Source organism: Amborella trichopoda, chromosome 1, assembly GCF_054954075.1.
Source record: "Amborella trichopoda isolate Santa Cruz 75 chromosome 1, AtrichopodaSantaCruz75HAP2 v2.0, whole genome shotgun sequence".
NCBI lineage: Eukaryota > Viridiplantae > Streptophyta > Magnoliopsida > Amborellales > Amborellaceae > Amborella > Amborella trichopoda.
The window spans coordinates 2061407-2133495 of NC_142336.1; the positions used below are offsets into that span (position 1 = coordinate 2061407).

At 34.4% G+C, this 72089-nt stretch overlaps 2 protein-coding genes across 7 annotated transcripts; one reads left to right on the top strand and one right to left on the bottom strand.

The window, feature by feature from the left end:
* Window positions 1-598: 598 nt before the first annotated feature.
* On the top strand, window positions 599-22837 carry LOC18425245 (uncharacterized). 3 transcript variants are annotated; one of them, XR_016040410.1, is made up of 11 exons: window positions 599-705; window positions 11823-11910; window positions 13165-13470; window positions 18224-18382; window positions 19102-19242; window positions 19539-19595; window positions 19719-20877; window positions 21218-21322; window positions 21674-21894; window positions 22099-22140; window positions 22227-22837. XR_016040410.1 is itself a non-coding variant. In XM_006829811.4 (11 exons), the coding sequence occupies exons 1-11, from the start codon at window positions 611-613 to the stop codon at window positions 22395-22397; spliced, it is 1524 nt and encodes a 507-aa protein (XP_006829874.1). In that variant the 5' UTR covers window positions 599-610; the 3' UTR covers window positions 22398-22837. The 3 variants fall into 3 exon arrangements, 2 of the variants coding, with proteins under 2 accessions (XP_006829874.1, XP_088702422.1); XM_006829811.4 differs by having other exon boundaries at window positions 19719-19857; XM_088846296.1 differs by lacking the exons at window positions 21218-21322; window positions 21674-21894 and having other exon boundaries at window positions 19719-19857.
* Window positions 22838-26532: 3695 nt separating this feature from the next.
* On the bottom strand, window positions 26533-38724 carry TAF13 (TBP-associated factor 13). 4 transcript variants are annotated; one of them, XM_011630993.3, is made up of 6 exons: window positions 38614-38724; window positions 37293-37496; window positions 37091-37128; window positions 35355-35414; window positions 34325-34399; window positions 26533-26966 (listed from the first exon to the last, which is right to left on the bottom strand). In XM_011630993.3, exons 2-6 carry the CDS (start codon window positions 37396-37398, stop codon window positions 26856-26858), a joined length of 390 nt encoding a protein of 129 aa, XP_011629295.1. In that variant the 5' UTR covers window positions 37399-37496; window positions 38614-38724; the 3' UTR covers window positions 26533-26855. The 4 variants fall into 4 exon arrangements, with proteins under 4 accessions (XP_011629295.1, XP_011629293.1, XP_088702641.1 ...); XM_011630991.3 differs by having other exon boundaries at window positions 26533-26969; XM_088846515.1 differs by having other exon boundaries at window positions 38528-38724.
* Window positions 38725-72089: the final 33365 nt, after the last annotated feature.

The window sequence follows — 72089 nt, forward strand, 5'->3', positions numbered from 1 at the left end:
ATCATATTAGAGCCCACCTCAAAAATTTTACTAGAAGAGGTTGCTTTTATGTCTAAATATCCTCAAATTGATCATTTTGACATCGAGATGTATGGATTTTTACGAGAAAAAAATGGATTCCAAGTTTTAAAAATAGTATATTTTGTAACACATTTTTGGATGGTCAATTTTCAAGATTTTCAAGTTTTCATAAATCTACACTATTTTTTGAAGTTTTAAGTTTTATAATTAAAGATAACAGTGTATTTTAAAGCTATCACAAAGATTTTCAACATTGAAACCACATTTATTGACACCGTATGAAAGTGCCTTTTAATTTGATTGTTTAGAGCTTCGGCTCTATACAAACTTCACCCAAAAAATTCCACCGGACTTTAGTAAATGGCAAATAAAAGGTCGACACCTTACATGATTTCTCTGGAATCAGACCAAAACGAAATCCTGATTGGAATTTCGCGACGAAGAAATCGGATTCTGGAGCTCCTCTTTGTGCCTTTCGAATCGAAAAAAGAGGGAAAGAATGCGATCGGTCTTCTGCTTTAACAAAACGCACACACTCTGTCTCTAACATTCTTATGCATCAACAAGGAGAGAGAGAGAGGCCTCGAGCATGACACTTCTCTTCATTCTTGCGATTGCTGCTCTCCTTCACTCTTCCATCGCTCAGGACTTCGACGTTCGCCAGCATCTCTCAACTGTTTCCAGGTATTCCTTACTTCTCTCTTCTTTGTGCTAACTGTTCATCTTTTTTATTTCTGTCATTTCTCTCCTTTTAAAGCATCGGCATTCATCTGAAGAAATTCGTGGTTTCTCCCTCCTCTTTTAAGTCATGGATGCCATTTCTCTCCTTTGAAGGATCGGGATTCTCTTCAGAAATCCGTGGATTCTCTCTCGTCTTTTAAGTGATGGATGTTATTTCTCTCCTTTTAATTCATGAATGTCATTTCTTCTCCTTTTAAAGGATCGGGATTCATAAGAAGAAATTCATGGTTTCTCTCTTCTCTTTATCATGGAGTTCATCTTGTTTTGGGTTAAGTGATGATGATCTATGTTCTGGTGCTCTGATTTAGTATGGCGTAATGGTTATGAAAAGACTGTGAAATATCCAAATCTGGTTAAATGTTGAGAACTTGAAAACTAGTGAAACTTTCATAGTTAATCAACATGAAATCCACAGCTGTAAATTAGAAATACTAGAAATTAATCCTTTGTCACAAAATAGACAAAAATTTCGTCAAGAATGAGGTTTGTATAAGGTGCTCACATTGTACTATCACCTTTAGAAACCTTACGATGGCTTGAAAGTGAATGTTTAACCCTAATATGAAATTTGAGATTTAAAAAACAGTGCTGATCGAATATATCTCTAAATACTTAAAAAATCTTGAAAATAGAAGGTTTATTAACTTGTTACAAGATGCATTATTTTTAAGATAATTCCTTTTTTCTTTTAATATCTATGCATCTCGAGGCAGAGATGATCAATTGGAAGTTTTCCAACTTCGAACCACTATCTGCTACTGGATTTTGCAGCACCTTATTTCTATAATATCAGGTTGCAACCTTATATAAAGGTATTCCTTTCAGCCGGTGATTCAAAAGTCGGCGGAGTCGAACCGGATTTGTCCGATTTGATTCGGGAACCGGCAGATCCGATCCGGTTCCAGTAAAATGCCGAAAATCGCCCGGTTCTTCTGCAGCACCTTATTTCTATAATATCAGGTTGCAACCTTATATAAAGGTATTCCTTTCAACCAATTATTCAAAAGTCGACGGAGTCGAACCAGACTTGTCCGATTCGACTCGAGAACTAGCAGACCCGATCCGGTTCCAGTGAAATACCGAAAATCGTTTTAGAGAAGAACCGGCGATTCCATACCGTAAATCGCCATGTGATGTCATGATTTTCCCGATTTTTCGATTCATGATGTCATGCCTCGCCGATTCTTCAATAGGCAGTTTTGTAAATTTTCTTCAATAGGCATTTTTGTAAATTTTTTTGTAAATTTTAAAAAGTACGTGTACCTTAAGGTCCACACACCTCGTCACGTGACTCTCCTCACTTCGCACGCATTTTCCTCGATAACTACAAAGAGGTATTTATTCACTACAACTTCCTTCTACCTCTTCGATGTAGGATAATGTGAAGGTATTAACTTGAAACATTAATATATTATATATTTTGTTTGCGCTTTTAATATTACTAAGTAGCATGTGGTTTACTGGCTATAACTTTCTTTTTGCATGTGGCGGAGGGCGTGGGTTCCATTCTCCTTGGGACGAAAGGGGGTTCTTTTATCAACTATTTTTCGTGTCAATTTTATTTTTTTGGGGCCAAATTTTTTTCGTATAAATATTTTTCTTGTCAATTTTATTTTTTTGAGGTCAACTTTTTTTCTTATAAAAAAAGTGAAAGGTTTTTTTAATCAATTTCGCTTTTTGTCAAATTTTTTTATTATAAAAAAATTGAAAGGTTTTTTTATCAATTTCGTATTTTGTCAAATTTTTTTCTTATCAATAAAATAAAAATTTTCTTAGAAAAAAAAATGAAAGGTTCTTATCAATTATTTTTCTTGTCACATTCTTTTTTTTGTCAAAAAAAAAAAAAGTAATAAAAAGTTATTGTAAAAAAAAAAAAAGTTCTTATAAAAAAATAATAATACAACAAGTATTTTTGTCACAAGAAAAAATGAAAGGTTTTTTTATCAAATTCGCTTTTTGTCAAATTTTTTTCTTATAAAAAAATTGAAAGGTTTTTTTATCAATTTTGTTTTTTGTCAAATTTTTTTCTTATCAATAAAATAAAAAGTTTCTTATAAAAAAAAATGAAAGGTTCTTATCAATTATTTTTCTTGTCAAATTTCTTTTTTTTGTCAAAAAAATAAAAGGTTTTTGTCAAAAAAATAAAAAGTAATAAAAAGTTATTGTCCAAAAAAAAAGTTCTTATAAAAAAAAAATAATACAACAAGTATTTTTTGTCAAAAAAAAATTTTTTGCTAAAACTAAAAAAAAATGTAATACGACAAACATTTCTTGTAAAAAAATAAAAGGTTTTTGTCAAAAAAACTAAAATGTTCTTATAAAAAAATCATTCTCTGTTGTAGTTCATGTATGATTATTTACTTCATCCATGATAGTTCTATGATTTTTATTTTGATTGATGTAATTTAATGGTTAAAATAAGTTCATACAGAGAAAAAATATCTCAATATTCACGTATTGATGAAAAAATGAAAATTAATAATATAGTACCCCAATTTCTTATTGGATTCCTAGAAAACAACATTTATAATAAATTTTAATAATTTTTTAATATTTTTTGTACAGTTTAATCCGACCGATTCGGCCGATTCCCGATTCGGATCATTGATCCACCGATCCGGATGGGTTTTTGGGGTGCTCGATCTTGGCTATCGATCCGTTTTTTAAACCACTGCTTTGGCAGATTGAAAACTAGAGTTTCATGTTGTACAATATTTAGAATATTCGGTAAAAATTTCATTAGAAGACCAGGGAAGTTACTAGAATGTCCAACTGGAATTCATGAAGAACTGGAACACTCTTTCTTCAAATGAAAAGCCCTAAATTGTATTGAAACATGTTTTTAAATTTAATCATAAGTTGTTAAAAATCATTACATACAGTTTTCTGCTTTATGAATTCAAAGATCTGGTTTGGTCTTTAAACCTGAAGATATCATATACTCATCTAAAAGCTCGCCATATCTTGTGGCTATAAGACTATGGGTCATTGTATTCAGCATTGGACTTTCCCTTTAAGTCGCATCAACCTTAGTTTTTGGCTCTGATTTGGCCAGCCAATTTTGTGATGTGCTTTTGACTTGATTATTTGAAAATTTGAACTGTAAATATGTTTCATATGGATGAAGATGGAGGGATGGATGTATGATGAGATTACGGGAATGATAAGTTTTACCAAAGTTAAGAATAAACTGGAACAGATTCTCACATGGGCTTGGAAAGGCAATTCACCCTTGGAGATTATTAATTAGTTTTAACCTTTTCCTTACCAATTGGTTTGGATAATACAATGGAGATGATGAGATATTTTGATTAGAGGAAGGGGGTCCATGTCATGTTCCTATTACCTGAAGTTGCTAATACTAAATTGCTTGAGTGGAAGTTGGAAAGGATTCCCTCTGCATGGGGGAGTCCTTTGGTTAATTGTATCATGGAGCCTTCATAAAAAATAAAAAATGCTGAAACTACATTTCCATTCTTAATTGACCAAAGTTAGATCATTTCAATAATGGCCTTTGCTTGGCAATTTATGTAGATCCTAGAAATCAAGGGACATGATTAACTATTGCGATTGCTGCGGAGGTTGAAAAGGACAAATATTTGTTGCATGTAACAAAAACCCGAACAAGTCCAAAATTACGAAGAGCACCTTTGACATCCTCCACGGAACTAAACACACCTTCTATAATGACCTTTGAAATGTGAAATTTTAAACTTAACAATGGCACCTTCATATGTGAGTGGATACTATGAGAATCCGATCATACACCAAACTGATGTAGTGAATAGGACTTTACCCTTTTTCTAGTTCAAGTGGTTTTTTTTTCAGACTAAGAAAAATGGGTGAAACGAATCATGATATTTATGAAAATAAATGAAGATGCTATACGTAGTTATGTGAATCACAATTTCAAGGTAGCAACTGTGGAGGTATGCATAGTTTCAAAAAGCGTTAGGCGGCCCCTAGGCAACCATGGGGGTCCAAGCCTCCCAGTGCCAAGGTGGCTGCCTAGGTGGGCGCCCAGAACCTGGGCGGCCAGTTGAAAAAAATAAAATAAAATTGATGAGTGACTGATGACGGATAATGATTAATTTATAAGAATTTTGATAATACAAAGACCATAATCCATAAGAATTTTGATACTTCATAAGACCATAATCCCAGTTAAAAAAAAAAGATAGAAGTTGAGAAGAGAATTTTGATAATCAATAAGACCATAATCCAAATTTTCATACAATGCTAAAATAATAAAACCATACAAGCATACACTGATAGTCTGATACACTGTAGATTGTACACACAAAAGTTAGATAGTAGAACTAGAAACTAGAAAGTAGAAACTAAAAATAAGAAAAAGAAAATATACAAAAATTCAGAAAATATACAGTCTAAGACACAATAGTCAACACTAACAGTCTTTAGTCATCATCATCATCATCAAAAGGAATATGGTCAGCTTCATCATATGCATTAGAATCGAGGCCATCATCATCAGAGTCATCTCCCTCTTCAATATAACGCTCATCCTCCTCTGTTTCTTCTGATCTGCCTCTTCTTTCTCTTCTTCTACCTCCCTCTTACTAGTATGTATAGATGAGGCCCTAGGAGTCTTGGCTGCTCTATTATTTTCTATCTTTTTTTGCTTCCCTGAACTTAAGTATTGTATAATTTCTTCCCCGGTAGCCTCAGGAACATTTTAATATGGGACAACATCCCCCTTAATATTGGCAAGGTGTTTTTTAAACTGGTAAATGCCCTCATTAGTATCCTTTCCACAATAATTACTTTTATATGATTTTTGTCATTCAGATTCGGGTTATAACCATACTTCCAACCCGGATCACCACTTCTAGAAGAATCTAGAGAAGATATTTCCGTAGAACAAGGCTCATTTTCATCATTTTCTGGTTCTTTAAATTCAAAAGTTGTCTAATTTCATCCTAAATAGCTTCAGGAACCTTTTTGCAAGAAGCAACATTCCCTTTAATACCAGCAAGCTGTTTCTTGAATCGGTTAATACCCCCATTGGTATCTTTTTCACAAAAATTACACCTTATACAATTTTTATCGTTTAGTTTTGGGTTATGACCATACTTCCAACCCGGATCACTTCTTCTAAAAGCAGTAGATATAGATATATTCAAATGAAAAGGATTTTGTTTCTGTTTTTGTTTTACAAAACTCATATATTGCTTAATCTCCTCTCTGATAGCTTTAGAAACATTTGTACAAGGGGCAACATCCCCCTTAATACCGTCAAGATGCTTCTTCAACCGGTTTATTCCCCCTTTCATATCTTTTTCACAACAATTTTTGTCATTTGGATTCGGGCTATATCTATATTTCCAACCCGGATCTCCACTTCGACTAGATCTTGAAGAAGACATCTCAAAATAAAACAAGCAATCTAAAAAGAGTAATGATCCTATGAGACCCTCCCACACTCATGTATGTAGGACCCTAAATGATCGCCATTAAATTTGGCACAGATCTCTAGAAAAGTCAAGTCCCACACCCATGTGATAACTTTTCTAGAGATTTGTGCTAAATTTAATGGTGATCCTTTGGGGTCTTACACACATGGGTGTGGGAGGGTCTCATAGGACCATTACTCTTAAAATAATTTTTTGCGCTTGTTTTGATTGCTCGAACTCCAAACTCCCACCTCACCCCTCCTTCAAATCCTTTATATTTAAAAAAAAAACAATACAACTACAAAAAATAAAAAATTTCCGCCCCTAGGCGGGATGCAAGCCCTGGGTGCCCGCCTAGGCGGGTTTTGTATCGCTCAGTGCTACCACCCAGTTTGGCCGCTTTGGCTTGAGCGATGTGACCAGGCCTTTTGGACCGCTTAGGCGGCCGCTTAGGCGCTGAGAGGTCCTCTTTTTGAACACTGAAGGTATGTGAGTGGGGCAATGAAGCTTCTGTTGAGATGGAGTTGCCCAAGGGTGAGGGTGTATGGTTTTTGGATTATGGAACATCCAGAGTTCAATCATCATCATCATCATTAGAGCCTTATCCCAACTATTTGGGGTCGGCTACACGAACCATATTATGCCGTTATGTTCAATCAAGGGCTATGCTCTTAGCAAGACCATAAGTCCTCTTATATTTTCTCATTACTTCCATTCATGTCCTTTTGGTCATTCTCTTTGTCTTTAAAAAGCCTTCCACTTGAACTAAATTGCACCTCCTAGCTGGTGCTGTATTGGGCTTGGTTGCACATGACCAACCCACCCAAGTCTATTTGTTTCATCTTGTTGCCTATTGGAGCTACCCCTAAGCTCCCTTGAGTGTATTTATCTCAAATTCTATCCCTTTTTGTTTTGCCGCTTATCCATCTCAACATTCTCATCTCTGCTACACTCATCCTATGTGTATGTTGTTTCTTAACTGCCAACATTCTGTCCCATAAAGTAAAGTTGGTCTTATAACTATCTTATAAAACTTTTCCTTTAGCTTCATTAGTATGCAGCGATCACATAAAACTCTAGTTGCACATCTCCATTTTGTTCATCCAGCTCAAATTTTATGTGTGACATCTTTCTCAATCCATTTTCATGGATTATTGATCCAAGATATCGAAAATACTCTCTTTTAGGTATTTCTTGGCCATCAATCTTAACTACTACTCATTTCTACTCCTATTATTACTAAATGTGCATTCTATATATTTTGTCTTAGTCTGACTATTTTTAAATCCTTTAGACTCTAATAGCATCCCTCCAAAGTTCTAACTTTCCATTGACACTGCTTCTAGTCTCATTGACTAAAACTATATCATCCGCAAACATGCACCACAGTACCATCCTATAGATATCTATATAACTCGTTCGTGACCAAAACAAAGAGTTGTAGGCTCAATGCTGACCCCTGATGTAGGCTTATTGTCACTGAAATCTCCCTTGTCTCTCCATTGGTTGTTTGCACAATAGTTAGCGCTCCCTTATACATATCTTTCACCATATCAACATAAGAATCCTTTCTTTTTCAGCCCTCACCAAATTAACTCTCTAGGTACCCTATCGTAGGCTTTCTCTAAATCAATATAGATCATGTGAAGGTTTTTTCCTTCTCCTTGAGCTTCTCAATCAGTTGCCTAAGTAAAAAAAATAGCCTCAATTATTGACCTCCCAGACATAAAATCAAATTGATTTTCTAAGACATTTGTTTGATGCCTTAGTCGTTGCTCAATTCTCTTCCATAGGTTCATAGTATGGCTCATAAGTTTGATCTCTCAGTTGTTTGCACGTTTCTATATATGTCCTTTGTTATTGTAAATAGGTACCAAAATACTTTTTCTCTATTCATATGACATTTTCTTTGTTCTCAACACCTTGTCGAAAAACTTGGTCAGCTAGCATATGCCGATCTCTCCCATGCACTTCCAAACCTCTATTGGGATACCTCATGATCTTAAAGCCTTTCTTATCTTCATCCTCCTCCAGTTTCTTTCACTTTGAAAATGCTAATCCTGCGAATGTATCTATCACCCCCATTGCATTTATGTCAAAAGTTCGTCCTAGCACTGTGTTCCTATTGTGTTTGTCATTTAACAATTTTTTAAAATAAACTCTCCACCTTTTGTTAACCTCGTCATCCTTCTGCAAGACCCTCTAATCCTCACACTTAATACATTTAATATGGTCTAGGCCCCTACACTTCTCTCTCATTTTTGTTTGTTTGAAGACATCTTTTTCACCTTCTCTAGTTCCCAATTCATTATATAAATTATTATATGCCGTAAGTTTAGCTTTATTGTTTTCTTAGTTTTTTTTTAATATTTTTATGTTCTTCTAATTTTTGATTATTTCTATTACATTGGCAAGTTTTCTATCATGAATGGTTTTTGCTAGTGGCATTTTGAGCATCATCACTCTACCACCAAGTTTCCATATCAGAATTTCTTTTCCCTTTAGTTTCTCCTAAATCTTCTTTTGCCACTTTCTTAATGTAGTCAGCTATCTCACTCCAAATAACATTAACTTTGTGTTCAAAGTTCCACTTTCCTTTCTTATATTAATTTATCCCAAAATAAGTCTATTTTTTCCTTTTAAAATTCCACCACCTTTTGTTTTGGACACCTACTAATTTCATTCCTCTTTCATCTCGTTATGCAAACATCCATAACTACAAGCCGATGCTGCGTGGTCAAACTTTCTTCTGTGATAACCTTACAATCTTTACATGATGGTCGATCTTAACGAGGAAAAAGTTTATTTGGCTTACATGTGATCCACTTTTATAAGTTTTGAATGTTCATCTTGCTTTTTTAAAGTAAGTGTTTGCTATCGCTAGGTCGTTGGCCGTAGCAAAATCGAGAATAGCCTCACCCATCTCATTTCATTTTCCAAAATCATATCCCCCATGTACCCCTGCATATCCTCTATTATCATTCCCTACATGACTATTTAAATCCCCATCTAAAAACATTCTCTCTCCATTTAGTATGTTTTGGACTAGTCCATCCATGTCTTCACAGAATTGTCGCTTAATTATGTCCTCTAGTCCTTACTTGTGCAGCATAAGCATTATCAATTTTTCAAAAAACGCTAGGCGGCCGAGGGGGTCTAGGCCACTCGGTGATTAGGCGGACGCTTAGAACTTGGATGGCTCAGTAGAAAGAAAAGCCTCTATAGTCTAACAATATACACTCTATACAAGCAATCAAAAAATAAAAAATTACTAACTTTGATTGCTCAATCTCCAAACTTCCACCTCCAAGGTATTTTTAAGGACTCAAAATCTCCTAAAAAGCCCTCTAATAGATTTATAAAACATCCAAAACTACATCTAATATCAATGGGTGATGTTTAGATCAATTTTTTGTAACTTTGAGAAACCCTTCAATCCTACAGAGATCACGGAAAACTAGTTTTTTTGGGTTTTTTTCTCTCTAAAATAGGCTCTAATGGGGTTTAGGTTTCAAATGAACCTAAAACCCATGATTTTCCCCCTTCTATATTAAAAACAATTAAAAAATGACGTTATTTCCGCCCTTGGGCAGGTGCAAGTCGTGGCGGCTGCTCAGGGCTGGGCCCGCCTAGGCGAGCGCCCAGGGACATCCTGCCTAATTTGGCTGCTTAGGTGTGCCCGGGCCTTCTGGATCGCCTAGGCGCTGTGCGGTCCTTTTTTTTAAAACAATGAGCATTATTTACATTAATTATCTCATCCCCTAATACAAGTTTAATTAATAGGATCCTATCCTACTTTCTTGACATTACCTACTTGATCCTCTTAATCTTTGTCTACTATTATGCCTATGCCATTTCTATTATTATTATTTTTGTATATATCAAAGTTTATACCTATCAATTCTTTTAGGTTTTCCTCTTTTTACTTAGGTTCTTGTAGGCAAGCTATGTTTACTCTCATTTGTCTCATTGTATCCACTAACTCCATATTCTTACTTGTTAGCGTTCCTACATTCTATGTAGCTAGATGGATCCTATTCTCTTGGACTAGCTTATTTATCCGCCCTCGTTCAAAATATCGTGGGAACTCTTTTCCTATTCTTCACAACAACCGGGTGGCGCTGCGATGTGTTGCTTTCAAAGATCGCCCTATCTAACCCTTGCTCATTTCTTACTATAACTGGATTCCGATACAATGCGTCGCTTATGGGGAATGGCGTTGCGTGAGTAGATAATGTAGATTCAGGATTCATAGAAAGTTGCAGCTAAGTTTTACACTGGCTACCTACCTAACACGACCCTCCTCCTTTACTTGGGATTGGCATTGACTGGCAGGGGGCCGGCCAAGGTAGAATTAACATCCAGAGTTCAATAAAATGCTTAATTTCACTGGAAATGATCGTGTCTTTGAACATATTCTTCTTAAAACTGCATTTTTTGTAATGATCATCAATATAGGAATAGCCATTCAGGAGCCTTCAGTGGAAAGGCCAACCATAAAATTTATCAATTCATGAACAAAAGCATGTCATTGGTATTGAGAAACACTTGCTCTTAGGAACAAAACTACTATCCTTTGCAAAATATTATTTCAAAGCAACCGCACATGGTAATAAGGATGATTGTGCATCCAATCTTTAATGTTCTAGAACAAAAACAAAACAACATCGTTGTATCTGATTTTTATGCTTCAAGTGCATGAGTTCAGTATTAAATATGCATGCCAGAACATGGTCACAATGGACATAATTACACTTGAGTAAGGAGCTGGAAATTTGTTACGAGGCAAATTAAGTCATAGTCACTCTTGAGCTAGGAGAAGAAACTTGTTAGGGTGCAAGAGGAGAAATTGGAAAATTTGTACACTAACCATGCGTAATCTAGGAGATAGAAAATGGTTGGGGGGCAAGGTGCGGAAAGTCTGTAACAAGGCACATTGGCATTATTAGATGATTGTTTATAATTACAGGATTGTCTATAAAGAGACCATTTATCTTTTGTACATGGAGATTATTATCATTCCCACTCATTAGATGTCAAATTGGATAGTTTGGGGTGAGTCACGAAGTCTAAGAGTTTTTTTTTTGGAACTTTGTTTCTACTCAATGACAGTCCTACAATCACCTATTTTGAAATTTAAAAGGAGAAGGATGATGGTGACCTCCATCTACAAAAGATAAATGGTCTCTCTGTAGACAATCCCTATAATTACGTAGACCTGAATTTATGCTATGGAACTAACTCATTAGCAATCTGCCTCTGGCCATGTTAGTTAATGAGGTAATGTTGACATTGCATCTCCTTACTAATACTCATCACTCATGGCATAAATTTCTATAGTGCACTGAACACGTGGACAAAATCCACTAGAAAAAGAATGTCTAGTAACGTGCTGGTTTCTGTTATGGTATTCTTCTGGTCTTTATTTATTTGATCTCTTTTTATTTTTTTGTGTTTCGAGGGAGGCCAAATATTGGAAGTTGATGTTTTTATTTCACATGTACACATTTGCTTTCACAATTGTATTGCAGTGATTTGTAGCAGAATCATTGTGCTGCATCCACCAAAATAGCTTTTTTACGAAGGATTAGCACAATTTAACTCCAAAATTCTTAGCAATTTTAGTTTCTTCATCTTTTTTTGCAGATATGGAGCTGTTAAAGATGTTAGTAATGATGGCTACACGGATCCTATTGTTCCAAATGGATGTACTGCTGTTCACTTAAACCTTGTGGTAAGGATGGGCCAAACCAGTTGTTAAATAATCAACGATTGTGCTTAGACCCTATTTTCTGGGATCTCCTAATCCTAGTGCTGATCCTCCTCTAGAATCTTGCTCTTGCATGTCGGAAAAAGGATCTTCAAAGGATTTTGATTTTGAAATTTTGGGATCTTGATCCCCGCTGTAAGGGATCTCAAACCCCACTACTAGGGATCCTGATCACCACCTTAAAGACCAAGATGATGACCAAAATGATATTTTTCAAGCTAGCTAGCTATGCAACTATACTTTAATATAATTGCATTTCTTATTCGCAATAAACAAATAGATTCCGACTTAAAGAGTATGTGTAATCCTAGACTAGAGTATATATACTCTTTTTGGTAAGAATCAAGATCCCAAAAGGTTAGGATTGAGATCCCAAAAGGTGGGGATCGAGATCCCTGAATGGTTGGGATCGATATCCATCTATCCCTAACATATATATTGTATAGAGGATGCTCCTAAACATAGAAATCTTCTAGCCTTTCACGATCCACCCTCTCCCGATTCGCTTATGATCCCAACAACTATGGCTTGGACTCGCCCGAGTCGCTTGGACCATGAAGGGCGCCGCGGATGAATAACTGTAAAATTGGGGAAGTCTAACCTGCGTCCTGAAAGTTCATGTATTTCTTCATCAATACTTGGAAGAATTAGGGGATCCAACTCAGCCGAGTTTGCCTTTGACTTGGGCTCGGGACCTAGGCATGTCTGAGCCCAAGTCCGCATTTTTAAACACTGGTCTGTACTAAATTTGATCACTTGTTCCCTTTTAGTAAAATCCCATATATAGCATGTGTGCTTTTGCATTAGATCAAGTTATGCGAGTAATGGATGCTCACATTCCTTCCTCATTTTATGTTATGTATCATAGTTGGTTTTTTCTTTCTTTTTATTTTCCGCTTGAAATATCTTCAATTTGGACATTCCATGTCAGATTTATGCGTGAATGTGCCTCCCACATATTAATTGCTCTGTAAAAATTTTTATCTGAAAGTTTGTATGTATCATATGCTTTTCTAATTCTTTACTCTTTTCTCATTGTTTAGTTTGTGGCGATTGACTTGCAACTTGATTTGGTTTTGTACTTTGGATTGCACGCATTAGCAATGCCTTGTAGTCATTTACAAAATGCTGATTTTTGTAGCAAAATTAGAAAAATGACATGCCATGTAATGATCTATAGAACATAGTATGCTGCTATAATTTTCCTTTACTTTGCAGGCAAGGCATGGTACACGTGCTCCTACCAAGAAACGTATAAAGGAGTTGGACCGACTGTCTGATCGTTTTAAAGAACTTTTGAATCATGCAAAAAGTGAAGTATCTGATGGTGACAAGTCCCTTGAGAGCATCCCTGCTTGGTTATGGACATGGCAGTCCCCCTGGAAAGGGAGAAAAAAAGGTGGGGAACTAATACCCCTGGGAGAGAATGAACTCTATGATCTTGGTCTAAGAGTCAGAGAAAGATTTCCAGAACTGTTCAATGAGGAGTATCACCCTGATGTTTTTCCAATCAAAACAACACAGGTGAGTGTGCCTTTCTTGTTAATGATATCAGTGGAGATTGTCTTTAAATTTCCTTAATTTTTCTTCAAGTTACTCTTGATTTTATTGGATATTTGTTGTAACTAAGCTGGATTCTGGCATCCAGTTTTGACGTGTCCTAAATTGGCCTCTAGTTCAGTATCATTGTTGATGCAAGTTTGATTGGAAGTTTCTCGTCACTATACTTTTGAGTTAGACAGAAGCAAATTTTATTTCAAGATAGATAGGAGTTTTGCCAGGCTGTATGTCTGGGACTTAACTTATACAAATTTGGAGCAGTCTAGAGAATGAAATAAGACACCAGAGAATCATACTTATCAAACTAATTTTGTGGTTCATTGACTATTTTTCCTCCACATGAATTAGTGGTTACTTTAGAGCAATATATGCTTTTCTTTTTATAACCAAATTTTTCCTCCACAGAAGCAAATTTTATTTCAAGATACATTGGAGTTTTGCCAGGCTGTATGTATGAGACTTAACTTATACAAATTTGGAGCAGTCTAGAGAATGAAATAAGACCCCAGAGAATCATACTTGTCAAACTAATTTTGTGGTTCATTGACTATTTTTCCTTCACATAATTAGTGGTTACTTTAGAGCAATATCTGCTTTTCTTTTTGGCAAATTTCAAAAACATAAATTGCTATGAAGCATAAAGTTTATTCCGTTTTTTCTAGTGTACACGTTTTTGAGGAATGTCATTGGAAGATGAGAGCCATTTGTAGTAAAATCTGTTGTTTTTTGAAGAATCTGCACTTCTCTTTTGTTGGAAAGCATTGTTAAACAAATATCTTTCTAAATATTTTAGTGTTCTAAAAGGCGCCCTGACCAGCGCCTAGGCTGACCAAGGAATCCAGGCCTGGGTGGGCCTTCTAGGCGGGGGTGTCCCAGGCCTGGACGGGCCTTTTAGTTTTGAAATTCAAAATTTTACTTGAAAAGTGAGACACATTAAAATTTTTAATTTGGTATTGATGGAAATTCTAGGTTGGCCTTGTGTATAAAAAAATTTCCCAATTTTATAGAGTTATTAAATTCTAAATCAAAATTACACTTTTTTTAAACCATTTTCGTTATGCAAACTTCTTATATTTGAATAACATTAATCATTCTTTATGAGTGAAAAAGATTTCAATTTTTTTTTATAAAAGGCTTTGATATTTGTCAATCTATTTCACAAATGTTAAGCCATAATCAAGGGTAGGTCAAATGACATTAGTTTGGACGAGAAACTCAAAGAAGGAGCCGAGATCAGGGTAGTTACCTTTCCATTTATAAAGGGGTGAGAACTATAAATTTCTAATTTAAAAATCCAAAATCCTAAGCATTGAGCTTGTCAAAAAATTGGATGGTCTCTTATCAATCTTATGATGTTACTTTTTCCAAGAATATATAGTGTTATTGATTTTTTTATTTCTCAGAGTTGATTGGTCCTAAATTTGCTCTTAAATTGGGTTTTATCCGATGTTATCGTCATTGTCATGGAGTTATGATGATTATATAGGCTGTGAAAAATGACTAGTAGGACAGCAGTGTTAATAATCTTTGGAAACATTCAAAAGATGGGAAAACATACCATATAATGATATAACTTAAAAGTCGTAGCATAATCAATATTAACAAAGTTTTTAGATGAAAAATATTGTAGGAGTCATGTGATCATAGCCACAACCATTATCTCGTAGTTCATCACGGTGCAATCAATCGGTTGGACAATGATGGAGGGGGTTGATTTTCACCATATATTCAACTAATTAATTTTTACATCCCTATTCTACCTACATCACTGTTTAGGATAGTTTATGACCTCATCATCACAAGGTTATGATGACCATATGGATCATATTAGATAGCTCATAGAAATTGATTAGTATTAATGTGTGTGTGTGTGAGAGAGAGAGAGATGTAAAATCGGCTCCAAATCGGAAAGACTCCCTCGAGTTGCAAATCCTTTGATAAATCCAATTGGCGCAATCTTTTAATTCAACTATATTTGAATCTTTCTTATTCTTACCTTCAATGAGATTGAAGTTGGTTATGCTTTCAAATTGTAATCTTTCCGTAGATAATTATTTTTTTTTCACATTGTAATAGTGCTCATCTCTTTTTTTAAATTTTCCATTATTAATTGCTTGCTTTTTAAAATTTGTGGGGGAGAGAGTGGTTGAGCAATAACTAAGGCGTGAAACGAATGTATCAAGAAATCCGTTCGGGTTTATGTCAGGGAGTTCAACTATCGAAGCCACTTTCCTATTTAGGTAACTGACTGAGAAGTTTGGGGCTAAGGGAAAAGATCTCCACATGGTCTTCTTTATTGATTTAGAGAAAGCATACGATAGGGTACCTATAGATTTATTTTGACGGATGTTAAGAAAGAAAGGAGTTACCAGAGGCTATATCGAGATAGTGAGAGACATGTGAGAGGGAGTGCTAACAAGTGTGCAAACAACTAGTGGAGAGACGAGTATGCATGGATGATAGGCCTTCATCAGGGGTCAGCGCTGAGCCTATATCCTTTTATTTTGGTTTTGGACGAGTTAATTAGGCACCTACAAGATAAGTTACTGTGGTGTTTGTTCTTCGCGGATGACATAGTTTTGATCGATAAGACTAGTGGCGATGTCAACACAAAGTTAGAACGTTGGAGGGATGCTCTGGAATTTAAAGGTTTTAAAATTAGCCGGACCAAGACAAAATATATGGAATGTATATTTAGTAATAATAGGAGTAGAAATGAGGAAGTAGTTAAGATTGATGGTCAAGAAATACTTAAAAGAGATTGTTTCCGATATCCAGGGTCGTTAATCCAAGAGAACAAAGAGATTGAAGAAGATGTCGCACATAGAATTAGTGCTAGGTGGACGGAGTGAAGATGTGCATTCGGAGTTTTATGTGATCGCTATATAACATTGAGACTGAAGGAGAAGTTTTATAGGACGACTCTAAGACCAGCTATATATAGGACATAATGTTGGGTATTAGGAAATAACATATCCATAAGATGAGCGTAGCTGAGATGAGGATATTGAGATGGAGTAGCAAGACAGCAAAAGAAAGGATTTGGAATGTATACATACGAGGGAACTTAGTTGTGGCTTCAATAGGCGATAAGATGATGGAAAGTAGACTTAGTTGGGCCAGCCATGTACAGCGTAGACCTAATACAACATTGGTTAGGGGGTGCGATTTGGTTCAAGTGGAAGACTTTAAAAGGGCAAGGGAAATACCCAAAACATGGATAGTAGTGGTGAAAAAATTTATAGTGATTTGATCTTATTGAGGGTATGGCCTTGAATGGAGAAGAATAGAGGAACACGATTCATGTAGTTGACCCCAAATAATTGATATAAAGATTGGATGATGATAATAATTTCTTGTTTTCTATATATCACAAAGAGTATGCCAAACCTTGCAAGATAGTTTGAGTGCTAATACAATCTATTGTTAATTGAATAGACTGCTATAATCACCTTAAAATGAAAATAAAAAGAAAATAAGATGTGCATTTTTCATTGTGTACAATGTAAGTTAACATTGTATTATCACAATTTACAATGCCATAGACCATGGGCAATGCATATGCGCACTCTAGTCATCTACAGTATATATTTAATGAATAATACATTTTCCATTGAAAGGACTATCTCAACCTTCAAAATAATTAAACTTCTTTTTGAATTGATATACTGAATATATATCACAAATTGTGGGCAAATTTGAAATAAGAGGGCATTGAGCATGTCAAGAGGGAGTATGTAGTAACAAATAATGTAAGAGAGATGGAGAGCACTTGGTTGAAGAGAGACAGAGCACTTTGTTGAAAGTATTTTTTTCTTGCTGATGAGTTTATGTAAAGAATGAATGGACACCTTTAAGAAGTGCATCCATGGCATGTGGTGGACCCCGTTGGAAGCCACAGGTCCTATAGGCTCAAAGGGACATAAAAAACCTTCCTTTAAATTTCAATGGTTTAAAGTGTGAACCCATCAGCCACAACCATTCTAAATGGTAAAATATTTTTTACATAACTTTGAAAAACAAGTTCGGATTCATATGTGACCATTTGCACTGATGTGCATGTAAGAGAGCTATGATGTGTCTCTCTTTGAAAACTGTTCCATATTTGTCTCTAAACTTTTTAAGTGCTAAAAAATCCTTTCCTTTAAAATATATGAATGATCCAAATGGCCATGATCTTTTAATAGAATTTTGAACAAGTCCAAATTTTTTAACAAATACCAAATTCTCTGAAATAAAAAAGAAAAGTGCATTAGTAAAATTAATTGACATGAATTAATATCCAACTTTTTTTTGAATTAAGTCCAACATTATTTCATCAGTAGGGTCTTAAACTCCTCGAATTTTTGAGTGGCCATTATTTTAATGAAGGTTGTGTATATCGATCGTCATTTATATTCTCTTGTGCTGACAATTTTTTACCGTGTAAATAAGTGTTTAATATGGTATACCTCTTTTTACACTTGATTACTGAAGAAAATGTTCACTTCTCCTTCGTCTTCATCATATTCTCTTTGGGTCGATGTATTAGTTTTTTATTTTTGTCATTCAGTGAAGAGCACTATTGGCATATTCTTGCCAGAGGAACTGACTTTTATTAGTATTCACATAGAAACTTTTCTTAGTGCGATGAAGTTCCTGATTGTCTGCCTTGCCTTTGTTACTTTACATGTTTTTCAACTGATTTTGAGGCTCATGCTTAAGTATAAATTTACAGGTCCCTCGAGCATCTGCTAGTGCTGTGGCATTTGGCATGGGTCTCTTTTCCGAAAGGGGGAGTCTTGGGCTAGGACGCCATCGTGCTTTTGCGGTTACCAGTGAGAGTCGGGCAAGTGACATTCATCTGAGGTTCTATGATACTTGTGCAACATACAAGGTGAGGATATCAAATCGTTCCAGTCGGATGATGAAAATTTTGGATCCAAAACAGATTATTTGTAATTCATGCGGTCTCAAAGTTTAGAATGCAGCTTGAATTGATTTCGGCATTTTGTTTCTAAAGTTTTAAATATAGTCTCATTAATTGAGGACCGACTCCTTGACTTTAGAAGTTTTTGATCGTGAGCAGGCCATTGCTGCATGACATGGTTATGAGTGCAATCTACATTCATGTAGGATTTAAATTAGGGAAATTTATCAAACTACCCATAAGAGATAAAACTATTTAATATTACCTTTTGCAACTATTTCATGCCATGGTCTTTGGTTTTTTGATGGGTATTTTGAAATTAAATCAAAAGTACAATGTTAAATAAATAATTCACATCTCGTGGTTATTTCAATATATTTCCCTTCAAATTATTTAGGTGGTAGCAGCCTTGTCTTTTTTATGGTTCAGGATGTCTTGGCTTGCTTGTCCATCTATTAAATGGAAGGATGAATAAATGCCCTATCTTTTTTGAGGTTTTCCTTTTTATCTCAGTAAAAAGAAATAGTCTGATAAGCTGAGTAACCTCTGCAAATTATGACCTTGGGACTAATTCCCTTGAGCTTGAGTCCAGTTTGCTTTATTTGTCTTATGGTGGGGGTTTTCTTAGATGTTCTCACAATTTTCTTTTCTTTTTTCCCCAATTTTTTTCCTTGGCATTGCAATAGCAATACAGACAAAGTCAGGAGCCTTCAGTGGAGAAGCGTAAAGAACCTGTTTTTGCAGAAGTTTCTTCTGCCTTAATTAAGCGCTACCAGCTCAACTTCACCATACAGGATATTTCTTCCCTTTGGTTTCTCTGTAAGCAGGTAAATTGCATATGTAGCACCCTTTTAAAGTTCCTTTGCCATTAAGATCTAGATGTCTTAAATCTTGCTGGGGGAAGGCACAATACTTTTATATTTTTCTTTTTCTTCTGAGAGCGAATCAAAGAAATTGGGAAAGTCCCAACAGGATAACATTCTCCGCTTCTAATTACATTTGAAAAGCAGCTTTTGCATTCTTACCTTTGGAATGAATTAATCCTCCCACACAAAAATGGTTGAAATTCTTGGCTTATGTAGCAAGCTTCTCTAACCATTAAAAAATAAAATAAAAATTGCAGGAAGCTTCTCTGCTTGACAAAACTGATCAAGCTTGTGCACTTTTCAGCCCTGCTGAGGTAAAATGAATTTTATGCCTTTATGGTAGATAGTTGGTATTTATTGTGTTTAATGAATCATTATTGTTGGGTTAGTAATCCTGAACATTACATAACTTGGTTGTGAATGGCTTGACATCTTAGGTTGCATTACTTGAGTGGACAGATGATCTGGAGATATTTATATTGAAGGGTTATGGTGAATCACTAAACTATCGCATTGGAGTACCATTGCTCAAGGATATTTTTGACTCCATGGAACAGGCTATTGTGGCTAGGGAAGGTAATGAGAATTTGGAAAGAAGGCCCCCCCTCTTTAGTGGCTATTGGGAAACTATTATAGTGCTTGCAAGTTAGTATGTCATAGTTTATTAAATTTTCTGTTACTGGGGATTTTCTATTACCACTTAGGTCCAATTAAGTTTCAACTTATTCTTGGACACTGAATGCTTATTGAATACCAAGGTTTCGGTGGGAGTTGGTCACTTCAGGGGTTCAGTAGTTTAATGTAGCACATGTGCAAATAGAATGATTATAGCAGAATGGCCATTGCAAGAGCATGCTTAAGCATCTAAAGCATTTTGAGGAATCTGCTTGTATTTAAGTAGTTAACTCGTAATGGCTAGAACCAATCCCTCTTGGATGATCTTGATATTCAAAAACTTGGGAAAGTAGAACTCATTGTAAACCAGAGTTTATCTGTGTTCCTTTTACTTTACAAGGCTTCAGCATCTAGCGTGAACGTATTCCAAGCGGCATAAGTATCTGTAGAGACTAAAACAAGAAAAGTGCACAAATGCTAGTCATAACAATGATAATTATGACAAATAAAACATGATATTTGATTGGGTTGGATAGCTCAACATCCTCCCTGTAACTCTCTTCCCTTTCAATTCTTTTATATATGTTCCTTGCCCCCAACTTTTTGTAAATTCTCATTTATGATGGTTTAGTTGTTGAACTAAGTTTCCCATTTCGCCGTCTTTCTTGGAAATGCTGGGATATTCAATTGGGAATTGTGCTTTGTGCGCCAACCACAATTGTTTCTCCATTTTCCTTTTACTTATTTCAGAATCAAATTATACAAGCAGATTGTGTATTTTGAGTCATCTTCTTGCTTAAATAATTTCTGATGATATTCAAAATTTCTTGAGTGAGGATTTTCTTTTGAACTTGTGGTGATGATGGTTGCTTGGGACACACCGTTGTTGGCAAATATTCACTAGAATGGAGATTTTGGACTACACTTGATGGTGCTGATTGAAATGCCCATCCCATGATGAAGTCGCTCATATTTTGTCAGGTGGGGTGTGATGTAGAATTATTTGTATTCTCATTATTATGAAGTTAAAGACTCTTAGATGAGTTACTGTAACTTGGAGATTAGGGTGCTTCTAAACATATGAGAAGCAAACTATTGCTATCGGGGGATCACGGAGTGGATGTAGGAATATCTGTCTACATATCTCCTTAGTGCTTTACCAGTGGATACAATAGCCATTCCATAATAGCACATGTTTTACTGTTGATTCTGCATTGTCTGTTTAATGAGCACATGTTTTGAAAAACCATTGTTGAGCTATTTGTTATGAGCTATCCTTTTTGAGGCATCTCCTTAATAATATATTATTTAATTTTTCCAGAGAACCATCCTTTGGGCACATATGAAAAAGCAAGACTAAGATTTGCTCACGCGGAGACTGTGATACCATTCACATGTCTGCTTGGGCTATTTCTAGAAGGCTCAGGTGAGTTAAGTTAGGGGCATATTTTATAATCTGGCAGACTATGGGGGAACCTTTTATTATTGGTTCTTTCCCATGATGGATATGAAGAGAGGATGCTACCCACAAGAACATGACATCATTTCTGATGTTCAGTCCCCCTCTCTAAATAACTGTCCTATCATTTCAATGGACAGTGATGACCTAGTGGACGCTGATTTAGCCTAGTCTACTGGATTATGATATGATCTTCCTAAATAATTTTGTTATCTGGAATGTCCCTACCTTTTTCAGTGCCTTTCAAAGTAAGAGTTTGTGGCATTGATATATTACTCTAGTTCTTCTCATGACATTGCAAACTGGGTTTCTTCCTAGAGTTTGAGACAATACTGAAAGAGAAGCCATTGGAGCTACCTTCAAAACCTCCCAAAGAAAGGAAATGGAGGGGGAGCATAGTTGCACCATTTGCAGGAAACAACATGCTTGTGCTTTATGAGTGTAAAGGCAACAGTTCTAAAAGCACGAGACAACCTGATGAGAACACGAGGAAGTACTTTGTGCAAGTTTTGCACAATGAAAAACCAACTTTGATGCCGGTACTTATCCATAATAAGAAATATCACTATGTTTTCTTTTTTGTTGTAAATTATATGATCATTTGTGTTTCTGAACTATAAGGATGTGGCATAGTGTAGTGCAGTTTTTTTTAACAAGAAGATTGGTTTTAATGATTTAATATGTTGATCTAGTCGTATAGTGATTATGTGCTAATGAGAACTAATGTGGTGATTTATGGCCAGGGCTGTGGGAATAAATACTTGTGTCCTTTCGACATTTTCAAGGTATTATGTATTTTTTATTTTTAGAATGAGTATTTGTACAAACTGGCCATTCCTTTTTTCACTAATACATTTTCATGTTGTTTCAGGAGAATGTTGTTAATCCCCATCATAATCATAGCTTCAATTTGATCTGCAATGCAAGAGTGGAGACAACAGAAACCTGTTCAATTGCATGTAAATTCATGAGGTTTTTCAGTAGGCTCTTCTTTTTCGAGGGGGCTGAGAAATCGAATTCCAGTGAGCAAGGCGAGTTGTAAAATGTAAATTCTCAACAAACGTGAGCCCCATTGCAGTTTTGCAGTTTTGACTTCTTTATCATCATCATCCAAGCTTTATTCCAATTATAAAAGGTTGGCTACATCAATCCTGTTCCGTAATTCTGCTCTATCAAAGGCCAGACCTGCAGGTTTGATTTTATATGTTCCTTTATTCTCTCATATGAGTCTCTCTGTAACTGACCTTGGTTTCTTATCCCTCCTAGGAAACAAAAGGGTTAATTTTCTTAAAGCCATCTTTCTCTCTCTCCCAGGCACACATTCATTGTACTTATAGGACTCCATGTATGTCGTATGTCATTTACGAGAATGAATGGCATTTCCAAATACCCAGAAAAAGGTCAGGTATATTATTGTAATCTGGTGGATGAATAATGTTTACTCCCTCATGCGAAAGACGAGATGATTTTTTTGAACTCAAATTTTGAGAACCACCCAAGAATCACTAGATGATTGTTTCCAAAAGAAAATTTTGGTTATTTTCAAGTTCTAACACTTGAATCTCATGCCAAAAAGTGGACTGTTTATATTCAATCCCAGTGTATTTTTTTTTGAGCATATAGTGTGATTTGGAAAATTTTCTTATTATTATTATTATTTATGTTAATTTATGGGTTGAAGGGATTATATGTCCAAAATTTGGGGCCTAAAAAGTACTCTTAGTTGATGATTTACCCTAGGGAGTCCATGAACAATAAACTATTGTGGAAGCACCGAAGCACAAAGTCTTTTGTAAAGAAAATTGAATGACTGGTTGTTCAAGGAGAGCATATACTATATTTAAACCTACTGATATGTAGAAATGTGACCAATAAATATGCATGCTGGTGTTAGCTCACACAACATTTAAATGAGTTATGACATTTTTTTTGTGCGCGCTTGTGCATTTCTGCGTGGTTTCTATTAGGTTGCAACCTTGCACAATCCAATTAAGGTGCACTTCCAAATTTTATCATAACATGTAATTTTGGTATAAATTTTTTTTAGGATTATTTGAATATCTTTTGTCATATCTAATTATGAAATTTTGAACTCCAAAAGTAGTTAAAATCAACTAGATCTATAAACATATGAAAATCTTGAAAATGAATAGTCTAGATAATGTGTTACAAGATGCACTATTTTTGGGATTCAAAATCTTTTTCTTTTTTCATATTCATACATCTTGATGTCAAGATGATCAATTAGAGAGTTTTTTTAACATTAAAACAATCTTTTTTGATGGATTTTTGAGGTGCATTTTTAATTCTACATTTTAAGGTTGCAACCTTACATAAATTATGTTGAGGGTAAAACACATTTTGCTCCGTAATTTGATCAAATTATTCGTCCATCCAATTCGAGCTTGATTATTTCTTTATGATGATATATAATTGTTTGTTATATCATTGTTGGAATTATTCATCCAGCTAATGCAAACTTCCAATAGGTGTGTGATTAATGGATATTTGTTAATGCGTTTGCCATGGTGTAAATTGAAGTCGGAAGAATTTTACTACCATTGATACCGCTCAGAAAAAGAAAAAAGAAGTGATATTAAGGTAATAGTGATCTTTACCAATTAATTCACATAACTTTTGAGACATTGGAGGAGACCATTGCATTTTCGTTGATAGAATTAGAAGAAAAAAAGGCGGTTGGCATGCATGCTAGCCTGCACATATAGAAATGCGGGCCTTGTAATAAATCTATTTTTGAAATGGATTTTTAGATTTAGTTTTTTTGATATGTAATCTCTGATATGGAGATCATGACTATGAAAAAATACATAAATTTTAAAAACTAGAAATAATAATTCTATTGAGAAAATATTTGGACAGTTAGTTTCAATTGTTTTTAAATGGATTATATATTAGCATCCATCTTTAAGATGGATGCTTTATACTTCTGGACCACATAAGTAGAAATGTGATCCAGCCCGTGTGAGACAATTTTCCAAAAAGAAATGAGATAGTTCCTTTATCTAATGAAAGCTACTGTTAAAATTTAAAAAGAAAAAAGAGAGTATTTATATACACCATACCCACGTTTGTTGGTGTTATGTAATCTTCATTAACAATTTCAATAATTTGCTTCTTGCTTTTTAAGGAAGTGTTGGTACGTCTTTCAAATCTATACCATTAAATAAAATAAAGGGAAAACTATAAAAAACCCTCATAATAGACATCCTATATGGAACTTATCCCCAATCAAACTTTTTTTCCTATTTTTTACCCCAAAATAAACTTTCTTAACAAATAACCCCCAAGTAAAAAAAGTATATATTTTTTTGACAAAAATACCTTTTTTCCTACATAAAAAATTAAATTTGGCCGGACATTCATGTGGGCTTACGTATAGTACCAAAAGCTACATAGGCTGCCAGATCGCCATGTACCAATTGTTGGAGCCCATAAAACTAAAAAAGAGTTGGACCGCCTTCATTATTTGCCGGACCGCATATAGATATGCCATACCACAGGTAGATCTGTCGGACCGCATATATAAAAGTGCCGGACAGCCACATAGATCTGTCGGATCGTATGTTTCTTTGGGAATAAAAGTGCCAGACCGCCATAGGGATATGCCAGACCACATTTTGTCCAGGTAAAAAGTGCCGAATCGCAATGTACATTTTTCAAACTACATGTTTATCTAGAAAGAATGGTGTGGGACTGACCACATTTTTTCCAGGTAAAAAGTGCCGGACCGCATGTTTATCCATAAAGAATGGCGCAAGACCGCCATGTATATCTACCAGACCACTCTTTTGTCTAAAGGAGAGAGAGGATGTGGGTAAAAGTCAAAGAAGGGTGTTTTAGCCTTTTTTTTTTTTTGGTTAGAGAAGTATATTTTCGAGTAAAAAATGGGAAAAAAAAGTTTGATTGAAGATGAGTTGCATAAAAAGTCTATTGTTAAGGGTTATTTATAATTTTCGCTAAAACAAACAAGGTAGATTATTGCAACCATAATTCTGCAACCTAATATAAATTTTTTCCTTGACTGAATTGTGTACTTTTTATGTAGTTTGCTCTCTATTATATGCTCTTTACGTCAATAGTTCGCTTTCTAATATGCTTTTTATGTGAACTGTATTCAAGTAAAACATTGTATTTACAACGGGTAAAACTATTATCCATAACCATACAACAATCTATCGAATGGGTAATTGTTACCCGATAACCTTTTTTTGATAGGTAAATTGGGATATGAATATTTTATTTAGATAACTTTTTTTGCTAGGTAAATTGGGATATGGATTTTTATTTATTATTATTATTATTTTTAATTTTTTGAAGATCATTTGGGATATGATTCTCTGAAAATCAATCAGACCATAACCACTGTGATAAATGGCTGAAAATGATACTAGGTAAATTGAGATATGAATCTTGGAACTAGTTGCTGTAGTAAATGGCTGATCCACAAACTAAATCGTAGGCCGTTGACCAATTTTATTATCTTTCACTAGTTTATGGTAGATAACTGCATTCATCATCATCATCATTGTCAAAGCCTTTTTTCAACTAATTATGGTTGGCTATACAAATCTTGAACCGCCATTCCGCTCTATTAAAGGCCATAACTTCAGTGAGAGGCAAATAACCTCATTGTTTTCTTGAATATACATCCATAGTAGAGAACCACATGGCATCTTTTCAATTCTATGAAACTAGCAAAAGACAATATTATCATGTTAGAAAAAAGATACAAGCAAAAAACGGTTAAAATGGATAGACAATTACAAACATAAACAATCACAAGAGTCTAAATGAGTTACGCCTTTGTTCAAATTGTGATAACCCAATTCATCTGAGGTACTTCACTACAGTTCAAACCCCAATGCAGAAAACAAAATAAGCTCTTGACAGGCAGGACTGTAAAACTCAGTTTCTGCAAGGGGTCTAATCTCCAATTACTCTTTGTTTTTTTAACTTGTCTTTTTTTTTCTCCTTTTTTTTTTAATTAGGCTCGTCCATGCCTAGTTCAGACAGGGCCATAGCTTGGGCCAGGGCCCCTTCGGCCTGGTCGGGCTGGCCTAGGACCGGCCCTATAGGAACGTGAGCCGGGCCTAGCCCATTGCCAGCCCTACATAAAACATGCTAAATATGAATACCAAAGCTGCACTCAACCAGAGTGTTCCAACCAATTATGCTACAAGTAAATTTGCGAGAAAACAGTGTTTCACAGTTAAACGAGACAAAAACTACTGTTTCTTGCTGTTTTGGGCTATTAACTGTACAAGTGGATTGACTAGATCTTCATCTAATGTTACAGAACTTCAAGAAATGGATAACAGTAAAGCTAAGTAATTCCCCGTGTTTGGTTAGGCTCTTCTTTTCCCACGATGAACTTAAAAGGTTTACCTCCCTTAATATGAAGGGAACTATGTTGGGCAAAATGTTACCAGAAACCTAATTTAGAAGCAAGAATCAAAAGGGGTATTTGCCTCAATAGTACTCATTCTGTGGAGGCCAGCTTATCTTCATCAACTTCGAAAGCTTTCCGTGCTTGTTTGAGTTCTTCATTCATGGAAAGTAGCTCAGTACATCGATTGAGTTTGGGCATATCCTGCTTCATTCGACAACACATTACGGCAGAATAAATGTGCAAAAACACAAAGCATGCACATGTATATAGGAAAAAGAGTGTATCAGCCCAAGGGCTGATGCAATAGAATAAGAGTAACGGTCTAGATTGAATCTAGGTAGATGGGATGGCTACAACCATGTTTCATCTTTGAATTATATTTTATTTATTTTTTTGAATTATATATATATATTTTTTTATAAATCTAAATCACTTGAAATTTAGAAGATCTAATATAAAAAATAGGTGCACCTATTAAAAATATTAAAAAATAATTTACAAAATATTAATTAACCTAAATTCCTCTAAAAGTTTTAGGGGTATTATCATCATCGGAAAAGCTCTGATAATGATGATGATGTTATCAAATTCAAATTCCTCCTCAAATTCGACTTCAAAACCAACTTCTAATTTATGTATGGAGAACTGTAGTAAGGGGGGATGCGGTAGCTAATTTGGACAATTTGAGGAATGGCAAGGGTCACAAGGAGGATCATGGTATTTCTAAATTTCGAGAAGATGGTAAAATTAGTAGTGCGTCTCAACATCCAAAGCTATTGAGCAGGGCTTTGGAAAATGGTGAGATTGATACATGTACTTCACCCTCATCTTTTGATGGGTATGCTTTGTTTTTTTTTTTTCTTGTTGAACATTAACTGTTAGTAGTGGATTAGCAAATTGAAACTTTTAGTAGTTTTCGAAAGGGGATAGCATTGGTAGGAATAGAAACTGAGACCAGTAGCTGAGTCACAGGTGATACCACCTTGACCTCAACCAGGTCAACCCCAATAGATAAAGGAAAATGTGGGGATTGAAGGGTATTTTGATAGAAGGAAAGATATTCTTTCGAAGGTTACTTTGAAGATGGTGAAAGCCATGAAAGTGAAGATAAAGAATCAGAAGGAAGAGGCTTCAAGGAATTTGAATTTGATAACATCCAAAATAGTAGTATCTTTTAAATTTCTCATGTTTGCTGACCATAAGCTAAACATTGTTACGTACTGAAACATTTGTTTTTTAAGGATCTTTATTCTAAAAAAGCCAAATCAGGGTCCAATATTGAACTCCAATCAACTCAACAAACTCTCAATAGCATCTGGCAATATCCCAAAGAAACTCAAATTCTATGCATTAAAAGGCACACCTTAGACCCTGATTTTCACAAGGAATATAGGAGACATGGTCAGTAGGCTTCCACAGAGTGTCACAAGCCTGCCTCGTACTTGCCAACAGTTTTGGTTAACGGCCCTCTGAGCATCATTTTCAGAGCCCAGAACCTTTCCACCAGGAAGTATTTTAAATCTCAGGATCATTAAGCAAAACCCAAGCTCTGCTAACCCAACCCTTCAAACCAAAAGATCCTCCAAGGGAGGGGAAAAAGATCCTACCACACAAGATCTTGTGGCTTACTCCTCTCCTTAAGAACATCGTCACGAAAAGACTTATCGTCACTTACACTTCAATCCGTGGAAGTGTGCATTGGTAGGCTGCTCACAACCACAAGATCTTGTGTGCTTATTTGTCTCCTTAAGAACATTGTCACAAAAAGACCTATCGTCACTTACACTTCAATCCGTGGAAGTGTGCATTGGTAGGCTGCTCACAACCACAAGATCCTGTGCGCATACTCGTCTCCTTAAGAACATCGCCACAAAAAGACCTACCATCACTTACACTTCAATCTGTGGAAGTGTGCATTGGTAGGCTGCTCACAACTTTTGATAGAATAGCATTTTTAGCCTTGCTTCCTTTTGGACTTCGAAAATGCCAGAGAGATTATTGCCCGTTCGTAAGGTTGTTTCGAAGGAAAGGAAGGATGTCTCAGTGGCTGGGATCCCACCAGAGGAGCAGGCTGTTCCGCTGGTTGTTCTTGACCGTATGAAAAAGGCGGTTCCTGGCAGAGAGAAAGGTGAATAGTCCCAACCATGGTTTAAAATGCGACTGCATCGCCGCCTAAAGCATTATGCACTGGGCAGCGCATTGCAACATGCCGTATGCACTTTTGAGAGATGCGCCCACATATGCGCCGCATCTCTCTGCATATGCGGTCTTATCCTGCATAATGCGCATATGCGGTTAGTCATTTAATGAAAAAACACAAACCCTTGAGCAGGGATTTTTTGGACATTTTGAGCCCCGAGAAAAGGAGGGAAAGGGTTTGGCAGGGTATTACAACTGAAGACAGCCACATCTGTGCCTTTTTTATGAATCAAATCAATTTAAAAAAAAGTGGCAGAAATTTTTTTTTTGTAAAGTTCTTAGATTTGAAATTTAAAATCCCAAGACTTGAGAGTTAAGAAATGATGATGATTTGTCTTGAGCTTGACTTTTGAACTCTTTAATCTTCATAGAATTTTAGTTTGTGTTTAGTAACTTTAAAGTTTGTAGTTGCAAAATTGTGATTATGGTTGTTGAATGTTTTATGAAGCTAGTTTCAAGTTTCTAATTTCTATCAAGGGATAGTTGATACAGAATCTCCGACATGCGACAATTGATACTTTTGGAGTTAATGAATTAACTAAATACCTATTATCACATAAATCACCTCCATGTTGTTTTCTAAGCATTAACCTATATTTTGATTTTTTAGAATTTTTTCATATCATTGACCGCATCGTGGCAATGCACTTGCATCTAAACCACATCGCTACATCGCCTCTCCCCCCCCCTTCCCCCCAATTCATTGGGCGGCATCGCGCCTTTTAAAACACTTGGGGATCGAGGATGCAGATCAAATGGAGACGCAGTATGAGGATTTGGAGGGTGATTATCAGGGTATGCTTGAAGACATGGGAGTGGGCTATAATGAACCAATTTCAAAGGTGGTGCAAACTTTCAAAGTGAAGATAAAGAAACAGAAAGGAGAGGCTCCTAGGAATGGTGATACATCATACAGTTACGAAGGACTAGGTGTGTGATCCTCTGGGTGAGGATTGGTTAAAGAGAAAAATGGCGTAACGTTTGAAAAGGGTAAGGTCCAGTTGAAAGAGATTGTTAAACTGACTCAGTTCTTCGTTTAGAGTAGTAGCTCAAAGGGCAAGAGTGATGAGAGTGAAAGAGAGAAAGATTCTAGCTTGCTGTCTACATGTCCACAAGTGAGGAGTTTGCCACCAGATATGGTTCGTCTTCTGTTTTCATGAAGATTGTTAGTTGGAACATTTGGGGCTAGGGAGATGGCCAGAGGAAGGCAGAAGTGTTAATACTAATTAAAAAATAAGGCCAAACATCCTTTTGTTGCAGGAGACTAAGCTACCAAGTCCTGATGTTCTTAGTGCTAGAACAATTTGAGGTAGTGGATCGTTAGGCTTTGCTGGGATAGATGTCTTGGGTGCCTCGGGTGGTCTATAGGTTTTGTGGGATCTCTCTCTTTGTCATGTATCGAGGGATAGGTCTTAGTTATTGTCTTTGAAGGTCATTTTCCTAACTTTAACGGGCTCTTGGTCAATGTTCATGGCCCTACTGTGGCAGATCAACAAAAGGAAAATTTTGAATGAACCTCAGATTTTGTTTTGGGTTTTCAATTTTTAATATTTAGAACTACAATTTGAAAAACATGACTGAGTTTCTCCAAGTTGAATGTTTAACTTGCTGAGTCGGATTTGGCATCAACCATAAAAATTAAGTTTCTGAAGTGTTATACAGCTTTGGCATCAACCAAAACTTCGAGTTTCTGAAGTGTTATAACAACTGTTACAAAATATTCAGATTTGCATACTACATTATAACTGCTATGAATAGTGGCCACACTATACTGGTTTCCAAAGGTAAACAAGAAAAAGGTGCATAATTTGTTGAAATGTCTGTTATGCTTATTGTAGTACAAGATAACAACAATATTCTAATACCATTAATTTGGAAGTAATTAATGGACACTAAGTCATCATAACAATATTTTTCAAATTGTGATAATTATTTAGCTGTTGCTTCTAATATATCACATGTTCTATAATGACCATTTCCATTTATTGACAGTATCTCTAACTTCATATTTCTCGAAAAGCTACTCACTGTATCCTGCATGGAAACCAGGTTTCTTTTGTGATACCGTGTTCTATCCTGTAGCTGTGGTCAATACAGGAGACTATGATGTTTCCACGGCTAGGAATGCTTTCAACACCTTCACTGATGGTAATGCCCTCATTAGGCTAAAAACCCGAGGCCACACTACTTCATTTGCTCAGTTCCTATAGTACTATCCATTGCCAAAGCTCGAGGTCAATGTTAAGTCTCCAACAATTGCACCATCTACTGCACCCTTTGGTGCATCCGAAGAGTATTTGGCACCAACCAGGGCGCAATTGTGGATCGACATGGTTTGAAAAACTAGCACCAATTTCTATCAAAGTCAATATACATTCCATCTGTGATCATGATCCCTTAAAGAGTTCAAGATCCCCTAAATAATTTATTCGAGATCCACATTACAAATTACAATAAGTCGAGATCCCTATGCGAAAAGGATCGATACAGGATCAAGATCCTTGAATAGGGGTTGGGAACACTACATGACATGGATGGAGATCCACAAATATGGGGATCGAGATCCACAAATAGAGGGATTGAGCTCCCTGACTAGGGGAATTCCCTACAAAATAGGGATCGAGATTCCTTAAACAAAGGATTGAGATCCTCGAAAAAAAAAGGGGCTCTAATAGAGATCCCTGATTAGGAACTCGGGAGCTGGTTTCGAGAGCTGAAACTTTGCCCTTAAGGGAAAAATTACAAAAACGCCCCCAAAGCAGGCTTTCTAGACAACCTCCCCCATCCACTTTTTTTTTCGCAACTTTTACCCCAAAACTAACTTCTATAGCAAATACCCCCCAAGTCAAAAAGTCATAGTTCCTTAAATAAAAATGCACTTGTCCATACATGATGACGTCACATCCCTGTCAGATGCTCAATGACCAAAGGCGGTCTGGCACATATGCCTGCCGGACCGGTATCTATGTCAAAAGAATAGTCCGTCACACAACCCATGCCAGTAGACTCACTGCCAGACCGCGGCAAAAGAGTGTCGAACCGACAGTGCACATTGCTGGAGCGAGATTTCACTAGCCAAACTGAGATCAATACACCTATTACCGGACTACCACACAACGTTGCTGGACCGACAACACCTTCTGCGGGACCGCCAAAAGACTATGCCCGACTGAGTGCACCCCCTACCAGACCGGCAGGCACATGTGCCAGACCATCTTTTGTCATTGAGCATCCTACGGGGATGTGACGCCATCATGTACGGACAAAGGCATTTTCGTTTAAGGAACTATGACTTTTTGACTTGGGGGGTATTTGCTATAGAAGGTAGTTTTGGGGTACAAGTTACAAAAAAAAAATGGTTGAGGGGAGGCTATCTAGAAAGCCTGCTTTGGAGAGGTTTTTGTAATTTTTCCAAAAAAGAAAAAGGGCTCCGATAGAGATCCCTAATTAGGAACTTGGGAGCTGGTTTTAGAAGCCCCAACTTTGCCTTTAAGGGGCGGCGATCTGGGTAATCCAGTGCCTGACTATCTCATATATATGGTCAGATATACTTTTATTTCTTCGGTATCACTTGGGTCACACTGCGGAATGTAAGACCATGCTACTCACAACTTTCCTCTACTCTCCTCTCCCTAAACAAGCTGCAGTCCTTGGAAAATATCAGCCTTTGCTATGCGATGGGTTGTCTGAAAAGAGAGGAATAGTCATCTTTTTCAAGGAACAAGCCACTCCCTGATCACCATTGCAAAGTGCCTGAAATCTGTTACATACTTTGGGCCATGAAAATGCCTGTCTATGCTTATGTGGGATCCTCCACCTTTCCAGTTTGGGAAACATTATACCTCTGTTATCTCCATTCTCAGGACTCAACCACACCTCTGTTCTCTCCATTCTCAGGATTCATTGGACACATTGACTCTACCACGGCTGAGTCAGTAGCCCTCCTGGAAGGCTTCAAGCAGACCTTAGCAACTATTGGATACCTGGGGAACCCAATAGTGGAAGGGGACTTGAGAAACGTGATACCTGGGGACCCCCTTGGAGATTGGGTCACCTGTTTGATCACATATCTCACCTTTGTAGGGTATCTCAAGTCACTTTCATCTACATGTGGGAAGCCAACACCAGTGTTGATAGATTTTCCAAGGAAGGAGATGCAACAGGATCATCGCCTTCGTCAACAACCAGCTAAGGAGCCATTCTTGGCAGTCTCTCCCTCTTGCCCTCGTATTCTTCCTTTCTGAGCCTCTCTCCCACTCTCGCTCTCTCTCCCATCCGTAACTCTCTCCAACCCTTTGCTCTCTTTCTCCCTCCCCTCTCTTCACCCTCTAAGACATGTAGTACAGCACACCACTCGTGGGCTGTTCTTTTGCAGCTTTGGAGTTCTGTACCTGGTTCATGGGCTGCCTTATTTTGCTCAATTTTTCTCAGAGCAGCCTCTATGAGGGTTGCATATCGGGTGTTACTTTTTTCTATGTATTTAATACAATTGACTTCTCTCAAAAAGAAAAAAAATTTCAGGGATGAAAGGTGCATATTTCTGTATTTGTGTTTCCTTTCAATTACATACTTTGCTTAGAGTTGTAAGATGTTGGTCATGCTTCCTTGGATCATAGACCTTGTAAACCCTATTGCTCCTCCCTAACAGTCAATCTTCTCAGTTCAGCTAGAGTTCAAGACTTAATTAATCCCTTGAAAACGTCAAGGCATCCAATGCTCATCCATTTATGAAAGGGTGTGGTTTGTATAGAGCCTAGGATCTAAACAATCAAATTAGAGCCTACCTTCAAATAGTGTCAAGAAATGTGGTTTTAATATTGGATATCTTTTTGATAGCCTTAAAATATATTTTCATATTTATTTATAAATTTTAAAGCTTCAAAAATAGTGTAGATCGACATATCTATGAAAACTTGAAAATCTTCAAAATTGACGGTCCAAAAATGTGTTACATAATACACTATTTCCAAAACTTGCAATCCATTTTTTTTTTATGTCCATGCATCTTGATGTCGAGATGATCAATTTGAAGATAATAGGACATCAAAACAACTTCTTCTAGTGAAAATTTTGAGGTAGGCTCAAAATTTGATCGTTTAGAGCCTCGGCTCTATATAAAATTTTTCCTTTATGAAATAGGTTTGGAATTAAAATTCTGCAAACCCCTAGGTCAGGATAATATGTAACAACAGAAAAACCTTCTCCGGGGAAGGATATTCATAAGCTTCCATTCCCATAGCGACCACTAAAAAGATTGCTATGACAATGTCAAAATTAATTACTTCTAGATGACCATCAGGAATCAGAGAAGGCATGCACATATCAAGCAAGAATAGGTATAATCTTCAGCGAAAACCTACCTTACGTATCAGAAATAAGAAGTCCTCGGTCAAAAGCTTCCCTCGTTTCGATGCTGTCTCTTGAGCTTTGTGCACCTAGAGGAACTCAATTGCAAAGGAAAAACTGATTTAACATGTTCTAAAATTGTAAATATCAACAAAATCCCAATGTTATAAATTAATAAAAAATATCGTAAAAATTTTGTGAGAAATCGTAACATGACTATTCCTCACTATTGGCCTAAAGATTTAAAAATCAATAATTTGTAATTAAAAAAAGGGAAAGCATGAAAGAAACAAACCATTTTCTTTTTTCCTTTTTCTTTTCTCTTTCTTTATGACAAATAATAGGAGAAGGCATAAGAAGGATAACCATGACAATGAACAACTAATGGAACTATAGGGAAAAAAAAGTGCACAAATCTGAGGAAATCAGCATTGAACCATACATATTCAAATGCTAGGATGGGCATAAAAGAAAACCTAGACTATAACCATTAAAATTTTATGGTATATGCATACATGTTCTCTTCAGTCTATCAGTGTGACACTTGTTTTAGATGTGGGAAGTCGGGCTTTCAAGCTTGTCCTCAGGCAAACCGACCTCCCTACGCTACATAAAACTTTTGCTACATCGATTTTCAAAAGATTAAACTTTGACAAGTAAAAGGGCAATTCATGTCATGCAGTCCTGACACCAGATTCTTGAATCATGGCTTCTAATAGAAGTGTCAAGGTGCTAGCAGTTCAAAGATAGCTTAGCAAAAACTTAAGAACTATTTGCAGCATTAGAAATAAAAAAGGCACCAGAGAAATCCAATCTATACAGGCCAAAATCCCCAAACATTGATACAACTTGGTAAAGAGTGAACTTGCTATGGCAGCTACCAGCTAAATGCAAAACACATGGATGAAATCATAAAGCTGTAGAACCCCCATAATAATATATCTCTAGCATAGTGCATAAACTTATAGGCTACTCATAGATCACGAAGCCTAGGAGGATATCGCGAATAAGATAAAGGCTAACTAACATGAGACTGAAACATACCATATCTGTGATATACTCAACTGCTATGTCCTCCAGAAGTGCAACAGTTTCTGGAAGTGGCTATAAAAGAAGAAGAGAAGAGTCACATATATGTATGTCAGCTTGTTATGCGATTACATGACCATCTAGAGTGGATACAATGGAGATATGTATGAGGAATATCGAATGCTTTACATAATTTTTACATTATTCAAAAGGAATCCAAGGCAAAAATTAAAATCATTGAAATTATACACAAATGATAAAGTTGCTAAGAGAACATCTGAGTGATTCAGTGACACGACATTGAATCCCAAAAGCACACATACTGAGATTAACTTGATGTTTCACAAGGCACATAGTTATGGAAATAAACACAATCAAAATCCCATAAGTTAATTGGAAAACAATCATTTGATCAGAGTAGTAAATGTCTTTTGAGTAAATTTCATTACACCTCAAGAAGAACTAGGGAAATTGCCAAGCAAATAAAGTATATGTCAAAATGCCTCTAGAGTCTCTTCCACTATGTTATCCCAAAACAAGAGAATGTTTATTTAGTTCATGAGTCTCCAAGTGAGATATCTGAAAGTTTCAATGTCAATAACCTGGTAAAGTCTGTAACAGCATTGGAGGTAAAACTGGTGGCAAAATCACCACAAAAGTGCCCAACAAGGGAATATTTATTCTAACAGTGCAAAGGCATCAAGCGATTGGAAAGGTTATAAAATTTACTTGTATGGGTATAAACCCGCAAAACAAATGCAATTTCAGATTCACTGTCTGAATCAAGTTTCAACAAGGACATTCGTTTGTTCACAAGATTAGTTTTGGTATGGGGTTATACATCTGATTCTTAATGATTGACAAGATACATCCAAGTTTTTCTTTTTTGGGTAATTACATCTAAGTACCCTATATTGGCAGGTAAAATATGGATATCCCTTGGTTTTTGGCCAAAACAGGTGAATCTGCCGCTAAATTTTTTCTGCAAAATTTAAACTAATTTTATGGGAAATCATTATCTTTGGCCGAAATTCGCAAACCATTCGCTGCGAAAATTTCTCAAATTTTTATGTTCAAAATCATTGATTCTTGGCCGAAATGGGTAAATCAATTGCAGCTAAGATTTTTGCAATATTTAAGTGAATCAATCTTTGTCTACTTTTATTTTTTGCAGCGAACAGCCCAGGATAATTAATCAAACCGTGTCATAACATAAACAACAAGATGTTCAGTTGTTCATGTTATAAAACAGTTTTATCCGGGACAGAAGTTTGGGTAATACAACTAAAAATTCCAAAGAAAGCTCTCTATATAAACCCATAAAGCGGCATATATATTGTATTTTTTTTGTTCTTTTTTGTTTATAATAATCAAACAACAACCACACAATTATATAGGAAAGCACACAAAATGAGGGCCTTCAGTGTGAGCTTCTTCCATACGGGCAACAAATATGGGGACCAAATCACCAAATTTAAGGGGAAATCACAAATTTCAACCATGAGATCAAACCTCATGGTCATTTAGGTCATAGCTGCCAATTTCTATTTTCTAGATTCCTGATGATAATGGAAACAAATAGAACAACAACGATCGGTGAGAGAAAATACAGATAAATTTTTGATAGAATAAAGAAACGTACATTGGGATTTTCTATTTTCTAGATTCATGATGATAATGGAAACAAATAGAACAACAACGATCGGTAAGAGAAAATACAGATAAATTTTCGATAGAATAAAGAAACGTACATTGGGATCATCTCCAAATCCATACATCATGTGTTGCACTGTAACATCAAAAGAGATAATTAGCAAGTCTCACTCAAAAAGAATGACCAAGAATGCAAAGTGGAGACTTTATGTTCATATATTGGGGATTATAACAATACCAAAAGAATGAATTTGTCAAGAAAGTAAGTAAATGGCAACGGGATTAGTCATGTATGCTTACAATCTTTTTGGAAAAAACCTCGTTTTCGTTTGAGAGATGCATCAGATGGTTGTGATGAGCCAACTGCTCTTTGCTTTGTGGATGCCCCAGCAGAAGAAGAATGCATTTCTATTGTAAAAGAAAGACACCTCCTACCCTCCTCTCTCTCTAAAAATTTGCTCAGCAAACTTGCTCACACTACTTGAATAGGTATCACACCTCAAACTGTGTTTTCCATGAATAAAGTCTCAGTGAGAATATAGACCACCCAACCATACAAAATAAAAAAAACAAACAACACATGTCATGATTCTTTCCAATTTAAAGGTGTGGATGTTGTGCTTTGCACTAAAACCATGCTAAAAAACTTGGCTGCAACTCAGGATACGGGATCTGCCTGAGCCGAATAACCCGAGTGAATCAGGATGGGCCAAAAAGAGCTAAACAATTGCTAAAAAAATATAAAACTTTGATTAAAAGTAATTAAAAATAGTGAAAAGCAAAATAAGTTATAAACATCATTAAAAATTTATAAGAGATGGAAAAAAGGGATTATGAAAATTTTGATTTCTATCTCGAAACAATTCAGGAAAATCCCAAAAATAGAATATTAGATCACATTCTACGAAAATTTCACGAATCAACACAAAAAAAAAAAAGAATTATATAGAAACATATTTATCCATCATTTTCAATTATTTAGCAACAAAATACTTTACTTTTCAAGTGATTTCAATAAACACAAGTTTGTCAAAGAAAAAAACTCGACGTGTTACTTTGCCGAGTTCAAGTCAGCTCGGCCACGTTTTGGAACACACTACCAAAGCTCAAATCCCAAGCCCAAGCCATTTTACATTTTCGTTATCTTTTATTCAACTGAGCTGTATCATGGAATAAATCAAAGAAACTGAAACCCAATCTATAGATTATTCGTAATATGCAATTTTTAGGGCAAACCCACGGAAGTCGAACTTGCGGTACAATAAGATAGCAATGATATGTATAAGAATTTACCAAAAATTCATCCATAGATTTGCTCAAAAACTATAAATAACAAGAAACAGAACGAATAGGCACAAATAGAACACGGGCCGAGGCAAATAACGATGATTATACAAAATCAGGAGATATTATTGATTCGTAGCTATCTACAACTGATCAAAGCAAGAAAAGGGAGCAAGATGTTGCAGTTCACACATTCCCATATAATTTCATCAATTTTCTATGATTAATTATTAGAGAGAGAGAGATTATACCATGAAAGAAGATGAAGAAAGCAGACCAGAGAACGATTATATTATGAAATAAATGAAAGAAAAAATATCAGAGAGAGAGATATTACATAGTGTGAAGAGAAAGAGGTAAGTGTCGTACAAATTGAGAGACTTCACATTCTCTCTCTAAACCTATACAGTATGTTCCCCTCTCTCTCTCTCTACTGGTGACTTCTTGCTCTTATAGCTTGGGAAAACTTACGGGAATGACCATAATTGTTGACAAAATTACGTAAAGCCCTTGTTCCAGTTTTTAATGAACTAGTGTATACAAGCAGCAAGCAATCAGCTGTATGCGAAATTTACACAATAAATCATGTTTTATTTTTGGGAAAATTATAAAAAAACCTTAACATACAATACCTATGCAACTTACCCCTCCTACATTTTTCTCTCACTTTTTTCCCCTAAGAACCTTTCATCGCAAAAAAACCCGTAACTCAAAAGAAATAAGAAAAAAAAACTGAACTACCTTTTTTTTTTCACTCGCCCTTCTCTCTCTTGTTTCTCATTTTTCAATTTATCCAATGCGGTCCGGCAATACAAAGACGCGCTTGAGCAGTACAATTTTTGGAGACGACACGCTCTGGCAGTCCTAAAGAACGCTTCAGCAATATATGCTTTGGAGCCACAATGCTCTGGCAGTGTAATAGGGCGCTCCGGCAGTGTGCTCAGTGCTTCGGTGGTACATTTTCTAGAGACATTTCGCTCTGGCAGTCTATAAAGGCACTCCGGCAATGGAGGCTCTGGAGCCACAACACTCCGTCAGTGTAATAGCGTGCTCCGGCAGGGTATTCAATGCTCCAGCAGTATATGAACGCGCTTCGGCAGTGCGTACGACGATCCGACAATCCTTACAAAGCGCTTCGGTGCTTGATACATACGCCTTCTGGCAGCTGTATAGTGCGCTCTGGCAATACGCTACTTGGGACTGATAGTCAGCGCCAATTGATTTTTTTTATACAGGAAGCGTATTTCCATGAAAAAACTAACAACTTTTTACCTTGGGGGTTTTTGCGAAAAAATGTTGTTGTGGGGAAAAAAGTGAGAAAAAAAGTTTGGATAGGGGTAAGTTGCATAGATAGTGTATATAGGGCTTTTTTTTTATTTATAATTTTCTCTTTATTTTTTATATTTAGAAATAGGGGAGTGATTTCATGCAACGGTTCCATCGTAGTATAATGCAATCACACTTCTAGAATATCATGTTTGTGGTATTTGTATGACCCAAAATTTTGCACACATACTCTCTTCATCTCAATAATCAATCCCCCCTTAAAAAAATAAATCAATTTGAACCCTAGATATGGTCAAAATTAGTCCCCTCCAACAACAAATCTATGCCATTCATTTGGTGAATTTTAAGATTTTAGCCGTTACAAACTCAAAATTATTTTTTCTTTTTTAACATTGTTCTTCTAAAAAAGTGGAAAAGAAAAAAAATCTTTTTAAAGCCTAGACCTAAGCATCTTATCAAAATGGATGGTCTATGTTAATTGGGTTAAAAAAATACTTTCTAGGTTTCATTTTCAAATTTTTTTTTCCCTAATTGTTCACTAGAATATAAAGAGTGTATATTTTAAAATTTGGATCAATCAAATGGCTCTCACATGGTTTTTGAAGATTGTTGCATTATACTATGATACCACCGTTGCATGAAATCACTATCCTTAGAAATAGTTTATATAATATTGCAACCTTAAAATGTAGAATTAAGGGAAATTATCAGAAATATAAAGAGTTCATATCTTCTTCTTCTCCTTTTTTTTTAATATTATTTTTTAATTTTTTTATTTTTCATGTTTTTTTTTATCAAAATAACCTTCATGGTAATTGTAACTCTGAAAGAAAAGACCATAAGTGGTAACACGGTACTTAAAATACCGTGATGACGACATGGCATATCATGGTATTTTAACTACCGTGATGGTATCAATGTTTTGCTCAACTAGCCATTTTGGATCAATAACACTAACCTTTGTCATGTATTCTTTTGTGGTCATTACAAGCTCATTGTAGATGACCCAATCAGGCTGCCTCTGGAACAACACACTGCTTAAATGGATGTAAACTACTTCGCTCTCAACATAAGTCTTGTAGGTCTCTTAAGGATCTTTTCGATCAGCATGGAAAAAGAACCCCGCACAAATTGCCTTATGTTGGTGAAATTTTTCTAGCACTCACAACATCCAATTCATACTTGTGCAAGATATTGTTCACAAATTAGTAGCAGGAATAAGACATTTAACCATATGGCAACACAAGTGGAAATGATTTGGCATGCAAAAGATAAAAAATAAAATAGACGACAAAAATAAATTAGGTGAGTAAGAAGATATTTAAAAAAAAAAAAAAAATACAACTAACATCCACACTAGCAAGAAGCACCTTCAAATGAGGTGGGTCCAGAGGAAACATAGCCATCTTCCTCCCCAATTTTGTCAAGAGCCCTTCCTCATCCAAAGTTCCCAGACTGTACAGTTGTTCCATTGCAGAAACCAAGGTTTGAAACCATCACGTAGTTAAAATATTGTAATAAAATACCTTGAAACCAGCGTTTTAAAAAACGTCGAGTCGAACCGGACTCGCCCGGTTCGACTCGGAAATCGTGAAAAGGGGACCGGATCGCCCAAAAAATCGGAAATCGTCCGGTTCTAGAGAGAACCGGATGATTCTGTACAGTGAATCGCCGATTCACTGTACGGAATCGGCGAGTCCGAACAGTGAATCGGCGATTCCGTACGGATTTTTTTTTTTTTTTTTTTTTTTTTTTTTTTTTTTTTTTTTTTTTTTTTTTTTTTTTTTTTTTTTTTTTTTGTAATCCATGATAGATTTTTTTGTAATACTTGATCGATTTTTTTGTAATCCATGATCGAATTGTTTTTGTTTTTTTGTAATCCATGATCGAATTTTTTGGTTTTTTGTAACCCATAATAGAATTTTTTGTAATCCATGATCGAAATGTTTGTTTTCTTTTCTTGTAATCCATGATCGATTTTTTTGTTTTTTTTTTTTTTTTGTAACCCATGATAGAATTTTTTGGAATCCATTATCGAATGTTTTGTAATACATGATCGAAATGTTTGTTTTTTTTTTGTAATCCATGATCGAAATGTTTGTTTTTTTTTTTGTAATCCATGATTGAATTTTTTGTTTTTTGCTTTTTTTGTAACCCATGATAGAGTTTTTTGTAATCCATGATTGAATTTTTTGTAATCCATGATCGAACTATTTTTTTCTTTTTTTGTAATCCACGATTGAATTTTTTGTTTTTTTTTGTTTGTTTTTTTTGTTTGTTTTTTTTTGTAATCCATGATCGAATTTTATGTAATCCATGATCGAATTCTATGTAATCCATGATCGAATTTTATGTAATCCATGATTGAATTTTTTGAAAATTTGTGATTTTTTTTGTTTAATCCATGATCGAATTTTTTTTTGTAATCCATGATAGAATTTTTTGAAAATTTGTGATTTTTTTTTTAATCCATGATCGATTTTTTTGAAAATTTGTTATTATTATTTTTAATCCATATTATTCAAAGAGAAAACGAGAGAGATGATGATTCTGAGGCCACCCTATCCCAGCCATATTATTCACATATCGAGTCCCAACAGCAACAGTGTAGGGATGAGCACGAAATACTGTAAATTAAATGCTGAATGGCGGTTCATGCAGGGAAAGAACATATCAATATTCGCATATTCATTCAAAAACATGAAAATTCTTAATGGAGTACCCTCATTTTTTATTGAATTCCTAAAAAACAATATTTATAATGAATTTTAATAATTTTTTCGAATTTTTTTTAAGCTTTATTCTGACCGATTCACCCGATTCCCGATCCGGATCGCCGATTCGCCGATCCGGATCGGTTTTTTGAAAGCCCGATCCGGGTCACCGATCCGTTTTTTAAACCATTGCTTGAAACCATTGCCTCAATGATGCCCTCAAAACATTGAGACAATCACGGTAGTTGTACTATCGTGATCATGATATTGTAAGTATCATGATTCCTTTCATAGGCATCATGTTATTTTAAGTATGGTGATCCTTTCCTAGTCATACGACTAACGTGAAGATTATTTTGGTAAAAAAGAAGAAGAAAATGGTATGGACAAAGTTAAGGAAAGTATGACGTTTTTTTCTAATAAGCCAAAAATTAAGTATATTTCTGATAATTTTCCTAGAATTAAAGATGTACATTGCAATCCATCATAAAATGTTGTTTTAATGTTAAAAGCCCCTCTAATTGATGGAAGAACCCAATATATATAAAAATTGGTATTTTACATTGTTTGGCACTATGAAGATGAAAACTAAGTATTAACTATTTGCTGTTAATGCAATTTACCATTGCTTCTATTACATGGCCAATAAAAAATTGTTTTTAAGAATAAGTTATCAATAGTGATTCTTGGCTTTAAAAAATCGGAAAATATCTCTATACCCAGTATTTTTAGGTTTCATTTTACAATAGACCCAAGGTTTTAAAATATATCTTGGGGCATAAAAATTGTAGATTTTATTTCTTCTAACCCCTAAGCTAATTTAAACCTGTTTTTTTTTACGTCAAACAAATCTAAAAAGAGATGCCTTTTTTGAAAGCCAACCTCCTAAATTTCTTTCTCTCTCCCTGCACACTTTCTCTCTCGTTGTCTTTCTCATCTTTGTCCTCAGTATCTCTCCTCCCGCTCTCTCTTCATGTTTCTAGAGAGAGTGAAAGACATAGGAAGAGAGAGAAAAAAGAGAAGTCATGGGATATATAAGTGAAGAGAGAGAAAGAATTGGGTTGGATTTCACGGAGGCAAGGGGTTATCGGGAGGAGAGAACTATTTGGAGAAACATGGTGAGAGACACATGAAGAGAGAGAAAGAGAGAAGTTTGGGGTATATAAGTAAGAGGGAGAAGAGATTGGGTTTAGAAAGAACATGTCTTTCTCATAGTTGTTTAAGTTAAAAAATATGTTTAAAATGACCTGGGGTTAGAATATATCTTTTGAAACATTGGGTTTATCAAGAAATGAAACCTAAAAATATGAAATATGAAGATATTTTCCCTTATCTATTTCAAGCCTTAAAGTTGCCCATCTTGCTAATGTTTTTATAAATTCATTGATTCATTAGATCTCTACATTCTTGGAACTTTAAATCCCCACTGTCAAGGCCAAAAATTGATTTTCAAGCCATCACCTTGTTTTTCGGCATCCATTCCAACCAAATCTCGATTGCATATTCGCATTGTCATGACCTTGCTAAAACCTCACCCTTGAATTGAAGATAATCACTTTCTTATAAAATAAGATAAAGTTTCTATAAGGCCGAGGTTTCATGAAAAAAACATAAAGCCTTACCTTGAAACCTTGTCTGGAAAACACTTTAGCAATCAAAAATCACTATGATAGCTCTAAAAGCAATTTCCATCACCTACTATTAAAATTTGAAGCTTAAAAAGTGGTACAAATCTTGGGGTATGTGAACACTTGAAAATAGACGGTCTAAATAATGCGTAGCAATACACATTATTTTTAAGGCTTAAAATCCTAAATATTTTTCATAACCATGGTGGTCAAGGTGGATATGATTGGTTTGAAGGTTTTGACATTAGAATTGCAATTTGGAAAAGGTTTATATAGAGCCTAGGCTCTAAACAATCAAATTAGAGTCTACCTCAAAAATTTCACTAGAAGAGGTGGTTTTGATGCTTAAATATCCTCATATTGATCATCTCGACCTCCAGATGCATGGACATGAGAAAAAAATGGATTTCAAGTTTTGGAAAAAGTGTATCGTGTAACGTATTTGTGGACCGTCAATTTTTAAGTTATTCAAGTTTTTATAGATCTGCTTGATCTACATTATTTTTAAAGTTTTAAATTTTGTAATTAAAGATGGAAATATATTTTAAGCTTAGTCAAAGATTTCCAGTAGTGAAACCATATTTTTCGACACTATTTGAAGGTGGACTCTAATTTGATTGTTTAGAGCCTCGGCTCTATATAAACTGCACCCTTACAATTTTGGATAAGTTTTGAGGTTTTAAACATTTTTCCGAAAAAAATAACTGCTCATCATTGTAGCCAATAATGTGAAACAGTAAGTTCACAGTGTTAAAGTATGCTCTTTCACTCACCCCCATAAATTATGGCTCATTTCACTGCAAGTACATTGTAGATGCAAAATTTTATAACCTTTATACATGTATATCTAATCTTAAGATATTTCGATGTACATCTGCAACCATATGGATTACAACTGCTTTCTCTCTATGTGGCAAAGCGCAATAGATGGGGTAAAAAAAAAAGTTTATATACGGTGTCAATCTTATATTATTGAAGTAAGGTGCAATATTTATCAAAAGAAAAATAAAAAACAGTAAGGTGCAGTTCAAGCTCCTCTAAAGCCGAGTGTTCGCCGAATTGATTATCTTAACTTTATGATGTATAGATATAAACTAAACCAAAAATTCAAATCTTAAAAATAATGTATTATATAACAAGTTGCATGGAGCATCTATTTTCAATATTTTAAAGAATTTATAGAACTGCTTGATCTGTACTATGTTTTGAAATTTAAATTTATATTAGTTATAAAAAATAGATTTTCAAGCCATCATATGATTTTTGCCACCGAAACTACATCTCTAGGAAAAATAAAGATGCACCTTATTACCATAGCATAAGGAGGATGCCTTATCTAAACCTTACCCAGGGTAAATGGGTCTAAAATTAATTATGCTATAAGTACTCAATTTTGTTTTAGCCTTAACCAACTTTTCTACTATAATATAAATGGGTGTGGTTTAGGTTTACATAAGGTATTGACCTCAACTACTTAAAGTGATGTGCACCTCAAAGGGTAAAAAAAAAAATCGTTATGATGATTCAAAAAATTTGATCCCAGCTCTTTATAAAATTTAGGAAAAATTACGTAAATATCTATTTTAGTTTATGTTATTACCAAAATACCAAATATTTTATATTATTACTTATATGCCCGTTTTTTGAACTTCATAACAATTTTTTTTTACAAAATGAATCTGCTTATTTTCAGTTTTTCAAGAAGTGAATTTCTCTCTCTTGTAGTTCCTTTGCATATTCTCTCTACCTCTTTCTCTCTCCCCTTCATTTGACCTATATCTCATTCATGGCCTTCATTTTTTCTACGGCTTAATATTCTAGAATTTGGTACATAAAACCTAACTAATGTGCACAGTCACTACTCTGCAAATCTCTCTAATTTTTGTATTTTTTTAGCTCATTGGCGTCACTAAGGGGTGGTTTCTCTATTTTCGATAAGATCGATAATGGCACCATTAGTGGGAGTTGCAGGGCTAGGCCCTCTTTTGATATCTTGGGTAATAGAAAATATGTGGGAATGTCAAGCAATTTGAGGTTTGTGAGAGGATGGTTTTTGTAGAGAGAGAGAAGTAAGAAGGGGTGAGGGAATTTGGTAGCAAAGGCAGCTAAAAAAGACCCAACAATGAGGAAGGATATTTTACAGAAGATGAGCAAAAAGGTCTTGGCTATGAAGGGCCATCTACAATTTTCTCTCTCAGTTCAAAATCTGGTCTTGGCTATGCAGAAGGATCGTTCTACAAATTTCTCTCGCAGTCCAAAATCTGGAATATTAACGCCAGAGAGAAAAAGAGATGGAGAGAAAATGCCATGAATGAGATACAGGTCAAATGATGGAGAGAGAGAAATAGGTAGATCGAAAATACATTGAGGACCCACAATAGAAAAAATTTCAATTTTTGAAATACCAAAAATTTAAAATTTTCAGTTTTTCAAAAACCAACATTGGTTTAATTTCGGTTTTTGAAAAACTGAAAGTGGGTAGTTTCGTCTTTTTAAAAAAAATTGTTATGAAGTCAAAAAAATGGACATATCAATAATAGCAAAAAATATTCGATATTTTGATAATAACATAAACTAAAACGGATATTAGTGTAATTTTTTCAAAAATTTTAAGCTCCAAAAATAGTGAAGATCAAGCATTATCGATAAACACTTGAAAATCTTGAAAATAGATAACGCCGTTTATGTAATACAATATGCAAAATTTATAAGACTTGAGATTCTTCTTTTTTTACATTGATACATCTCGAGGTTGGGATGATTAGATGGGTGACAACATTTCTGGTGGATTTTTGAGGTGCGCTCTACTTTTATGACATAAATGCAGTGCTTTATATACATTTTTTTCTTATTATCTAGAGATTTACATACGGACCTTAAATAAGTTAGAAAAATACAAGGTGTTCCCTTTATACCCAAAAATTATAATCAACGTCAGTCAACGCGATTTTTTTTTTTTGACAAAATTACATCTCGGTTTGAGGATGCTATCCTCAGACCGTTCTTTTTTTTTCAAAACTTAAAAGTCATTGTCCGAGGAAAGCATTCTTGGACCACTTTTAAACAAAGCAGTCTTTTTTTTTCTCAAAAATTTAATTTTTCTTCAAAAGGAAAATATAGAATAAGACCATTTATCTTTTGTACTAGGTGAGACATTAATCTTGACGATTGGATGTACAAGGTGAGACATTGGATGTAAAATTGGGTGGCTGCAATTATTCCATTGACTAAGCTCAAACTTCAAAAGAAATTTTCTCAAACTTTGTGACACATCCAATTCACATCGGATGATTGTAAGTAATTATGACCACCTTGTATCAAAGGTAAATGGTCTTTTTCAAAACAACTTAAGTTGCAGTTTGAGGATGCCATCCCCGGGCTGCTTTTTTTTTTTCAAAACTTAAAGTTGCAGTCCGAGAATTTCATTATTAGACTGCAAGTTAAGTTTTGACAAAAAAAAAAGTCTGAGGATGGTAATTTTGTAAAAAAAAAATCGTATTAATTGACTTTGATTGTAATTTTTGAGTATAAAAAGAGCAACTCATATTTTTGTAACTTACTCTAATATCTAATCAAGAATTTAGGATGTAAATTCCTCATTTTTCTAATTCCAACTCATGGGCTCATGTAAATAGGCCCCACTTTTTTTTTTTTTCTTCTTGACAATAATGTCCTCATGTAAATAATCAAGCACCCAAAATCAAGAACCTCAAGACTAAATCAAGTCACAACAAGAAAAACACTCTAAACTTGCAAATATTCAAAGCTTAAGGTTTGGATAGGACAATGTTGTATGGATATTTCTCTTTAATGATGTATAGGAAAGGAGAGAGAGAGTCTAAGACTTCATGATCCATCAACTCATAACAAAAAAAGCACTCTAAACTGCAAATTTATTTAGAACTCAAGATCTAAACAGCAGACTGTTGCATAAATATCACTCTCTCTTCAACAGTAAAGAGAGAGAGAATTAGCACGGGATAGCGCATTGGCATCGAATTACGTCAACGCATTGTGCGTTCTTTGAGTTAAGCACCTTACAATCGGCGATGCAAGCCTCGAGGATATAATCTCTATTGATGATTGGTGTCTTGTATTTTGAGAAAATAGATCTGTTAAGGTGGACTCAATGGACTCAGCCCATGCCGGGGTTTAGGGGCGGCAGCCCCTAAGGAAAAATTTGGATATATCTATATATGGGATTCTATATATTTGAGACTTAATATATATCCGTACAAGGTATTACGGTAATTTGTACCATATATCTGAAACTCGATATATTGTTGCGATTGGACGTTTATCTAGGGTTAAGGGAAAAACGCAGATTGCTATGTAATCAGAGAGGCGTGAGGAACAGAGCTTTTTGTAACCCTATTCTCTATTGCCAATAAAGAAGTTCTCATCTCCCATAGACACAGGCACGTTGCCGAACCACGTATATCATTGCATTGTGGTTGATTATCTATTTCTTTTGTGTTTGTTTCTTCTTTCTAGTTTTCGTAGATTGCTTTTCGTTTTTACAATCTCCTCCCCCAATAATGCTTTTGGTGCAATTAGTTGCATCTACTTTTACTCCCATTTCACCTGCACATTCATCCAATTTACAAAAATCAACAAAATGTAAATGAAATGCTCTCTCTCTCTCTTTCACAGACAAAATGTTAAAAAAATGCATAGGATTTCTCTCTCCAAATATAAAGAAAATTCATAGGCTCTCTCTCAATACAGTAAGAAATATCAGTCTCTCTCTCTAACTCTCTCTCTTGAATGTTTATAGGCTCTTTTCTAGTTGAAGTGTAGAGAGAGAGAATAACCTAGGTCTTTGGGATGTAGAGAGAGAGAATAACCTAGAGTCTTTGGAACGTAGAGAGAGAGAGATCTTACCAGAGGGCAAGATAAGGACAAGGAAAACAAGGGCAGAGACGGTGAAGAACTTCATGTTGGAAGGACTCAAAGCTAGGGTTTTACTTACACTTTGAACACTAATTTGCAGAGTGGAGATTTATAGAGGGCCAATTCCTTGCAAACATTGTCGTATTTAGGGTTTTCAAAACAAGTAAAATATTAAAATTTCCCTTCATATTGGATTTCCCATATCTACAGCCATTCCAAATTCATACAAATTCCATTTATTTATAGGAACCAAACATTTTGTTCTTATACACAATATTAATTACAAAAAAAAAATCTATACACAATATTTTTTGAATCCATGCATGATAATAATAATTATCGGCTTTAATGGAAGATTTCGTAGCTAAATATGGTCAATATCTACCAAGAAATCAAGGACAGATGCGAATTTGTGTCTGCACTAATTGATAAATCCACAATTTGAGAAGTTGTCTAAAATTTTGTAAACATATAGGCATATGTATACACATGCATGAGCAAGCATAGGAACCTCGTGATGCATTAAAAATTGTTACGTAATTAGTTAGTATCTTTGTTCCAAGAATTGTACGTAAAGAACAACCAAGTCAAGTAATTATGCCCTTTGAAAAATTAAATCTAAACTTTGTGGTGTTTTTTACTGTACAAGTTTTTTCTTTTATTATATTATCTCTATGATTGATGTGCAGCACAGATCTAGTAAATCATTTATTAGAAGGTGATAGTTAGTTCTAGTGGAAGGCTAAAAAAAGACAAGGGATAGACCCAAAAGACCTGCTTAGAAGTAGTAATAAATGATATAGGGACTTATGGCCTCACTGAGGGTTTTTTTTTATAGCACAAAACAATAGACCAGGATTCGTATAGCCGACCCCATGTAGTTAGAAAAATGTTATTTTAATGACTATAAAATGGTGAAAATAATGATATTGGTGATTGATAATCCCTTTGATTACCTAAATAGGGGGTTAATCAATTTATGGGGATTCGCCGCCCATAAATTAAAGCCCCAGCCTCAACTACTTAACCTACATGAATCTCGAAGATGTACATGGCCCATGAATATGGGATATCGTACTTGGCCCATGAATATGGGATATCGCCCAGCTCGTCCCGAATCGTGTAGAAAAACGGGATTCACTAAATTAAAGCCCCAACCTCAACTACTTAACCTACATGAATCTCGAAGATGTACATGGCCCATGAATATGGGATATCGTACTTGGCCCATGAATATGGGATATCGCCCAGCTCGTCCCGAATCGTGTAGAACAACGGGATTCACTAAAACGGAATTCACTCTACACATGACCCTGCACATTGCCTTACAACACCAATTCCTGAACACGTGGCCTTGCAACACCAATTTCTTAACATTCATGGTTGGTTCGATTCTTTTATAGGACTTTTTCTTCCCACATCCCTTCGATGTGGGACAATTCTGTAATACACTTTTGCATTCTAATAAACTTCATATCTAATAGAAAACAAATTGGAGTGGGAGATGACTTATGTGAGTGTACTATTAGGTGGGATGGGCTTGTCAGAATAAGAAGGGTGTACGCTCGATGGTGGCAATTAAATTATACGATAAAAAAGGAAAAAAATTATTAAAAATAATAATTAGGTGCTCACCACCCCTATCTTTCACCAAAAAAATTTAAATTTATTTACCCAAAAAAACCATAAAAAGTCTGTTAGGCTATTATCTCATCGGATTATTTTATTATATGATTAATAATTAATTAATTAGTTACTTGGGATTACAAAATTAGTATCAGCTCATAGGCTATTAAAAAAATCAAAAAATAAGACTAATACTAGTTTACGTAATATTAAAATATATTAGTTTAGAGGATATTTTAAGAGAGAAAAATAACACTAACTCGTACCACTTTAGAATTTATTTCAAGTTGCTTTATCAGTTATCTTACATTGTAAATATGAATTTCTTTAATTTATTAATAACCAAATATTTCCTTTTATTTATTAATTTATTATATTATAAATTGTGTAATATATTATTTTTTCTTATAATTGTAAATAAGATTTTGTAAATTAGATGATATTATAAGATAAATTTCAAATTTATTCTTATTTGTATAGTAAAATGATGATAAAATAATAAAATACAAACCAATAACTCTAATTTCAATGTATAATATTGTATGTAGCTAGGTTTTAATAAATGTTTGATGATAATCTTCATAGAGGGAAAAAACATCTCAATATTCACATATTGATCCCAAAAAATAAAATTTATTAATGTAGTACCCTCATTTCTTATTGGATTCCTAAAAAACAACATTTATAATGATTTTTACTAAATCTTTTCAATGTTTTTAAAGGCTGAATCCAACCGATTTGGTCGATTTCCAATCCGAAACGCCTATTCACCGATCCAAATGGGTTTTTAGGGTGCCCGATCCAGGGCACCGATCCGTTTTTAAACCACTGGGTACATCTGAATTGTTTAAATTCACTATTATGCCTAAATATAATTGGAAATAATTAGAATGATCAAAATCCCTCTAGCGATTATCTAGTGCGATTATCACAAAGCAATTCGATCGTTCACTATGATTATGGAGACCTAGGCTACCTACTCTATGCTTTCGGGTTTCTTGAAATTGTGAGATGTTTCATCCTTTCCAACCACTCCCACTTGCTTCACTGTAGCTATAGATGTTTCATCCTTTCTATAGATGTTTCATCCTTTCCAACCACTCCCACTTGCTTCACTGTAGCTATAGAAGATTAACAATGAATTTTGAATCCATACGAGCTCTACTTCGATTGGAAATTTGACGAAAAATTTGCTCAAAGAGGAGAAAACTCAGCTTCCGTGGGCATTCACTGTAGTTAATTCAGAAATAAAGATTTGTTAGCCATTTCCAACTATTTTCAGTGTGACTAGTTTCTCTGTGGTTCTCATTTAACTTCCTAATGCTTTTAGGCCAAGTGGGATATCAATCTAGGGCTCATAGTAGAGTGCATCTCTAAAACTTAATGAATATCTTAAATATTTTGATTAAAGTATTAGAAATATGTGAATATTGAGAGTTTGGTTCTTGTTCAAAAGCTGCTACAGACTTATTTGCCCCTCTAAAATACAGTAAATCACAATAGTGATATTCATAGTCACGATTAAATAGCAACGCTCGATTTAAAAGGAAAAGTTTATGTAGAGCCGAGGCTCTAAACAATCAAATAAGAGCCTACCTCAAAATTTTCATTAGAAGAAGTTGTTTTGATGCATGGACATGAGAAAATAATAGATTTTAAGTTTTGAAAAGTATTTTGTAATGCATTTTTGGACCGTCAATTTTCAAGATTTTCAAGTTTTCATAGATATGTCGATCTACACTATTTTTGAAGCTTTAAACTTTATAACTACAGATGAAAATACATTTTAAGGCTATCACATTGATTTCCGGTATTGAAACCATATTTCTCAAAACTATTAGAAGGTAGGCTCTACTTTTATTGTTTAGAGCCTAGGCTCTATAAAAACCGTACCCCTATTTAAATGGTACAAAATATACAACATAATATCCAAAAGAATGATGTGATGGCTCATAGTCTTCTTGACTTTAGTCATCGTCGTGAGGGTTAGGATCATGAAATAACTAGGGGAATTATCATAATTTGGCACTTTACGTAACTAAATCAAAGTGGCTTAAGTCACTTAATTTACCACAATGATCTTTGCTATTAGATTCCCCAGGGGTAAATTTGACATTTTTGTTTTTGGCAATATTGCATATTTTTATAAATTTTTGTTTAGTTTGGGAAAATTCAGAACTCTCAAGACTAGAAATAATAAAAATAAAATATTAATAAATAATTGTGATATATTTTATGAACAATTTTAAGTGTTAATTAACTAAAAATGAGCATATAAATTCAAAAGATGTATTACATAGGTATTTAAAAAAAGGGTACAGTTGGCATACAGACACATCCGTAGCTGTAGAGGTAAGGTGCACCTTCAAATTTTATCATGTAATTTTAATGTAAATTGTTCTTAGAATTATCTCAAAATCTATTTTTATATCTAATTATAAAAATTTAAATTTAAAAAATGGTTAAAATCAAGTAGATCTATAAACATATGAAAATCTTAAAAAATGGACGGTGTAGATAATATGTTGTAAAATGCACTATTTTTGATACTTAAAATTTTTTATTTTTCATGGTCATACATCTTGATGTCGAGATGATCAATCAAAAGGTTTTTCAACTTTAAAATTACCTTATCCGATGGATTTTTGAGGTGCATCCGTAGTTCTACATTATAAGGTTACATTCTTATATAAACTTTTTCCTTTTAAAAATTAAATCTTCTTTGAAAGAACATACAAAACTAAGCAAAACAAAATCAATTTATTTGAAATAAGGAAAAAATCCAAAAAAAAATTACCTAAATCATGGACCATAAATTTTATAATAGCTACAACAAATTTGGAACAAAATTAAACATATTAAATATCTTTGGGAAAGGGCCTAGGGTTGTTGTGGTAGCACCCCCATATCTTAATTCCATGTTGTGGTTTCCAATCCGATACCTTCAAAAAAGAAGGGGGATATCTTCCCCAATGAATTATCATTATTATTTTTAATTTTTTTTTCACAAAGTGGTAGAGTTGGTGGAATATACATCTCTGGAAGCCACATCTTCCACCACTCAAACACCCTATAAAAGAATATGCCCTCCATGGACACCTAAACTTTCTTTTTTAGTTTTTTGGGGGACACCTAGACTTAGGTTCAAGAAAGGAATGTATTAGTCTTGTACAATATACACCTGATGATATTAGAATCTACATCAATGTGCACAACATTTTTAACCATAATTCAGAAAATACCCATAATTTGCTATAAACTACCCATCTACCAAAAATAAAGCAAAATCTTGCTCAAATTAGCACATCATTTTTCAAATACTATAAATCACGCCTTACAAGGTGTCATAAAAGTCATTGTTTAAGAGAATCCTTTGAAAATATCATGGATTTGGCTATTAATACCATAGGCATGAAAACCCTACAAATATTTTGTTACTATCTTTAGAGCAAAAAATTGGATATTGCAAGCTCAACTTTGCGTTTCCTTTTTTTTCTTTGTTCTCTTTTTTAGCAAGAAAAATGGCGCTTGACCATTATAAATTGACACCTCGCTTACTGTTCCTTTTAACAAAGTTATTTTTCTATTGGAGTGGTGGTCCAAGATGAAGCTCTTCACATTTTCTGCCTTGATGTTTTTTGTCGATGTTTTTTGTCCTTCTCATTTGTGCTGGTAATCTCCATTCTTTGCACTTAAAAAAGTGGCTTCTTTACACTCACCTCACTGTTCTCCTCGTTCTCTCTCTCTCTCTCTCTCTCTCTCTCTCTCTCTATATATATATATATATATACTTCTATTTTACAAAGAGAGAGAACAATTTTTGTATTTTTTTTAAATTGTGGTATCTAGGGCATTTTAATGCCTTAAATACCAAACTTCCCTATACTTATAATTTGTTTTTAATATGGACTGGTCTGGTGTTCGAAAGATGGGATGGTATTTAAATTGTGGTATCTAGGGCATTTTAATGCCAAAAATACCAAACTTCCCTATACTTATAATTTGTTTTTAATATGGACTGGTCTGATGTTCGAAAGATGGGATGGTATTTAAAATCCCCCAAAAAAAAGAAACTTTTGGATTATCCCATATCTCAAACATTGGACCGCCACAACTTTGCCAATTGATTGTGTAGCACCAAATTTAATATTATCGCATCATCATTGTGCATCATGTATCATATATCATCATTGGCACACATGATGTATAATATGAAATTTGTGGGCTACCTAATTGCTTGGATGAAGATGGGGCAGTTTGATGTTTGAGATATAAGATAGCCCTTATTTTTTGTTTTGGGGTATTTTAAATATGTTATGATTTTTCTGATATTAGACTGGCCCAAAATTTTAAAAACAATTATAAAGATAGGCACTCCGATGTTTTTGAGATCTGACTACCCCAGAAATAGGTTGCTTCAATATCTTGGGTATTTAATTGCCCAGAAACCATAAAAAATTAACATATAAAAAGTGTGGTCTCATGTTTATAACATGAGATATTTATAACATGAGAGTGTGAGTCACATTAAAATAAAAACATGAGAGTGTGAGTCACATTAAAATAAAAAACCAGAAAACATAAGGACCTCTATGTTAGAATTTGTGAGAGTATAGAATAGAGAGAGAAGAAGAGAGATCACACATTTACGTGGTTCAGGCCGTCCTTACATCCACGGATCCAAAGCCTAACAGGCTACATCTTCATTATTTTGGATGAATGTTTACATCCACGGATCCAAAGCCTAACTGGCTACATTTTCATTATTTTGGATGAATGTTTACATCCACGGATCCAAAGCCTAACTGGCCACATCTTCATTATTTTGGATGAATGTTTACATCAAGAAGTATCTATATATATATATATATATATATATATATATATATATATATATATATATATATATATATATATATATATATATATATATAATTTCATCAAAGATATATACATATACATCCGTAATGATGTATATCAATATGAACCGAAGATATCCATATTCCAATACTCCCCCTCAAACACAAGATGCTTTAACAAAAAGCAGCTCGAGTTTGAACAATGTTGTCAAAAAAAATAAATTCATATGTTATTCTGTTCTTCAAAAAAACAACCTTTCTTGGCTCTCTATTTTCTTCTAGAGACTCTCTCTCTAGGGTCTTCCAAGAAACAACCTTTCTTGGGCTCTCTACTTTCTTCTCTGAAGATCGTCTCTCTTCAGAGGCTTCTCTGATGATCTTTGTCTTCAGAGGTTTCTCTGAAGATCTCTCTCTTCAGAGGCTTATTTTCTTTCTAGAGGCTTTCTCTCTAAAAAAAAAATGATTTTTTTTCTCTCTCTTCGAAACATCCAAGATTGAGTAACGAAAAATCCGATGATCATCACATAGGATGGAGCAACGGAAAACTCCATCATCAAACAAGATCAAAGAACAGAAAACTTGATCATCAACCAGGATCTTCATCTCTTCATCTGGAGACGGAATTCTTGATCATTGACTTCGATCGAGAAATTCGATTATCTTCATCTTCTCATATGTAGACTGGAACTCTGGAATCAATATACTTCTTTTTGCATAGTAGTTGGATTGAGCCAGAATCTGGATTTTCTTTAGCGGTTACATTAGAGATGTTGACTTCATCTTTATTCAAATATCTCCATATCTCCTATACTCTCCCCCCTCAAGTTGGGTGTGGATGCGAAAAAATACCCCAACTTGCAAAATGCAATTTTTTCATTTTCTCCTTTGAGTACAAACATATAAAAAAAAAATGCCAATGAAATTGGGCTTCTAGACAATATCTCACATCGTAAAAAATATAACTCATTATGTATAGAAGATTTGGAGATGAGATGAGTAGAGATGAAGTCAACATCTCTAATGTAATCGCTAAAGAAAATCTAGATTTTGGCTCAGTCCAACTACTATGCAAAATGAAGTTATGGTCATATTGATTCTAGAGTTTCAGTATCTAGATGAGGAGATGAAGATGATCAAATTTCTCTCTCAAGACTTCTCCATAATAATACATGCTTGTAATAAATCTTCTGGCGCAATCAACTCAGTTCCTCTGGCACGATTAAAAAACAGACAATAAACATCAACATCATAAAAGCCACCGGGTTTCCCAATACCATTTGTGTTGAAACCACAGGCTTTCACAAAACCATAGACCCTAATTGTGGCTTTTGAAGGCAAATTCTCAGAGCCGAGACAATATCAAGTCCGATGGAAGTTTTCCTGGGCTAGAATGTAGAAATGACACTCTCCGTGGTGGATCCAAAGCCTAATTGGCTACATATTCATTATTTTGGATGAAATTTGGATGAATGTTTACATCAAGAAGTACGTCTATATATAAAGAATAATCACACAATTAGAAGAGATAATTATGGTACGATAACTTGATGATCAAGTAACTTGGTCTTTATCTTCTAGATACCTAACCTTCTCAAGATACATATATATACATATAACTTTATCAAGAGATATATACATATACATCCATAATAATATATATCAATATGAACCTAAGATATCCATATCCCAACACTCTACGTAAAATTATGAGAAATTTGGACCAGAGTGTAGCTAAGTCAAGTGTTCCGTACCTAATCTTTCTTCTTTGTACAAATAGTAGAAATCAATTTTTATGGTTTCAATTTCTTCTTGTATTTTGGGAGAAGATTTTATCTAGACATGTACTTGTAGCTTTTGATCTCTCTCTCTAACACAATTTATGTTAAGAAGATTGATATCCCTAGTTGATATACTTCAGATTGAGAATCATACTAGTTGGCAGTACTTTTTGGTGGGGATTCTATAAAAATGCACTTTTAATTATTAAAATAAGGTTGTAGTATTCTACACCTATCATTTCAATTGAAAGGTGTAGATTGACACATGACACGTAAATTTGAGATATTATTCATTTACAATGTTCAAATAAAATAGATGGTGAATATTTATACAACCTTACTTCTATAATTAAGGTTGCATCTTTATATAAACTTTTTTTCTTTTTTTTTGGGTAAATTAGTTGACATTGTTTATAAACAGAAAATCTTAACCTCTCTCTATCACCCTCCGTTTAATGGTGTCCATTATTTCAAAGAGTACCATATTTTCAAAATCTATTGCCCTATAATCACGGTATATATCTTCTAATTCCTCCTTTTCTTTTGTCCTTTTCCTTTTTATTTTAATTTTTTTTGTGATATCTGAGATATTCGATAAACTGTGCTGGTGAGATGGCCACAACTGCGGTTGCAAATACTTGCACAAAGAAATTTCTCGGCAAACAACCCATTATTGCTTTAGTAAGGTTTGCCAAACCAATTACCACTTGGCCTATGGAGGAGAAGGACATTGTCATTTTCTAACATGCAAATGCACATTTCCTTGTTAACAAAACTATCTCTTTAAAAAAATGAAATAAACACATATTGTGAAATAAATTTATGTTGGATCAAACTTCTGTGAGCTGATCAAAATAAAGAATAGCAATGAGTTGGATGGCCTAGATTGGGCTCTAATGGTAAGCATTGTTGATGGCATTCTCGTTATTTTTTGAATTATAAATTTTTTTACATTTTTTGGTATGCTTAGGTGAAATATATCGATCTCTAAAATTTCAGGTCAAAATGATTTATTATATATAAAAAAAATTAAACATCATGCATACATGTCGGTCTAGATATGTGAGATTGAAGGCATTTTGGTTATTTTCTGAATTATAATTTTTTTATATTTTTTGGTATGCATAGATGAGATATATCGCTCTCTAAAATTTCAAGTCAAAATGATTTATTATATAAAAAAATTGAAAAACGTGCATACATCTCTAATAGAACAATGTATGCAACAAAGAAAAATAGAGAATGGAACAAAGAAAGAGAACATTGAACAACGTGCATACATTTCTTTTGTTTTTTTTAAAAATAGAGACTGGAACAAAGAAAAATCGATTTCATTAAAAAATAGAGAATGGAACAAAGAAAAATCGAGAATGGAACAAAGAAAAAAAAATTGAACAACGTGTATACATTTCTTTTGTTCTGTGAAAGAATATAGAATGGAACAAAGAAATATCGATTTCATTAAAAAATAGAGAATGGAACAAAGAAAAATCGATTTCATTAGAAATTAGAGATCAAATAAAAAAAAAGTATTTATATCCTTTTTACCCATGTCTAGAACAAAAACAAACAAATAAGCGAATCTTATAATTTTAAAAATTTACGATTTATCTGAAGCTACGATTTAGCTCAAAACTTCTCTTTTTTTTTTTTTTTTTGTGGTAATTCAATAGGGATGACGAGCCCCTATCGATTTTTGAAATCGTCAATAGTTTTCAATGTGTTAGGTGAGAATGAAAGCCAAGAACTCAGCCAAGTGGTGCTACCACCACGACCCCAACTCCAACCCCATTATCAGCACTTCTCCTTTTCAAATAGGAGCAGTGCTAGAAGTCAAGCTTAGGATCGATTTGCAGCATCTCATATTTAGCAATGCTATATCTCAAATTCGATTGTTACTGATGTACTACCTAAAAGAAGGTTACATGAGCTCATGTTTGAGCTCTGGGCATGGTGAGCATTCAAATTGATGTACTACCTAAAAGAAGGTTACATGAGCTCATGTTTGAGCTCTAGGCATGGTGAGCATACAAATTGGCGCCAAATATTGCTCTGGGCCCATTTATTTAAAAATCTTTAGGAAAGGTGCTAGGGTTTTTGTGGTAGCACCTCTATATCTTAATTGCATGTTGTGGTTTTCAATTCGATACTTTCAAAAAAGAAGGGACCGTCTTCCTCACTGAATTATTTTTTTTTTAAAGAAACGGTTTCACAAAGTGGTAGAGTTGGTGGACTATGCAGCTCTAGAAGCTGCTTCTTCCGCCATTCAAACACCCTATACAAGAATATGCCTCCATGGACACCTAAACTTTCTTTTTTAGTTTTTGGGGGGACACCTAGACTTAGGTTCAAGAAAGGAATGTATTAGTCTTGTACAATATACACCTGATGATTTTAGAATCTACATCAATGTGCAGAACCTTTTTAACCATAATTCAGAAAATACCCATAATTTACTATTAACTACCCATCTACCACAAATAAAACAACATATTGCTCAAATTAGCACAAAATTTTTCAAATACTATAAATTACGCCTTACAAGGTGTCATAAAAGTCACTGTTTAAGAGAATCCTTGGTAAATACCATGTATTTGGCTGTTAGGCATGGAAACCCTACAAATATTTTGGGAACCCAAATTTTTTTTTTTTTCAATCTTTACAGCAAAAAATTGGATATTGCAAGGTCAACTTTATATTTTCCTTTTTTTTCTTTGTTCGTTTTTTAGCAAGAAAAATGGCCATTGACCATTATAAATTGACAGCTCGCTTACTGTTCCTTTTAACAAAGACATTTTTCTATTGGAGTAGTTGTCCAAGATGAAGCTCTTCACATTTTCTGCCTTGATGTTTTTTATCCTTCTCATTTGTGCTGGTAATCTCCATTCTTTCTACTCATAAAAGTGGCTTCTTTATACTCCCCTCGCTTTTCTCCTCTCTTTCTCTACATGTATATACTTACTTCTATTTTACAAGGAGAGAACAATTTTTTGCATTTTTTTAAAATTTTTATGGTATCTAGGGCACTTTGATGCCCAAAATATTGGACTGCCCTATGTTTAGAATTTTTTTTAGTATGGACCGGTCCTATGTTTGAAAGATAGGATGGTATTTAAAATTTTTTTTAAAAAAAATGAAAAATTGGATGGTCCCATATCTCAAACATTGGGCCACCACAACTGCACCAAATTGACTGTGTAGCACCAAATTTAATATTATCTCATCATCATTGTACATCATGTATCATATATCATCATCAGTACACATGCTATATAATATGAAATTTGCGGGCTACCCCATGGCTTGGGTGAAGATGGGGCATTTTGATGTTTGAGATATAAGATAGCCCCTATTTTTTTTTTTTTTTGTTTTGGGGTATTTTAAATATGTTACAATTTTTCTAATGGGAAAAGTTTCTATACTTCCCCTACAATATAGAAGATCTATACTTCCCCAACCATCCAGCTGTCCAAGTTTGATCAAGAGAGCCATTCACCATTTGATCTTAGATCTGACATCTCAAGTATTTTATTTTTAGTTTTTTTTATATTAATTTTAGAAATATAAAATTTGGTACGTGCCATCTTCTCATTGGGGTGCACTTGTAAAAAATATTAAATATAATTTTTCATTAAAATACAATGACCAAAATACCCCTTGAATCTTTTAGGGGTATTTTGATCATTTTATGTTGTTGAATTTTTTCTTTTATATATATTTTGCTAGTGCGAGTTTAATAGAGAATTGGACGAAAAAAAAATGGTGTTAAAATATTTTTTAAAAATAAAATAAAAATAAAATAGTATAGAGACGTGACATTGTGATTGGGGCAATCTTAACCCTCCATTTATAATGGACGGTTGGATAAGGGGAAGGATATAAGTTCTATGTTGTAGAGGAAGCATAGAAATTCTAATATATGACTGTCTCAGAAATAGGTCATTCTGATATCTTGGGTATTTAACTGCCTAGAAACTATAAAAAAATTAACAAATTAAGTGTGGTGTAATGTTTATTACATGAGACCGTGGGTTACATTAAAATAAAAAACCACAAAACATAGGGATCTCGACGTAAATTATGAGAAATTTGGACCAGAGTGTAAAGCGGTCCTAACCTAACCTTTCCTTCTTTGTACAAATAGTAGAGAGCAATTTTGATAGCTTCAATTTTGTCGTGTATTTTGGGAGAAGATTTTCTCTAGATATGTACTTGTAGTTTTTGATCTCTCTTTCTCTCAAACACAATTTATGTTAAGAAGATTGATATCCCTAGTTGATATACTTGAGATCAGGAATCATATTAGTTGACATTATTTTTGGGCGGGGTTTCCATAAAAATGCAACTTTAATTATAAAAGTAAGATTGTGGTATTCTATATTGTTCATTTCAGTTGAAAGGAGTCGATTGACATATTTTTAAAACAGTGTAAAAAAATGACACTATTTGAGATAATATTAATCTACACCATTCAAATAAAATAGATAGTGAATATTAATACAACCTTACTTCTATGATTAAGATTGCATCCTTATATAAATTTTTGTTCTTTTTTTTTTGGGTAAATTAGTTGACATTGTTTATAAACTGCAAGTCTTAACCTCTCTCTATCAAATCTTAACCTCTCTCTATCACCCTCCATTTAATGGAGTCCATTATTTCAAAGAGTGCCATATTTTCAAAATCTATTGCCTTATAATTGCGGTATATATTCTCTAATTGCTCCTTTCCTTTTTGTCCTTTTCCCTTTTATTTTAATTTTTTTGTGGTATCTGCGATTTTTGCTAAATTGTGCAGGTGAGATGGTCACAACTGCTGTTGCAAATACTTGCACAAAGCATTTGCCTGGCAGACAACCAGTTATTTGCTTTAGTAAAGTTTGCCAAACCAATTGCCACTTGGCCTATGGAGGAGATGGACAATGTCATTTTCTCACATGCAAATGCACTTTTCCTTGTTAACAAACTCTCTCTCTAAAAATGAAATAAACACACATGCTGTGAAATAAATTTATGTTTTTACAAAATTATGTGAGCTGATAAAAATTAAGAATAGCAATAAGTTGAATGGCCTAGATTGAAGTCTAATGATAAGCTTTGTTGAAGGCACTCTGGTTATTTTCTGGATTACAGTTTTTTTTTTTTTTTTTGGTGCGCCTCGAGTGAGATATACCGCTTTCTAAAATTTCAGGTCAAAATGAAATATTATATAAAAAATTGAACAACGAGCAACTCTAATGGTGAGCATTGTTGAAAGCATTTTGGCTATTTTCTTTCAGTTTTCAATGAATTATTTTTTATAATTTTTGATGCGTTTAGGTGAGATGTGCCACTTCCTAAATTTTCAAATTTCAGGTCAAAATGATTGATTATAAAAAGTACAAAATTGAACAACACGCATACACATCGATCTACATATGTGAGATTGAATAAGAGCCATGGAGACAATACTGTACCACCAGTGACTATGGGGCTCACAAACAGATCACTTAAGAATGTTCTTATCATATGTTACCGTTGTGGAAATTCTTTATAACTTCTTGGGAATATTTATATGCAACATGAAACTTTCCCTCTACATCCATCTCAAATATTTATATTGATTAACTGATGGTATAATTGAACCTTGCAAACCCTAGTTGAGATATACATAGTTGATAAGTAAGAGGGGACAAGAGATTTGGTATTATCTTAAAAAATATGTCAAGAGAAGTTCTTGAAAATATATTTTCCAAATTGATTTGCCTTCGGATAATATGTTTGCTTGGGTAGGATCGGCTATAAATAAACAAGAAGCAACTTGATTGAACAATGCATAACAAAAACTGTATAGGAAGAAATTTTTCTTTCCACAAATTTTTTTTTTCTTATTAGCTTAACTGGGTAGTCTTGTCTCTGGTCAACATGGGAATAAGACTCCTTAGCTATAGCAAAAAGTGATAAATTACCTCTATTAACGACTCGGAACCTCAAACAAGCAAGGAAATTTTTATAAAGTAGCCCCATTTAAGCAAATGAGAAAAATAAATATGCAACATGGGATTTACTAAATGAGAGGGTTTCTCTCTCTAATTAGGATAATTGTACATGAACCCAGATCTGACAGATTATACATATAAAAAATAAAAAAGTGGCTAAAAATTAAAAAATTACCTAAAAATGTGTAAAAAAATATTACTAAAAATTACAAAAGCCATATAAATAGTCAATAAGGAGATTTGGACAATAATTCATAATTTTTTTCATTTTAAGACTAATAAGTGGTAGAAGAAATTGTTGATATAAATGAGGGTAGAAGTCATAAATACATTCCTAGGATTAGGATGTTGGAAGTGAAAGAGACTTTGAAAAGGATGAAAATAAAAAAGGTTTTAAGACCAACTAGTATCCCAATAGATGTTTGGAAGTGCATTGGGAAGATTGACATTGCTTTGCTGTTTTACAAGGTGTTGAGAACAAAGAAAATGGCAAACGAATGGAGGAAAAGTATTGCGGTACCTATTTATAAGAACAAAGGAGACATACAACATTGAGCAAACTATTGAGGGATCAAGCTTGTGAAGCTTTGGGAGAGAGTGATTAAGCAGTGACTAAAGCATGAAATATGTGTATCAAGAAACCAATTTGGTTTTATGACAGGAATGTTAACAACTGAGGCTATTTTCCTAATTAGGTAATTGGTTGAGAAGTTTAGGGCAAAGTGAAAATACCTCAACTGGTATTTATGGATCTAGAGAAAACTTATGATAGAAAACCTCGAGATTTGATTTAGCGGGTGTTGGAAAAAAAACGAGTCTCTAGACACTATACCAATTTGGTGAGAGATATGTACGATGGAATGCTAACTAGTGTACAAACAACTAGTGGAGAGACGAGCGAGTTTTTTGTGTCAATAGGTCTACATCAAAGGTCAGCATTGAGGCCATACCTCTCTGTCTTAGTTATGAACGACTTAAATAGGCACTTATATGATCAGGTACCGTGGTGCATATTGTTCATAGATGACATAATTTTGATCGATGAGACCCGAAACAACGTCAATATAAAGTTAGAACTTTGGAGGGATACTTTAAAATTCCAAATTTTTTAAAATTAGCCGGACTAAGGCATAATATATAAAATGCAAGCTTAGTAATAGTCTTGCAAGGTCCATTAAGTTTTTATGAAAACATTTTAAACTGTCATACTATTATATAACTATTGCTTGTGAATGCATATATATATATACCAAGTTATTTTTTTTTATTAAAAAGAAAAACATTCTATCTTGAAGGTATTTATAAAAGTAGGAGAAAAAATATCATACATTGTCTTTTTTTTTTTTTTTAAATACCTATATGCCTTGACCTATATTCTAGTTATTTAGAATCCTCGATTACCTAAGACTTTGAATTATAGGGAATGTTGTAGGAATACCATCATGCTGGGCTTCCCTAATACATGTTGTGTTGATTATATAACTTGGTTTGTATGAATTTACTATCAAGATGTCTAGTGTAGTTGAACTTGTGGTTCATGAAGGTTTTTACATATTGTGAAACCAACGGGTATTGAATTACATATTGCATGAGACTTGATATGCTACCTCATGATATATGCATAAGAATGTTGAGAGTATATGTTGTATGTGCAATAATTGAGTGGAAGCTGCTACAGTCCCACGGTTTTTTTAGCTGCTTGGGAATTTAGATATACAGGTGCAAACTATCTTACAGAGCCAGATGATGCAAAGTTTACATCTGGATATGTGTTCATGCTTGGAGGGGATGCAGTTTCTTTGAAATTAAAGAAACAGGATGTGACAAAATTGTCCACCATGAAGGCAGAGTACGTGGTGTGCTGTTTGGTAATCGAGGAGGCTGTATGGATTAAGAAATTACTTAATCGACTTGACTTTCACTTTGTACGTTGTGAGGCAGTAAGAATTTTCTACGACAACACAGTGACGATATGTGTGTCAAAGGAGCCACGATTCCATAATAACTCCAAGCATGTAAAATCATGTTTTTATCACCTGAAGAATGAGGTGAGATTGATAAAGATCGAGATCTAGATAAACTAAATATTCTAGTGGGAGCACCTGCTAGTATTTGACATACCAAATGGAACAACAGACTATAGTGTTGTTCACCTATAGAACCCAAATGTTTGGTGCTGGTTGTATGGCTACAAAAGGGAGCAACTTATTTGAAGAACTCTTTTGAGCCCATGAACATACGACCCCATGCGATGCGGGTACATGATGGTCTTTTGCGACAACATGTCCATGATTCGCGATGCGATATGAAAGATGAGCTACGACCATTTTTTGGATGAGATCCGAGCAGAAAAGAGAAAAATGTGCTGCCTTTATAAATCTTTTTGTGAAAGGATTGATGGCGAAAGCCATGATTAATGTATTGAGAGAATAAGTAAAAATGCTTGAGAGAGATTGTAATTGGGAGAGAGAGATGAGAATGAGAAAAAGTGAGAAGGAGAGACTGTAAGGCCTTCAAAGACCAAATGGGAGATGTTGGCTTCATATAGCCTTTAAATGCCTTATGAGTGCTTGTAAAATGAAATGATATAGTGGAACATGTACTCAGTGGGAGTGTGGTCCCTCGTGGGCCATACTAAACAAACAATGTTTGTAGATACCGGACTGTGCATGACGATTTAGGTCAGTCGGTTGGAAAAACCAATGTTACCTTGGCATAAAGAACAAACTGAGAAGGGGTCTAATGGGTTAGCCCTCGATGAGGGCAGAGAATATGCCCGGATAAGTGAGCCGAGGGACTGTGTGACCTTTGTCTGTGATGGTGGCCTACAAACATAGGGGCCAAAACCTCATCCATGTACCATCAGACGATATGCATATCGATAGATTATTCGGGAAAGCCAGAAATCCACCTTTTAGGGTAAAACTTATGCATGTGCGAGAGATACCCCTATGTGCCATAGAGTTGTGGTCGCATAAGGTCTTGGTGACCTTGACTTGTCTCTAGGTGAGGACCTAAAATCCACCGACTGGGATTGCGATCCCTTGGCTCATCGGCCAGACTTTGGTGACCCGCTAATGAGCCCCTGCTTGGACTGTGGGTCATGGGAAACACTGGGTCAGTCTGATAAAGCAAGTGTGGTCTGTAGTCCACAGTTGAATGTGGAGTGCCCTATGATTGTTGATTCCTAAACCATATGGATCATTTTCCCATCAAATTAATTTAATTGTGTTTGTTTTATGATGAAAATTATTTTAAGATTATTATTTGAATTTTTATGAACCCCTGGATATTCTATTTATAATTTTTGGATTTATAAAATTATAGATATTGATTTTACAATTGTTTAAATATTCAAATAATATTCTAAAATCTCTTTATTAATTTTAAATATATAAAAGTATCATGGGGGCCTATTGTGCACATGAGCCGCCATATTTTTAGAAGGTGGGGCCCATGAGTGCCTCCCTTGGGTGGCACGCCCCACCCTTATTCTCTTTTATATTTTTTGGTGTTATGACATGTGGTAATATGGTTGGAAGATATTGACTAAATATTGACTTGATATATATTTCAAAGATTTTGTGGAAAGATTGAGTAGACTTGTGCTATTTTATGATATGCACAATATTTTGATTAGATTTAATTTATTTAATTTCTATTGATGGGAAAATGGTTTTGGAAAGGGGGATAATTGTTCATGCACCTTCCAAAATGTTGATGACTCATCTATAGAATGGATGACTTAGATCTCTCACCCCACAAGTCACCCTTGATAGACGGTCTAATGTTTAATATCACAAGAAGAGGCAAGCCAAAGAAAACCCTAAGAAATCCTAATATTATTCAAAGCCTATAAAAATGGAATGTCTCTACCAAAAAATATTTACACCTTATCTTTCTATCTCTCTCTCTTAAGAAAATTTATCCTTCTCATATTTGATCTCTCTCTTCCACATTGTGAAAGAACCTAAGGGTTTAGGTTATGTAGTTCTTCTCTCCTATCTCTCAAATATGGATTTATGACTAAGGGTTTAGGGTTTAGCAAAAAGAAAATCAAACTCTTTCAAACTAGGTTGCTAAGAGAATTCACCTAGGGTTTGAGTTTGTGATCAAAGGGTTCATGTTCCATTAGTGTGGCTCGGCCGAAATTTTCTTTCCTGATTCGAGATTGAAGTTAGACCGTTGATCCCGCGTCATCGGATGACGGTGACTCGGTGTGGGGTGTAATAAGCCCGGTTGAGGTAATATCCAGCGCTCTTCCTTTTGTTTCTTGCAATCTTATCTTTATTCTCAAACATAGTGCATAGTTGTTTCAATGAGATCAAGTTGTTAAGATCTTGATTTTATTATTATCTTGATTTTGTTTTGAAATTTATTTTATTATAATAAAGACCACATGTAAGTGATCTTTTGCCAAAAGAAAGGGGTGAAGAAAAAAAAAAAAATGTATTCCCCAATAAAAGATCATATACGTCATTCTTTCACTACATCCAAGGGAGAAAGTGACATATCTACAATTAAAATAATTGTTACAATGTTCTTCTAAGAAACAAGTTTTCTTGGGCTCTCTGATGTTTTGTAAAAGGTTTTCTTTCTATAGGTTTTCCTTCTTTGTGGTTATTTTACTCAGAGAGGCTTCTTTTTTTCTTATAGACTTTATTTCTCTCTCTAACAGGCTTCTCTACCCCTCTCTTCTTCTTCTCTCTCTAAGAAGAAGAGTAACTTTCTCTCTAACATGCTTCTTTCTCTCATGTTTTTCTCCCTCTTGATTCACCTTTTCAGGCTACATTCACGGGTGGAAGAGATAGGCTACATTCACGGGTAGAAGAGACATATCCACTATTAAAATAATTGTTGCAATGTTCTTTCAAGAAACAAGCTTTCTTGGGCTCTATGATTTCTTCTAGAAGATTTTTCTCTCTCTAAGTTTTCCTTCTTTGAGGTTTTTTTTGCTATGAAAAGCTTCTTTTCTTTCTAGAGGCTTTTTTTCTCTCTAACATGCTTCCCTCTCTTTTCTTTTTCTCTCTTTAAGAAGAATGATAACTTTCTCTCTCTTCTTTTTCTCTCTAATAGGTTTCTCTCTATCTTATTTGTCTCTCTCTAAGAAAGGTAACTTTCTCTCTCTTCTCCTTATCTCTCTTCTTCATCCCTCTTTAAGAAAAAGGATAACTTTCTCTCTTTTCTTCTTCTTTCTCTAAAAAAAAGGGTAACTTTCCCTTTCTTCTTTTTCTTTCTTTAAGGTGAAGGGTAACTTTCTCTCTCTTATTCTTCTCTCTCAAAGAAGAAAAATTCTCTAAGGAGAAGGATAACTTTCTCTCTCTTATTCTTCTATCTCAAAGAAAGCTCTCTCTACTTTTTTAGAAGGATAACTTTATCTTTCTTCTTATCTCTCTTAAAAAAAAGGTAACTTTCTCTCTCCAATTATTCTTTCTCAAAGAAGGCTCTTTGTACTTTTTTTAAATACATCAAGAGAGGTACAACCAATAAAGAGTGTTTTGCTAAAATGTTCGGAGAGAACATGCTAATACTGTGTGAGCTTTCTCTTTTATATGGGATGAGATTTTGTTTTTTCAAAACCTCTACTTCATCTCACGTGGTTGTTATCTTGTATGATATGAAAAAAGACAATGATTTCAATGTCAATTACCATTTCTTGGTCAGATCCATGTCCTCTCTCTATCTCTAAAGAGGTAAGAGAGATTATTTAATAACAACTAACTCTAATTATCCACTCATAACTTAACACCTCTTTAATGAGATATTATCACTGGTGCCCCTCCCAAACGGGATGGGACACCTAAAAATCTATGGGCGAAGATAAAAAGTGGGCCAAGATATCTTATCCTGGAGCATATAGAGGTTATTCTGGGGTTCCACACCAAATTATCTCCATTAGTTTCTAATTCTCATTCCCCCATTGTATATAGACGAACTTAACTAATATCTCTTTGCCCAAATCATAGTAATATTGTTATTAACAGGATTGGTGTTTTCTTATAATGGGGCGAGTTTGTGTTCCGTGGCACTTTGATAACAAACTCGATGGACGATGGAGGCCAAATAGATACTCTCCAAATAAATATAAGAAATTCCAAATCTTAAGTACCATTAAATATCAAAATAAATGTAATAACTCGAAGAACTTCATATCACTTTGAGAAATCCCTTTTCCTTGACAAAATCTAGGAATTCAATCAGAAAACTCTCACTCACACACAAACATATATATAGAGACTTGAAGTTCTCATGGTTTGAAAACTAGTAATTAGGCAAATGTTTTCCAAAACTTAGACAGAAGCTCATTAATTGTCGAGCTAACGTCCCATACGCAACACATACACACGTAGGAAGACATGAAAAAAAAAAAAAAAAAGAGAACTCTATCACTATCTCACAGTGTTCGTAAAACCGGCCGATTAGAATCTGAATCGGCTGGTTAGATCGCTACCAGTGAAGTGACGATTCCGGTTAGGGCTAGTATTAAGGTACACCAAGTAAGACGACACTCTCCAAAAAAAATCAGGACCAAAACTAGCCTGTTCAATGTCGAATCGATGGTTTTTCTTAAAAACCAGCCAGTTTTCCTAACCGGTCCATTTTACCATTGTTTTAGTCCGTTATAACGTATCAAATAACTGCCGTTATTTGACATAAGCCCGTTATTTTTCACATAACAACATTTTGCAGCTCTTTTTTTCCTTCCATTTTGTAAGTGTTTTTTTGTTTTTTAGGTCAATATTGATGTTATGCACCATAAATTTTCTATAGATCATCGATTATTGAATCGAAAGTCGAAAAACAAAGAGTTTTTGGCTGATTGAAATGGGGATTTTTGAAAATTAGAAATTTTAGCCATTCTATCAAATGCAGCTGCAATACCTCATATATTTTCATAAAAATGGTGGGCTTTGATTGATTGTTGAAGGATTCAACGTTTACATATTTCAATTTTTCTAAACGATGAAGATTGTTTGGGTTTTTTGGGCCCGAAGTACTGCTGAAACTGTTTTTATCCAAACAAATTGATTTTTGATCGATCAATTGATCGGTTTTTATCGAATTGATCACCGAAGTTTGATCATAAAGGCCTTATCAATCAAATAAACTCGTTATTTTGATTTACTATTGATTAAATGTTTTTGTATCGATTTTTTTGCTGTAATTTTTCCTGAAATTTTCGTGATATGAAAAATCCGCAATTTTTTTAATAAATATCTCAATAGTGAATAAATTTTCATGAAATTTGGGGCATTTGAATCTTAATTGAAGTATCTATCATATCCCCATGTCATTTTTTTCAAAAAATAAAAGATTTGGAGTTGATTTCGACTCTACAGTTTTTTTTTTCTTTGGCTAGATTTTAGGGTTCTTAAAAAAAAATTGTGTTTTTAATAAAATTACATTTTGTTTTTATAAAAATATGTAATTTGTGATGAATGTGAGAAAAAAAAGAATATGTTCGGTTTTTTTTTAATTTTATATATTTTTTGGTGAGCTTGTTGGATTGTTTTTAATGTGATATATTTTTTTACTAAAATATGTTTTTTTGTGATGAATATGAGAAAAAACTATTTGTTTCTTTTTAATATTATACATTTTTGGTGAGCTTGTTGGATTTTTTTTAATGTTATATATATTTTTTTATAAAAATATATTTTTTGTGATGAATATGAGAAAAAAATATTTCTTTTTAAGGTTATTTTTGGTGTATGTTACTGATGTCTGTGTTCTCAACTTCTTGTTTAGTGGTGACATTTTCTTCTAATTTGTTTTTTTATTTGTTAGAAGCCATATATCATTTGTTGCAACTTCATACTCCTTAAATCCGTTTATTAGCCTCTATGAAGAAAAGAGGTAGAAACTAAAAAGTGTTTTACTTATCTCTCATGTTTCCATATGCTGAAATGGATAAAAACTTAACCTGTTTTTTCTTTAAAAAATTTGCATCTTAATTATATATATATATATATATATATATATACATATATATCTTTCCTTTTCTTTTTATATAACATATTTGGAGAATTATTTATACTATATCCGAATTGTTCACAGAAATCTCCTAATTCTCTTTTTCCTATCATTTTCTGTTTGTCTAATTGTCTTTTTAATTTCATATCAGTGCATAGGGCAAGGCCTTAAACACATATTTCTGCGGACAGTTCACCCAGAGTGTATAAAGAATAAGGTATAATTCCTCCATGTTTATTTTTTAACCTATTTTTCACCTTTTCTGCAAAAAGATGTGGTAGACCGGCTATAAATTTCGCTTTTCAGTGGTCTTCACTGCTATCTTCTCTCAACAAAAGTCTTGAGAAGAAAACATCTTTGTACCATTTATAATGGGAAAGAGTTGGACATCTTAAATTGGACAATAAGTCTTCTGATCTTGCTTCTAATAGGGTTGTACTTCCTATAAAGTGAAGAGTTATTGTATAAATTAAAGTATTTACAGCATCGCTTTCGCTATGAGGAATATCTTGGTTTTGTTCATTTTTTACGATCCATTGTCGGGTAGCATTTAAAATTTAATTTTTGGTGGCTTCACTCATATAGAAGTCCCACCACCCTCGAAGCCAACAAGTAAAACCACAAATGATTGCCTTGGCAACATCTTGATCATGACTGCCATAAACTTTACAGGCCGTGGCATACATAGTCATATGGCGCACGGTATCTAAAATTTGATGTTCGGACATTCCATCTACGTTCCAATTTACTATTGTCCTTCCGGAATAGGACACAGTATGAGATATTAGATCTTCTTCGAATTGTATATCGACTGGCGTGGGTCTAGTATGATACGTTATTTGCATAGAAGTAGGTCTCCATTTTTTTTCCATAGTCTATTTTATTAATTTTCGAAATTTCTTCTTCTTTAAAATTATTTTCGATATTGGTTATCATATCTTCATATCCAGATTGTTCTTGAAGCATCATAGCTGCTGATTGTTCTATTATTATTTTTCCTTTTCTTTTTCCTTATCTTTAATTTCTAGATGAGATAATTTTGCAATTAACTGATCTATTAATTCTTTATTTTCCTCC

What these genes read in the sequence shown, in the direction of transcription:
- TAF13 (XM_011630991.3), bottom strand. Translation starts at nt 37,398, where the DNA reads ATGCATTCTTCTTCTGCTGGGGCATCCACAAAGCAAAGAGCAGTTGGC. An exon ending in GATTTGGAGATGATCCCAAT is followed by an intron (nt 35,415 to 37,090) that starts GTACGTTTCTTT and finishes CTTCTTTTATAG; the next exon opens with CCACTTCCAGAAACTGTTGC. An exon ending in TCTTATTTCTGATACGTAAG is followed by an intron (nt 26,970 to 34,324) that starts GTAGGTTTTCGC and finishes TGTCGAATGAAG; the next exon opens with CAGGATATGCCCAAACTCAA.
- LOC18425245 (XM_006829811.4), top strand. Translation starts at nt 611, where the DNA reads ATGACACTTCTCTTCATTCTTGCGATTGCTGCTCTCCTTCACTCTTCC. An exon ending in CATCTCTCAACTGTTTCCAG is followed by an intron (nt 706 to 11,822) that starts GTATTCCTTACT and finishes CTTTTTTTGCAG; the next exon opens with ATATGGAGCTGTTAAAGATG. An exon ending in TTCCAATCAAAACAACACAG is followed by an intron (nt 13,471 to 18,223) that starts GTGAGTGTGCCT and finishes ATAAATTTACAG; the next exon opens with GTCCCTCGAGCATCTGCTAG.